Source organism: Bubalus kerabau, chromosome 3 (genome assembly GCF_029407905.1).
Source record: "Bubalus kerabau isolate K-KA32 ecotype Philippines breed swamp buffalo chromosome 3, PCC_UOA_SB_1v2, whole genome shotgun sequence".
Classification (NCBI taxonomy): domain Eukaryota; kingdom Metazoa; phylum Chordata; class Mammalia; order Artiodactyla; family Bovidae; genus Bubalus; species Bubalus kerabau.
The window spans coordinates 29,938,083-30,010,171 of record NC_073626.1 but is presented as its reverse complement, the minus strand read 5'-3'; the positions used below and the strand labels follow the sequence as shown (position 1 = coordinate 30,010,171).

At 40.7% G+C, this 72,089-nt stretch overlaps 1 protein-coding gene and 1 pseudogene across 1 annotated transcript; both read right to left on the bottom strand.

The window, feature by feature from the left end:
- Positions 1–30,249: 30,249 nt before the first annotated feature.
- On the bottom strand, positions 30,250–30,365 carry LOC129648028 (uncharacterized; annotated as a pseudogene).
- A 3,714-nt stretch (positions 30,366–34,079) lies between these two features.
- Positions 34,080–54,728, bottom strand: RHAG (Rh associated glycoprotein). Its single transcript, XM_055574406.1, has 10 exons — positions 54,566–54,728; positions 43,235–43,418; positions 42,473–42,623; positions 40,707–40,854; positions 40,345–40,511; positions 38,400–38,537; positions 37,731–37,852; positions 35,160–35,233; positions 34,878–34,951; positions 34,080–34,151 (listed from the first exon to the last, which is right to left on the bottom strand). The coding sequence occupies exons 1-10, from the start codon at positions 54,726–54,728 to the stop codon at positions 34,080–34,082; spliced, it is 1,293 nt and encodes a 430-aa protein (XP_055430381.1).
- Between the last annotated feature and the right edge of the window lie 17,361 nt (positions 54,729–72,089).

Genomic DNA, 72,089 nt, shown 5'->3' with positions numbered 1-72,089 from the left:
GAAATTCCTTCCTAAAAAGGTGGCTCTTAGAGACATACAATGACTCAGTTGGCAATTTTAGAGAAGCAGTGTATTCTAGAAGGAACAGGAAGTAGAGAAAGGGGAGATGGCATTTGAGATTGAGGTAGGTTTCAGTCCATGGGGTCCCTAAGAGTCAGACATGACTGAGCGACTTCACTTTCACTTTTCACTTTCATGCATTGGAGAAGGAAATGGCAACCCACTCCAGTGTTCTTGCCTGGAGAATCCCAGGGACAGAGGAGCCTTGTAGGAGGCTGTCTCTGGGGTCTCACAGAGTCGGACACGACTGAAGCGACTTAGCAGCGGCAGCAGCAGGGTATTCATATACTCTAACAAATTTTCATCTGGTACCTGCTGAAAAACACAAACCTTGGATTCAGAACTAGGAACAAATTCTGACTTAACCATGTATCTGCGGTGTGATAATAGCATGTTATTTAACTTTTGATAAATTCATGTGGCGGGAGTTTAAAAGTCCTCATTTGGTGACTGTGAGCCTTCCTGGTGGGTTTGGCGGTACCAAAAGCCTTGATCTTTTATCTCCAGAGACTGTGACAGCAGACATACTAAATTTAACAAGCCCATCAAAACAAATCCTCAAAAATAAGCCACCCCAACTTCCTCAGCTATGACATAAAAATTAATCATACATTATAAAGTCACACTGAGCAAATATCACCTACTGTGTATGTAGACATTCCGTTACCTCTGGTTGAATGGCTGGGGTGAGGAGAAACTGGGAGGGAGGGAATAAGAAGGAAGGATGGAGGGACCAGAGGGAGGGCAGAGATTGCCTGACAGCTCATCTCAGCACTTCTGTGATTTTGAGCAGCATTCTGATGTTCTTGCCCTCTCCCCTCATCCCCCTTCTTAAACCATTACCTTTGGAATATAGTTGTTTTCAAATATAGTATTTGTGGTGGTTGCTCGGGGTAAGCCTGTGGGCAGGATATCAGCAAATCTCTGCACTTCGTGAATGACAGCATCTGTGTATGGCATTTGAGTTCGGTGTGCCATTCAAGGCTGGGTGGACCCCATGACTTTGGCAATCTCATCATGGACCTTTTCTGGATAAAAGAGAGAATGGTTAGGGTCTGTGGTGGGAGGGATTGTTGGAACAGTCTCTCCACTTTCTTTAAATATGAAAGTCAAACCCAAGTACTCTGAGTTCTGACTCATCTTTACCCCACATTGCTTCCACCCCCAGTCCTCTATTCCTAGACTCCTCTGGGGACCCTTCAGATCATCTCAGGATGTTTAGAGAGCAAATCTGCTTTCTTATATCACAAGGAGACTAAAGGTACAAACTCTCCTCAAGGGTACAAATTAAAGGTATCCAGGATGGCTCTAGAATTCTGCATTGTCCAATCCAACAGATTTCTGCTTCCTCTCCTTAAGACAATGCCCTGCATCTTAGGAGACTTACTCTGGAACTCAGGATATTGTGACATGAACAGAATCCCCCAGCACAGAGTGGAAACCGTGCTCTCTGTACCTGCTGCAAACAGATTATTAACAAGTACCACCGAAGTATCATCATTGAAATAATCAGTAGATGTGTCTTTCTCCTGAAAGAGGAAAAGGAATAATTAATGATGAAATAATTTTATCTGGATAATCATCACAACCTCGTGAATTTAAAGAATAAAACCTTGCATTCTTCCCTCAATTGAATGGAAATTTTTTGAGACTGTTGTGCAGAATTTTAGGATAAAGCACATCCCAGATACTAATAAAAAATAAGTAATTCTAAAAACTGGGAAAGTCTGTTTCTCATTTAGGAAGATTGGGAATAAGTTTTTAAGTGAGTGATTAGAATATTACTGGCACTGTTTCTTTAAAACAAGATTAAATGATCTCTCAAGTTTGTCAATTGAAACATATTTTTCAAGACTGCAAAGAAAAGAGAATATTAATTCCACAAGATAACATATCTGAGGTCTTCCATATATATCTTGTTTTCTTCAGAGAGTGATACGAAAAGAAGTGGAAAATATGTGAGAATGCAAAATGTAATAAGTAATGTTTTTTGTAGTGTACAAATCTATTATTATTGAGTCCAGTTATCTTTCTTCTCTGAAAGAAGTATTTTTCCTGAAGATGCTGTTAACTAAATCAAATAATAAATAATATGCTAAAGTTACCCCTGAAGAAAATGCCATTACCTCCTGCTGTCTGACCAAAAAAGCATCAGTTAAGCTTCTTGGATCATTTTTGTCAAGTTTATGATGGTGATGGAGGAAAGTCATCCTTATAAAGGAAAATAATTCATCTTTATTCCTGAGTATATTCTTATAAGTTTTTAGGAGGAACCTCAAAACAGGAAACACACTGAAAAGCTCAGAGAATAAAAAACAACAAAGTAAATTAAATATACATATGTAATGCTTGCGATAATGGGAATGACACCATTATTTCTACAAGCATTATAGAAATAGCATCTCCTATAGACTTAGATTTTATCTCAATTAACAGTGGCAGATTGGACTAGACAACAGGATTTCATTTATCAGAATTCAGTTAACATATAATAAATATTGATATGACTTACAATAAATTCTGTGTACCCAAAGTATTTTGCATGTTACACTTCTGGTCATAGATGTATGTACTTAGGGTTTAGATATAAAAGCAATATTGGCTTTACGGTCAGAGTTATAAATCTAAGTGTTTTGCTTGCAAAATCCCAGGTGATTCCAAGTCAAACTATTCTGGTTCAATGTGGTATACTAGGTCTGTCTAGTCAAAGCTATGCCTTTTCCAGTAGTCATGTACAGATGTGAGAATTGGACCATAAAAAAGGCTGAGTACTAAAGAATTGATGCTTTCAAATTGTGGTGCTGGAGGATACTCTTGAGAGTCTCTTGGACTGCAAGGAGATCAAACCAGTCAATCCTAAAGGAAATCAGTCCTGAATATTCATTGGAAAGACTGATGCTGAAGCGGAAACTCCAATACTTTGGCCACCAGATGTTCTAAGAGCTGACTCATTGGAAAAGAGCCTGTTGCTGGGAAAGACTGAGGGCAGGAGGAGAAAGGGACAACAGAGTATAAGGTAGATAGTAGCATCACCGACTCAACAGATACAAGTTTGAGCAAACTCTGGGATAGAGAATGACAAGGAAGCCAGGCGCACTGCAGTCCATGGGATCACAAAGAGTCGGACACGGCTTAGTGACTGAACAACAACAAATTTATGACTATCATTCCCTTGAAGGATCAGAATAATTCTTTTTAAAATTTGCACCAGGATGACTGTCCACAAGTCTCAGAGAAACATCACTTAAGTCCAATATTCCCTGACCCTTAAAAAGTTCACTGTTTGTTAAATTTAGTATTTATCAGTGTATTCATTTTCTGAGAGACATGCTTTATATGTTTGGTCAGATTCACAAAGGGGTTCTTAACCCCTGCAAGTGACTTAATAAAACCAGAGATAAAAGATCAAAGTTAAATAAAATTAGTCCTCATTGTTGTCCAACCCAGTGTTCTCTAGCACTTGTGTTCAGAGCAAATCTGCATTTTTATATTGAGTCTAAATTTCAAAGTGAAATAATATGGTCGATTGTCCATGGTATTATTAAAAAGGAGAACTAATGGACAAGGCTCTTTTTTCATATGTTCTATAAGATAGCAACTGAATCCATAAATGTGAAAAATTGGATTGCAGAACTATTGTGCATTGACATGGCTCAGAATAAATATTAAGGTTTTATTTAGTGCTTTATAATTTTTGTGATAACTGACAGTCCTCTTCTGTTAAAATTCACTTTCCTGAGTGGATTCCACTGAATGCTCCTTGCTCATTAATGGCTTATCCACATTTCATGTATAACTAGTAGGACAGATTGAAGATGGTCAAGAAGGTAAGAATCTACTAAAGCCATATAATAAACTGTTTATTGGTGTAATTCACAATCCCTACATCATAGGATACTTGAAGCAGTAATCTGTGATGGGAGACTGATCAGATCTCTTAACCAAGCAGGTTAATACTCAATGTTTCAGAAAAGGTATATTTTTGAAATGGTGATTCTCTAATAGGTACTTTTTCATGGTCTCTTAAACAGTCAGGGGCACCTTAGAGGAAGTAAAAGTGAATAAGAAGGATACAGGTACTGCAGTTGGAGGACTGACAATGAGTTTCACACTTTGATCTATCAAGGTTAAGAGTCTTAGGAATGGGGTGTTTTGGTAGTCAAACCCTTTCCCAAGCAACACAGACACGTTGATGTTAGCCACAGAAGCGTTCGTTAGTGTTTTGACCTCAAGGGGCTTTCCTGCAAGAGAACTCATTAATCAGATTGGGAATACAGGTGGCCGATTCTCAAAAGTTTGCTTCACGCCACTTCACTTTCACAAAAGATCTACATTATTTGTTTTGTAAACCAAAACAAAAGAAATCCGAAGATGATTTTTGCTTTTACAAAAAAAAAAAAAAGCAAAAATCCTTAAGTGGAGTTTCTGTTGTTTTGTTGATTTTGTTTTTTGCAGCAAACTCTTGAAAAGGCAGCTGGAACATGGATTGAAAGGCGCCACCAAGCGTCTTCCTGAAGAACTACACTCAGCATCAAGCCGCCATAGCTTTGAACTGTATCTGTGAACATCTGTGTTTTATCTCGATATGTTCTGTGCATCCCTTATTAAGATGAATCTCAAGGTATTTTCTTCTTCATTTTATGCCATTCTAGTTTATGAAAGACTTAGTAGGAAGGTCTACTTTTGGGTGGTAGGAGAAAACTGTATGCACAGAGTATTAAACCAATTCCAGACTGATTGGGATAGACTGTCAAAGGAAGGATTTCGTAGAGAAAAGGGATTATTGGTGACCATGCCCTACAAGGAGAGGTGAGACTACACTGGACCTTGAAAAATACCCAGAATTTGCTTAAAAGATTGCCACAAGGAAAACTAAAAATGTATGTCAAAGAAAAGCTGCTTTGACTCAAAGAAGTTAGAATGGGCCAGGTGAGGGGCATTTCAGTGTGGGTGTACACATGTGTGTAGGAGTTTAATGCATATTTTCTGGGGAAATATCTCAACCTTCTAGGCTGCATTCAATTTTAAAAGTTTAAAATAGGATATCTAGATGGTTGAAATGATCGTATTTTAAAGAACTTCATCCAGAGCAATTCCTTGTTTTAGCCTCTTCTGCTACTGGGTTCTATTTTTGTCAGTATCACTGAAAACTGTTCAGAGTATTAAACATGTACCAGCAGATGTGTATTTATTTTCAAGTGAAGCGCATTCTAGTGGCTAAGATTCACTTTTAACATTAGCACCTACCTTAAATGTAAAGCCGAAGTGGAAATTCTTATAAAGAATATGTTTTCTTCCTCATATACAAACAAGGGCTTATGGGCTGCTGTGTATACATAGCCTTGAGAAATTAATGTCTGTTAGGAGCCTAGCACTAGAGAAGGAATAGTGGTCTTTCTGAATGTACTTTCTCCAAACTGCCAAGAGCTTCTGCTAAATGGACAGGGACTGCAATTTAGCATGTGGGTTCCCAAGGCTTCTGATTCTCCTCTGCATTCATCTCAGGGTCATCTACCTTTGATAACTTCTCTCCATATTCATGTTGGCATCAGTGATGATAATATTCAAATGGACTCATTTTTAACAAGGAATGAGCTTACTTTCTTAAGGAAATGACAAAATGCTTGACATGAAAATGAGTTTTTGGATTATTTATCCCCTCACATTGATAAAAGTAACCTGGAATTATCTCTACATTGTTTAAAGGGATAAGAAACATACCTGTAATTGAGAGACTGTTCCAGATTAAAGAAGGCAGAAGACATAATGACTGAATGCCATGTGTGGGCCAGGACTTGTTTAGAACATGAGTGATGAAATCTGAATAAATTCTTCAGATTAATTAATGATTCCATGTTAATGTTAATTTTATGATTTTGAAAAATGGGACTTTGGAAATAGATGGGAATGTCTGCTTATTTTGAGAAAATACATGAATATATTTAAGAATAAAGGGACAGCATTTCTGCAGAATATCTCAAACAATTCAAAAAAGAGGGAGAGAAAAAAATAACAAAGGTAACAGGATGGCATTAGGGAATTTTGGAGAAGACTAGAAAGATACTGTTAATTATTTGTATATTCTTGGAATTTTTTTTACAAGTCTGAAACAGTGTCAAAATAAATAATTAAAAGTATACCTTTTGTTGACTTCTTTCTCATAAAAAATAAGATTTTTTTTTATCCTACACACCTTTGTCAGACTCAAAGTTCCTTATAAGATGCTGGCTTTCCTCTATAATGGTGTCTTCTAGGGCCTTCTTGCCCATTCCAAAGTTCCATGAAGTGGTCAAGGTGAATCTTATAATTTTCAAAGTGTCACTATGAGAGAAGAAAATTCCTTGTAATAAGGAAAACATTCTTTTTTCCTCAAAGCTTTTAAAATCTAATTTCCAATGATAAATAAAAACTAAAAAGAATTAAATTCTCTCTATTGAAAGTAAGGGCAGAAGTTTCTCTTTCTCTTGGAGTATTTACTTTAGGAAACTTTATAAGTACTTCCTCCTCTCTTTGAATTGTATATTCAGCGTTTTGAAAACTACATAGGTCTTTTGGTCAGCTTTATGACCTAGGAATGTCTTTCTCAGTGACCTGGGAGCCATTTCTTTGGAACATAAACATCAGTATCTCTGAAAGGAGAGGAAACTCACTTTGGTGACTGGCAAGACTTTAAGTTGCAAAACTACCTCCTGTGAAAAAGATATGAGAAATTTATTTTTCCTGTGTATAAAGCCAGCTAATACAGATGGTCACCCCAATTACCCAGTGAATCTAAGATGAACTCTGTGTGTTGCTAAGAGCAAGACAACAGGCCAAAAATGGAGTCGGTTATGCTAAGCCTCAAGTCACCAAATGGTGAGTTAATTATAGTTTAGTTGTCCCGTAAGTGGAACCATAAAACCAGTTAATCAGGAACTACCTGATCACGCTAGTTAGGTCATCTGCCTGATAGACCCCTACCATCCCCTAAAGGAAAATAACTTTAAAATAACCGTATTTTTTTGCCCAGTATAATTTCCTTGTTCCTTCTCCCTTCTGACTATAAAAGTCTTTCACTTTGGACAGCTTCTCAATGTTCCTTCCTTGCTTCTAGAATGGATGCTGGCAGATTCAAGTTGATTTTTGCTTAAATAAACTCAAAATGTTTAGTATGCTTCAGTTTATCTTTTAGTAGTGACAAATGGTAATATGCCTCAGTTTATCTTTTAACAGTGCTGTCAAATCCTCTTACTTGAACACTAATTCTCTTTTATCTTAATAACATTTTTTTAACAGGTTGTATCTGCTTGGTTATATAAAATGGTGAGATATCTTTCTGTTTTTGCAATTTCTTAGCAGATTATGTGATACACACCACGTTCTGGTTTAACACAGTTCAGTAATAAAATTGTTTTCTTTCTCTATTACCTATGTGGAGAGAAGGATTTCTGGATTTGGAGATTTTTTTAAAAATTCTATTTCTCCAACAGATAATTCTATAAGCAATTATTGAGTGTGTACGCTATGCTTGCATCATGCTAGATGTGATTAAGAGATTGCTGCTACTGCTAAGTCACTTCAGTCGTGTCTGACTCTGTGCAACCCCATAGATGGCAGCCCACCAGGCTCCCCTGTCCCTGGGATTCTCCAGGAAAGAACACTGGAATGGGTTGCCATCTCCTTCTCCAGATTAAGAGATTGGTGAACAATAAAAAACAAAGTCTCTGTTGCTGGGGAAACATAGAGACGAGTAGACAAAAGACTACCCAAAGAAAAAGTCACAACCAAAGGTTGTGAGCAAGCTTCCACATTACTGCTATGTATACCTAATCATAGCACCTATTCGTAGTTTCTAGAGACACATGTTGTGGCATATAGTAGATGTGCAGTCAATATTTATTGACTAAACAGGCATGTGAATTTGTGCATGTCAAAAGGAAATAATAAACATACGAGAGAAATTTCTTCCAAGAGTTGGAGCATATGATAACTTTTAGAAAATTAAAGAAAGAGAGGGTTGCTAAGGTTAACCGCATCTTTCCCTGGTGGAGTTTGTGGGATGGTGGCATTATTCCTTTGGCTCAGATCCCAGCCCCAGACCTTCCTCTGTATGCATTTTTCTTCTTTTTCTAGGGAAGCTTAAGAGATATGGAAGGAATTGCTGAGTTTGACTGATAGCCAAAATTAGGAAATTAGCATAGACTTAAGTCACCCTGCTACTGCTAAGTCGCTTCAGTCGTGTCCGACTCTGTGCGACCCCATAGACGGCAGCCCACCAGGCTCCTCTGTCCCGGAGATTCTCCAGGGAAGAATACTGGAGTGGGTTGCCATTTCCTTCTCCAATGCATGAAAGGGAAAAGTGAACGTGAAGTTGCTCAGTAGTGTCCGACTCCCAGCGACCCCATGGACTGCAGCCTACCAGGCTCCTCCGTCCATGGAATTCTCCAGGCAAGAGTACTGGAGTGGGGTGCCATTGCTGTCTCCGTAAGTCACCCTAGGTGTTAGCAATGGGGTAGAACCAACTTTGCTATTCTCAATACAAAATCTAAAAGAAAAAGATAAATATTTGCAGAGTTGCTTTGCTACCTCATGTCAGGGTATGCCTTTCTTTGAAAGACCTTGGGTGAAGGTTCGATTCTGTTCACATTCAGTTCTTATATTAATGAAATGTTAATCTGTCTATGGATACTGTACTACATAAAACTCATCAAATATGACTCTTTAAACTATCTCACCTGTATATTTAAGTGTTCACATTTTAGAATACAGAATGGCTATGAGGTTACTGCTATTCTCTAAAAGATAGAGGGACTTCTGTGGTCCTTTAATACTCTAATACTGGAAGGTATCTGGATTTAATAAGACATTTAGCAAAGAGCCACATGAGCAAGGTACAGCTTTATCAGGGTGAAAATATGAATAACATTAATTTAGCACCATGAGTAATTGAACTTCTTTTAAATACTAGTCTCAAAGTCCTAAATATATTTAAGATGAAGAAATAAACACTCTAAAATGGTTCAATGGTAACAAAAATATTGAAGTTTTCTTTTGCTTAGTCAAAATTGGTATAAGAATGCGTAGACCCATTTCAATAGTTTTGGATTACTAGACTGGTGGAAAGTAGTCATTTTCCTCTTTGAATAATGTTTTCTATGACCAGTTAGGTCACTTAAAAAAAACAAAAACTCTGCTTGATTCTTAGAATAAATGATTTGTTTGAGGAAAAAGAATACTAGCTCTTTTTTGACTTAAAGCAACAGCAATATGTTCTCTCAGAGTTCTAGAAGCCAGAAGCCCAAAACAAGGTGTTGGCAGGGCCAGGCTCCCTCTGTGATTTGTCAGGAACCCTATTTTAACTCTCCTAAGCGCTTGTGTGGCTTTACTAGCTTTAATATTGATAAAAATCAAAGCAATTTAATATATAACCATGAAGTCAGCCAACACTATTTGAGGTATTGTAGAAAAGAGCAGAGATGCCAGAAGCAAGAGACAGGAAGCTGTTCCAAATTTCTAGAAGGAAAAAGAGAAGGTGAATCCTGGAATCTACAGACTAAGAATCTTGAATGCTTCCCAATGCTGATTTTATGAGACATTCATGAGAATTCCAAGAATAAGAAATGCCCCAACGGCTTATAAGGGAGGGAAAATGTCATTAAATAAAATTAAACAGGCTTTGGTGTTTTTCTCAGAAGCTTTAATTTGCTAATAAAGACAAACCCATGTGTCCGAAGAGGATTCAATCTCTAACATGTAGGATTTCTCAAATTCCTTGATGCTGCCTTTTCACAGAGAATATCTACTAACATCTCATGGAATTAGTGTTTTGAGGACAAGAATGTGGGAAATACTTTTTAAAAAGATCATTGCATTAAAATGGCTCAGTGGTATTTACTCAGAGCCAATATTTGTTTATTAAAAATAATGGTCAAAGTAACATCATTTCCATTTTTAAAGAGTTATTAAGTTAGTGTTAACGAGTTAAAGTGTTAGTGTTAAACAGCTCATCTAATAACTGAGTTATTCTTGTTTAGTTGATAAGTCATGTCTGACTCTTGTGACCCTATGGACTGTAGCCTGCCAGGCCTGTCTGTCCATGAGATTTACCAGGCAAGAATACTGGAGTGGGTTGCCATTTTCTTCTCCAAGGGAATTTCCTGACCCAGGGATGGAATCTGCGTCTCCTGCATTGGCAGGCGGATTCCTTACCACTGAGCCACCAGGGAAGCAAGAGGGTCATTAGATAAATGAAATTCCATAAAAGTAGAATATCTGGATTTTATCAAGGCATTTAAGAAAGATTCACATGAACAAGATGCAACAACTTTATCCAGGTAAAAATACGTTTCAGTATATTTACAACACTAAGTGTTGGCACCCCACTCCAGTACTCTTGCCTGGAAAATCCCATGGACTGAGGAGCCTGGTAGGCTCCAGTTTATGGGGTCAGTAAGAGTCGGACACGACTGAGCGACTTCACTTTCACTTTTCACTTTCATGCATTGGAGAAGGAAATGGCAACCCACCCCAGTGTTCTTGCCTGGAGAATCCCAGGGACAGAGGAGCCTGGTGGGCTGCTGTCTATGGGGTCGCACAGAGTCGGACACGACTGAAGTGACTTAGCAGCAGTAGCAGCAGCAGCAAGTGTATTGTTTAATGGGTCTATGCAGTCATTAGATTGTGACCTCTTTAAGTGGGTGGTCTCTGTTCTCTATCATTGCATTTCCCTGGTATCGTGTTTTTCAGCAAGTAGCTAGCTACTAATTAACTCATTTACTAAAATTAGTTATTATATATAATAAGAATAAAACCATAAATCATAAATTTTCTCTGGAGTAAATCCTATTTGTGTAATGTATATATGCTGATGAAGGAAAAATTCCATCATGAAAGAAATTATGCAAGAGAATACAAGGAAACTGACTTAATAGTTTTAATCACAAGGATATATTTTAAGTTTAGAGTTTAATACCTTTTCCTTCAAAAAGTCTTTCAGATATAGGCATATGAAACCGTTCCCCAAATTGATCAGTGTGATTAACCAGCACATCTTTCACCATTTCATATCCAGAGTACCGCCACCTTCCTTGGCCCTATTTGGATGCTATAAATGGAGCCATATTTCTGGGAGAGCTTAGATGTTTAAGAAAAAGAAAAGCAACTAAAGCATTGTGCTATAGTAACAAGTGAACTGGTTCTAAATATTTGGTAATTTAACTTCAACAAACTAACCAGTTTTATGACCTTATTAAACCAGAACAGTGCTAGTTTATAAAGATACTCCTGTGGTTACTTACACCTGCTTCAGCCTTATTTACAGTATTATCAATCTTCTATGGACCATCCTTATGCTCCATTTTGTTTGAGCTTTCATAGTAACAGTGCCCTAATATTGTGAAATTGATGTATAGCTTCTCCCTAATATATATAAATTGGTAGTTTAAATTATTTTAAAAATTATTTTATATTTAAAATTTATTTGGCTGCACAAGGTCTTAAATGTAGCACACGAGATCTTTGATATTCATTTTGGCATGAGGAATCTTTCCTTGTAGCATTCAAACTTTTCATTGGGGCATGTAGGCTCTAGTTCCCTGACCTGAGCTCCAACCTGGACCCCCTGCTTTAGGAGCATGAAGACTTAGCCACTGGACCACCAGGAAAGTCCTGCTCCCTAGTATATTTTGTTGGGTCTCAGAAAATGCCCATCCAGGGTTCTAGAGAGGCAAAACTTTTCCTGACTACCACACTGACCTGACTTACCTGACAACCATACTCATGCCCTGTCTTTTGTGGGATGCTATGACCACAGAAAACCAAATTAATTCTTTGTTTTCCACATAACACTTCTTACTCAAAAAATTCCATTTTCTTTGATAATGAAAAATAGTAAGAACCAACATTTGTTGCCTCTTTAACTTTATTCCCAGCACCATTATTTACTTCTATTCATATTACCAACCTGAGAAGTAGATCTTATCATCATCCTTGCTGTATAGGCAAGGTATTGTGGCCAAGAAGTCACACAGCTAGTAAGGGACAAAGTTCAGCAAATAATATGTTTGTACTTGCTGGGACAGAACCTGTGGTCCTAACTGGACTAAGGGTTCAAGTAGGAACGGAGAAGGCAGTGGCCCCCCACTCCAGTACTCTTGCCTGGAAAATCCCATGGACGGAGGAGCCTGGAGGGCTGCAGTCCAGGGGGTCGCTGAGGGTCGGACACGACTGAGCGACTTCACTTTCACTCACTTCAAGTAGAAAATGAGATGGGGACTGCTAATGTTCTTTAAGATACTTGATTTTAGAAAACAACTTTAGGATTGTGACAGGAATTGCAGCAGGGCGCTACAATTTAGGAAGATAATGTAAATTAAGATCAATCTTATAAGGAAGTGAAAATTAAAATAAATATGAAAATTTGAGACTGTGAGGACAGAGTCCTTCAGGTAAGAACCACTGTTTATTAAGAGTATAAGAGGATATGGGAAGCCCAGTCTGGTGCTATAATGACCTAGATGGGTGGGATGCAGGGAGAGGAGGGAGGCTCAAAAGGGAAGGGATATATCCATAATGATGACTGATGAGCATAGTTGTATGGCAGAAATGAACTCAGCATGTAAAACAATTTTCCAGCAGTTAAAAGAAAAAAAAAAAGAGGATATGGCATGTTTCCAGCAAAGAACAAAACTTAGGTAAATTTTAAGGAAGAAAAATGGTAGACAGCAGAGGGAGAGGAAGGGAGAAGACATTTCATAGGTGAAATGAGCACAAAGCAATAGTACAGCGGTGGGAGTGAGAAAAAAAATGGAAGACTAAGTAGTACAGAGATTAGGCTGGTTAATATGTAAGCAAAGACAGGGATGTTGAGGAAACAAATGTGATTGGGGTATATGGAATTAGATGAAGGACTTTATTGAAAGAAATTGTTCCGAGAAATTAACCTTTGTGTTATGTGACCTTTGAATGTAGGAGAAAAAGCCATAAAGTAATTTTAGAAGATTAAAAAACTCAAGTCCTAGTTCTTTGCTGCTGCTGCTGCTGCTGCAAGTCGCTTCAGTCGTGTCCGACTCTGTGCGACCCCATGGGCTGCAGCCTACCAGGCTTCTCCGTCCATGGGATTCTCCAAGCAAGAACACTGGAGTGGGTTGCCATTTCCTTCTCCAATGCATAAAAGTGAAAAGTGAAAGTGAAGTCCCTCAGTCGTGTCTGACTCTTAGCAACCCCATGGACTGCAGCCCACCAGGCTCCTCTGTCCATGGGATTTTCCAGGCAACAGTACTGGAGTGGGGTGCCATTGCCTTCTCCCTAATTCTTTAGTTAGTAAATAAAGTCAATTGTTTTGAGTTCAGTTCAGTCACTCAGTCGTGTCTGACTCTTTGTGACACCATGGACTGCAGCACGCCAGGCCTCCCGGTGCATCACCAACTTCTGGACTTTACTCAAACTCATGTCCTTTGAGTTGCTGATGCCATCCAACCACCTCATCCTCTGTCATCCCCTTCTCCTCTCACCTTCAATCTTTCTCAGCATCAGGATCTTTTCAAATGAGTTAGTTCTTTGCATCAGGTGGCCAAAGTATTGGAGTTTCAGCTTCAGCATCAATTCTTCCAATGAACATTCAGGACTGACCTCCTTTAGGATGGACTGGTTAGATCTCCTTGCAGTCCAAGGGACTCTCAAGAGTTCTCCAACATGCAAAAGCATGTTGCAAGAGCATCAATTCTTTGGTGCTCAGTCTTTATAGTCCAACTCACATCCATACATGACTACTGGAAAAACCATAGCCTTGACTAGAAGGACCTTTGTTTTGAGTTACACATACGTAAAACTGAGATAAAAACAACTCTCTATTTTCCTCCTAGAGTGATTGTACAAAGTGAGTGGAATCCTTGCAGTCATTGTAAAATAAAAACTACAATACAAACTGGTATTATTATTAAGTTGCCCATTGAGGTAAAGTACTGTTCTTCTCTTCAATATATGTTGTGTGAGGATTTTCAAGCTAGGAAGTTATAGAATATAGCAGAACTCAATTTTGATTATCTGCCCTTTAGAACTTAAAAATTGAAATTAACAGACAAATGCCAACTATAAATTTCCTCCCTTCCTCCCTCCTTCTTTCTTTCCTTCCATCCTACCCCACAGTCAAGAACTATAAAATCTGTAAAGTGAAAATTGAAGAAAATTGTTCAAGCATTTGATCTAGCCCTGTAATTTTAAAGATGAGGAAACAGAGGCCAACTTCTTACATAAATTCTCACAGCTAATTAATGCAAGCTCAAAACTAAATCCCAAGTCTCAGTTTCTGGGGCCACACAAGCTCTTGGTTGTATCTTTTGCACATACTGTTTTGAGTAATTAACTAAAAGTCTCTATGATCACAGATCAGTCCCTTCATAGGAGGGTATATATGAAATACGTAGATTGAAATAGTTGAGATAAAAGTTCTGTGTCATAAATATTTTAGGATAAAAATGTCACCTTAAATAATAGAAATGTATTGACTAATATTTTTACATATACAAATTTAAAAAAAACTAAAAACTAAAGCAGCTTTATTAATTTTGAATCTAATTCCCTCATTATACATTATATGAAGCAGTTTTAAATACATACAAGCTAGTAAACCCACAAAGGTAAAATGATTGAGGAAATTATAAACATGAAATGAAAAACTATTTATTTCTTTACCTCCAGCATGGTTTGATATGGCCTCTTCAAATTAAGGAAGTGTAGATTTCCAATAATTGGTAAAGGTCTGGGTCCTGGAGGAAGATGTTGCTTGGAAGCTTTGGTCATGACGATTTTAATATTTAAGATAAAAATAAGAATCAGGCTGAGAATTGGAAGTATGAAAGAAGATTCAAATCCACTCATAATCTTTAAGTAGAAGTATTATTTTTTTTTAATTTTATCTTATTTTTAAACTTTACATAATTGTATTAGTTTTGCCAAGTATTATTTTAAAAAATAGAAATCTTTGTGATTGCAACTAGACAGAATCAGCAGCAGTTTTCAGCACAAATCACAAATATAAGGTTGCTGTAAAAAAAAAAAAATTTTTTTTTAAGTGTTTCTGTGTCCTGGAAGAGGTAATTTTGAATCCATGCTATGACTTTAACCCTTGTTTTTCTAATTCATTATTATAATCATACATAGGAGAACTCTGCCACCTCTGTCTGACTCAAACTAAAGTGTCTTTGTTTAGCTCACAGGGAGACAATGGGACCCTGCCCACCTGTGAATGACAGTAAAGAAAAGAAACTAACACAGCTTGCTGCCTGCGGCTTGCCAGATATTTGCAAGAATTAAATGGTCTTTTTACTTTGTTTCCTCACCTCTCCACATCCTGATCCATAAAAGAACCTGACATCCAGGTCCTGACAAGATGGTTATTTTGAGACTTTAGTCTGCCATCTTCTTGGTCAGCTGGCTCTCTGAATAAAGTCATATTCCTTTCTCAACACCTTGTCTCTTTGATTCGTTGGCTTATCATGTGGCAAGCAGAGTGAGCTTGACTCGGTAACAAATTTGGCTTAGCCAGCCAGGAGCCTTGCTGTTTGCGAGTAACGGGCTTAGATCAAGGAGTATTGCGGTAAGACCCATAGCAGCTGGTGGGACCATTTTTGTCCTAAGGATCTTTCCTTCAAGATCCCCTGAAGTGACACTGGCTTGCCAGTGCTTGGCAGTTGAGACAAGGAACCAAAAAAACTACGAGTCAACAAACTTGATTTTGTTTATAGGGTAAGCCTACCCAATTCAATAGCTGGTTCAGCTGGTTCGTTTGCGGCTTTGTGTGTCCTTTTGTGTTGCGAGTTCACAGACTTGATTTTGTAGGGTGAATTGCTCTGGTGGCACACCAGGAACATATTTCCCCCACAATTTGGGCTTTTCCTTTATGGGACAAGCCAGTTTGTTAGACAAGTCTCCTTGTTGGAGGGGGAGGAGTTGCTGAACTCTACCTGAATGGGAACCAGGTCACTGGGGAGCTAGTTCTTGTGGGGTGAGGTACCTAGATGGAATGAGTTCATTTGTTTCGTAGGGTAAATTTATTTACCTGAGTTGGGGGCCAGTTCACTGGTGCATTGATGCAATCTGTTTGTGCCATTTTTATTGAAATTTGCCTATGTCTTTTGTGTTTTGGTGTTATCAAACTTATAAAAATGGGAAATATTTCATCTATCCTGAAGGAAAGCTTTTAAGGCCCATATTAATTATGTTAAGATCAGAAGAGCAATGGCTCCTGAATGACTCACAGTTTTACAATCTTGCTTTTAGAAACCCTTTGCAAAGGAGAGGAACACTCTGATAAAGAATAGACCTTGGGGGCTCCCTTGAACTTTAGACATCCAGTTATAATTTCTTCTATAGGAGCCCAGGATAACTTTGACTGTGGGGAACTTTAGCTCCAGTTTGGGGATCTCTCCCAAGGAAAGAAAACTGCAACCTTTTGGAGAAACGTCACAGGCCTAGGTGGGATTCGGAGTCCTGTTTGAGACATTCTTGCTATTTGGTTTTTGGATTTCTGGGCATCTCTTAGCTATTTACTTCTTTTTCTTGTGACTTCCTGCTAGCGTGGTTCTGTTTGATTTGTTTACTGTTTGATAACAGACAGACCTCTTGTACTTACTGCTCCATCTAAAATGAGAAGTACTTTCTGTAAGGTTTCTCCTGGCTGCTACCTTCCTAGCAGGAGGCCTTCTCCCCTAGGCTAGAGAAGGAGGGGTGAAGCTTTCCAACAGGGGTGGATGGGTGTGTCAGTCCTTAGGTTTCATTGGGGTGGTACCCAGTTCTTTGGGGGAGAAAGGAGGAAAACAAAGTCATCCTAGGAAGAACTTGCTTATATCTTTGAGATACAAAAGTCCTATCTGGTCTATCTCTGCTACCTTTTGGAATGCAAATTTTAAAATGCGAAAAATAAAAATTGTCTTATCCAAAGCAAATAGACATCATGAATACTTAGCTGTCTAGTTGAGAGAGCTTGATTTGTTCCATTTGTGAGAAACCCAATTTTTAATCCAACCTGTTTTGTAAACTGATGGGTTTTATATTGCTGTACCTGATTCAGGACTGAAATCTTGAAAGAACTGAGTCCTCACTGTGTGTGTGTCTGTACATGTCTTTATCTTTTGATGCCATTGCCGAAGTTGATCTGTAAAGGAGCTCTATTTAATTGGCTTAAACAAAATTTAACACTTATAAATCAAACAATTCTAAATACAAGAGAAATTAAGGTAAATAAATTTCAGGTTCATGTGAAATGGGAAATATTCAATATTAAATTAGTACCTGGTATTAATGTTTAAGTTAACTGATCTGATAGGCATGTCTTGAGTTATCAACTTTAAATATAATATTAAGTACAATACTTTCATCGTGCCTAGGTTTTGTTGTTGTTCAGTCACTCAGTCGTGTCTGACTGTTTGTGACCCCATGGACTGCAGCACACCAGGCTTCCCTGTCCTTCAGCATCTCCCAGAGCTTGCTCAAACTCATGTCCATTGTCTCAGTGATGCCATCCAACCATCTCATCCTCTGTTGTCCCCTTCTCCTCCTGTCTTCAATCTTTCCCAGCATCAGGGTCTTTTTCAATGAGTCAACTCTTAGAACATCAGGTGGCCAAAGTATTGGAGCTTCAGCTTCAGCATCAGTCCTTCCAATGAATATTCAGGACTGATTTCCTTTAGGATTGACTGGTTTGATCTCCTTGCAGTCCAAGGGACTCTCAAGAGTTTTCTCCAGCACCACAGTTCAAAAGCATCAATTCTTTGATGCTCAGCCTTCTTTATGGTCCAACTCTCTTGTCCATGCCTTAGGTTTAATATGCCTAGGTTTAATACAAGCTAAATAAGCAAATTTGTCAGTAAGGAAAGTAACTCAATGTAAAGAAACATTTGAGAAAAGAAAGTACAAATGAAATTAGAGGAGTTTTTGAGTAAACCTTTGTTTACTATGAAATATATGTTTTAGGACCTCTCCAGATATTCTACAATTTGAAAGTTAAAATAAATTAAGTAATGAAAGGTTTATGGAAAATGGACCCCCAAATGGGTTTGGTATATGATCAGTCAGGATTGACTAAGTTTAAAACAAGTTTAATTGAGTAAATGAAGCTTTAAGCTGGTACAAAACGTAAATTTGGCTCTTCTCTCTGGTAAAAGACAAGTTTTCTGAAGCTGCTAAACTGACATTGATAACAGATTTTAAGTTTATTTACCTTTTAAGTATTCTGTATTTACCTTTGAAATCTCTTATTGTCACTTTGGGGAAGTTTCACAGGAATCTATGGTCCTGTTGTATTTTAAAATGTTTTTTGGTGTTCCTTTGACAAAGCTTCCCAAATCAAATTATAATAAAGTTCCTTTGACTTGTAGCTGACTTTGGGGTGTTTTAGAAGTCCCCTGAGTCACCCCAAAGGGAGATACTAAGCTAATTAGGTTCACTTGGTATATGAAACTGTAAGGGAGGTGTTGTGAAATGAGTAACCAATTTTAAGTTACATTATGTGATAAATGGTGCAGATAATCTAGAGATTATATGGAGTCCTTAATAACCTGGTGTTAAGATTATTAAGATTAGAGAATTCTACTCCTGGTAGAATATCATCGCTCATAATGCCAGTTATTCTCTGAAAGTGTTGTATGTCACGGCAGCAACAGGATGGCTTTGTCAATTGCATTGCAATCATTGCCTATTTCAAGTCTTTTGTAGACACTTACGGTTTCACTCTAATATTGCAAAAACGTCTGCTCTTCAAGATTTATAAAAAGGACCTTGGGATAAATGCAAGTTTCCGACTTTCAGACCACATGCAGAACCGAGTAAGAAATTGAAGAATTCTAATGAGAAATCTGATGACTTCATAAAGCTGTTAACAAAAAAAATATGGTTGTAATTTTTATGGTTTCAGTATAAAAGGATTACTGGTTTAAACCTGTGTTTTCCAAGTGTAATGAAAACCTTCTTATATTAATTATGACTTAATATAACTTGGTAAACTGTACCTTTTGTAAGCAAAATTAAAATATTTATCTTTTTCTCTCTACCTGGTTGATCTTGCCAGTAACATATGATGCTTATCTCAAAGATTAAGCCATGCATGTCTAAAACACACAACCAGTACAGTGAAGCTGCAAATAGCTCATTCAAGCAGTTATGCCTCCTTTGGACTCCCAATTACTGTGACTAGATGACAACCATTACACCAGTCATAGATTATGTTTATTCTTTGTCTTCAAATCATGCTTTGTGTCTCCCTGCTGCACTATGTCATTGTCAATGTAACTGACTGCATTGCTTATATTCTGTCTAATTTATAAGATTGTTATCTCTTGCAGTAACCAATGTGCAAATCAAGCCTCCAACAAAACTTCTGTGGCTAAACATTTTCAGGAAATAATTTTAATAGTGTGATTTTGGTATGGGAAGAAGCAACAAGGGAAAATGTCTCCTGGATTATATTAATAGCTAGACAGAATCCAGAGAATTTTAATTATTGATAGGGATTGGTCCAAAATTTAACACCTGGAGTGACACATCAAGAATGTTTGCCTGGTCTGGGATGAACCTCCCAGTACAATGGGACAAAAGTTGGTCACGAAATGTCTCCCAAACATTTTGGTCAAACCTATTGGTCAAATCCATAATCAAGAGGGGAGCCCTGAGAAACGAATCAGCAATTACAGTGCTTCAACATGAGCCAGTGAGCCCCAAGGAAGGGGAATCAGACTGTAATTGTTGCAGGAAGGGGGACTCCTTCCATGGTCCGAAAGTGGGCTCTTGTCTAACACTTGGAAATGAATTGTCCGAGGAGATGCATGTGCTGACAAAGCAAGAGATTTTATTGGGAAAGGGAGCCCAGGAGAGAGCAGTAAGGGTAAGGGAACCCAGGAGAACAGCTCTGCCACGCAGTCTCAGGTTTTATGGTGATGGGATTAGTTTCCGCATTGTCTTTAGCCAATCATCCTAATTCAGAGTCCTTCCTGGGGGTGCACGCCTTGTTCAGCCAAGATGGATGCCAGAGAGAAGGATTCTGGGAGGTGGTCGGACCTGTGGTGTCTCCTTTTGACCTTTCCCGAACTCTTCCAGTTGGTGGAGGCTTATTAGTTCCGTGTTCCTTACCAGGACCTCCTGTCATAAAACAACTTATGCAAATGGTTACTGCAGTGCCAGGCCAGGGTAGAAGGTTTCAATAAGTGTGCTTCCCCTAACATAGTCACTCCTACTAGTGAATCCTGAGGAAACGCTGAAAATACAGGATTATAGGTCTCAGACAGCTGAGGTACATACCAAAGAAGTCATTTTAATGAGCCCCGACTCCTGCATCTTCCCATAAGTAGAAAAGCACTAAATTTCTTAATTTGATATGCTGCCTCTTGGGTTTGAAGTTAAATATTTGTAAGTCTACAGGTGTAAAGTGGACACTTTTCAAAGAGGAACAAAAAGAAGACAATCAACATTTGAAATGCTGGCACCTGTGGAAGACACTCCCAGAAAGATCCATTTGACAAGCAGAATGGTCATCACCCCCTTTCCCCACAAGTTTATGGGATGGATGTTGACAGTGGGGAATGGTAACCAGGAAGGGTTAAAGTTGATTTCCCTGCTGTGACTTTAACTCTTATTTTGCCTTTTGTTATTATAACCATACATAATGGCCTGCCTCATACCATATATATGGTTATGTATACATATGGTTATATAGACATATGGTTATGTATATAACCATACATAACCCTGCCCCCTCTGCCTGACCCTGAAACTAAAGTGCCTTTGTTTAGCCCACAATGTGACCCTGCTCACCTGTGAATGTCTATAAGGAAAAGATTCTAACACATCCCCCTACCTGAGGCTTGTCATTCTAGGAGATAATTGCAAGAATTAAATGGTCTTTTTACTTTTTTTTCTCACCTCCACCCCCTGCCCCTTCTCTGATCCACAAAAAAAACCTTGATATCCAGGTCCTGACAAGATGGTCATTTTGAGGTGTTTGCCATCTTCTCTGTCAGCTTGCTTTCTGAATAAAGTCATATTCCTTGCCTTAACACCTTGTCTCTCGGATTCATTGGCTTGTCATGTGGTGAGCAGACTGAGTTTGGACTTGGTAACAGTGCTAATAATATTTGAGCTATACTGTAGTCAACTGTCTAGTTTTACAATTACCCTGAATTAAGCCCTAAAGCCTGGAGGGATTTTCTTTTCATATAAAACATGGATTCTTGGAGAAGGAAATGGCAATCCACTCCTGTATTCTTGCCCAGAACATCCCATGGACAGAGGAGCCTGGCAGACTACTGTCCATGGGGTTGAAAAGAGTTGGACACTATGTTGGACAACTAAGTTAAGTTCAGTCACTCAAGCGTGTCTGACTCTGTGACCCCATGGACTGCAGCACACCAGGCTTCCCTGTCCATCACCAACTCCCGGAGCTTGCTCAAACTCATGTCCATTGAGTCAGTGATGCCATCCAACCATCTCATCCTCTGTCGTCTCCTTCTCCTCCTGCCTTCAATCATGCCCACCATCAGGGTCTTTTCCAATGAGTCAGTTCTTCCCATCAGGTGGCCAAAGTATTGGAACTTCAGCTTCAGCATCAGTCCTTCCAATGAATATTCAGGACTGATCTCCTTCAGGATTGACTGGTTTGATCTCCTGGCAGTCCAAGGGACTCTCAAGAGTTTTCTCCAACACCACAGTGCAAAATGATCAATTCTTCAGGGCTCAGCTTTCTTTATAGTCCAACTCTCACATCCATACATGACTACTGGAAAAATAGCTTTGACTAGACAGAACTTTGTTGGCAAAATAATGTCTCTTTTTTTTAATATGTTGTCTAGGTTGGTCATAGTTTTTCTTCCAAGGAGCAAGCATCTTTTAATTTCATGGCTGCAGTCACCATTTACGGTGATTTTGGAGCGAGAGAAAATAAAGTATCTCACAATTTCCATTGTTTGCCCATCTATTTGCCATGAAATCATGGGACTGGATGCCATGATCTTTCTTTTTTGAATGTTGAGTTTTAAGCCAGCTTTTTTACTCTCCTCTTTCACTTTCATCAAGAGACTCTTTAGTTCTTCTTTGTTTTCTGTCATAACGGTGGTGTTATCTGCATAGCTGAGGTTATTGGTATTTCTCCCGGCCATCTTGATTCCAGCTTGTGCTTCACCCAGCCTGGCATTTCACATGATGTACTCTGCATATAAGTTAAATAAGCAGAGTGACAATATACAGCTTTGACGCACTCTTTTTCCAATTTGGAATCAGTCTGTTGTTCCATGTTTGGTTCTAACTGTTGCTTCTTGACCTGCATACAGATTTCTCTGGAGGAGGTCAGGAGGTCTGGTATTCCCATCACTTTAAGAATTTTCCACAGTTTGTTGTGATCCACACAGTCAAAGGGTTTGGCATAGTCAACAAAGCTGAAGTAGATGTTTTTCTGGTATTCTGTTGCTTTTTTGATGATCCAACAGATGTTGGCAATTTGAGCTCTGGTTCCTCTGCCTTTTCTAAATCCAGCTTGAACATCTGGAAGTTCACGTTTCATGTAATGTTGAAGCCTGGCTTGGAGAATTTTAAGCATTTCTTTGCTAGCATGTGAGATGAGTGCAAGTGTGTGGTAGTTTGAGTGTTCTTTGGCATTGCCTTTCTTTGGGATTGGAATGAAAAGTAAATTTTCCAGTCCTGTGGCCACTGCTGAGTTTTCCAAATTTGCTGGCATATTGAGTGCAACACTTTCACAGCATCATCTTTTAGGATTTGAAATAGTTCAACTGGAATTCCATCACCTCCACTTGTTTTGTTGGTGGTTTTCTGTCACACATCAACAAGAATCAGTCACAGGTACACCCATGTTGCCTCCCTCTAAATATTTCCTTCTTGATATTAGTATTTCCTTAAATTTTTACTAGTTGCCTTTATATTATATATTTACTTTTATTATTCTTTTTCTCCAAGGGATTAAAAATTCTTGAAAGTAAGGACTCTTCGACATACCATTTCCTCCATCCTCTAACGGCTACTATGTCTATAACAGTTCCTAGTAACTTACTGAATTTAAATTGGTCAGTAAATGTAGGAGTAAATGAATAATTGAAGTCTTCTGAACATTTTGTTTCTAGAGTCATTTCTAGTAACATAGAATTTGGGGAAACTGAGTGACTATGTGTATCAAATTCTGTCATTGTATAGGTAATGCAGTGAAGACCCAGAAAGTCAGTTTGGTAAGGGTCATGCACTTCTTCCTAATAGAGTTACAATTAGGATTTAGGTCTACTCCTGTTTCAGTAATTTACACCATGCAACTTCATGCGATGATACTAAAATGTTTTGTACATAACTGCTTGACTCCTTTGCTTAACATGACTTTGGCTTGCTAGAACACAATCCTAGATAATTCTGTCTGGTGGGCATTACAAAAACCTTCTTGAGCCAAGTCTTAAACATGTGAACAGTCTAAAAGAGACAGCTGCAGGCACAGAACAAAGGGCAATATTTCTTTGCATAAAAAGTGACACTTGGTTTCAGAGACATCTTTTCCATGATCTCCACACTCAATAGTGTTCCCATCTACTAAGCTCTTTCTCTAAAACAGGATAGAAGGACAGACAAAAAAAGAGTTCTGATCAGACCAAATGGGAGTTGATTCTTTCAAATTGTTGTATAATAATAGGCAATGTACTATGTAACATGTCCTAATGATGCTATTTTTAGCCCATGATTACAAATGAGAAAACTGAGACTCTAAGAAGTTAACCCATTTGACCAAGGTTGCATAGTTGGTATGTGAGAGGATTCAGGTTTCTCTGACTCCAGAGCTATTAATCTCTCCAGAATATTGCTGCTTCACCATGCTGATTTACATGTCTGGCTCTGATTAACATAGCACCTGGAAATGATGATAAGCTGTGTGAGTGTGTGCTAGGTCGCTTCAGTTTTGTCTGACTCTTTGCAACCCTATGGACTGTAGCCTGCCAGGCTCCTCTGTCCACTGGATTCTCCAGGAGAGAATACTGGAGTGAGTTGCCATGCCCTCCTCCAGGGATCTTCCTGACCCAGGGATCATCTCCTGCATTGCGGGCACATTGTTTACCACTGAGCCACCGAGGAAGCCCTGATGATAAGTTGACCAGCAATCAAACGTTTCTTTATAGGCTCTACTTCTGAGTGTGTAAAGAAAATTGCTGGAAATATTCAACCTTATGTCCTGAGATTTGAATGAGAAAACTAGGGATTTTCTATCTGTGTCTATTAACTATTCAGAGAGGGGTAATTTTTTTAAAAATCATAATTGTGAATTTACCTATATTTCTTTGCAGTTGTATCCATTTTTGCTTCATGTATTTTAAAGTTTTGTTATGAGGGGCAAGCATATTTAGAATGCTTATGTCCTCTTGATTGTTTTATTATTATGAAATTACCTTTTTAACTACCTAGCTGTATTTTTTTTCTTGAATCTACTTTGTCCAATATTAATACAACTCTCCCAGCTTTCTTATTACAAGTGTTAGTATGGAATATCTTTTTCTCATCTTTTTACTTTTAAGCCCATTCTTGTCCTTATATTTAAAGTGTGTTTCTTAAAGACAGCATATATTTGGGTTTTGTATTGTTTATTTAATCTGACAATCTCAGTCTTTTGAGTCCTTAGACCATTTATATTTGATGTGAACTATTTTTTATCTTACATGTTGCTCTTTTTTTCCCCTGTTTTTCTCCATTCTTTTGGATTATCTCTTTTAAAAATATAAATTGATTTTATCTCCTATGTTATTAACTATAATCTTATGCCTGTTGATAAAAAATTATGGTATATGTATTGCAGTGGAATATTGTTGAGCCATAAAAAAGAAAGACATCTTGTAATTTGCGACAACATAGATAGAACTCAGGGGTATTATGCTAAGTGATAACAGTCAGAGAAAGACTAATAACATATAATCTCTCCTTGTGTGGAATCTAATGTATATATATATTTAAAAACTATGCTTATAGATATAGAGAACAGACTGATGGTTGCCAGAAGCAGGGAGTAGGGAGTAGGAGAAATAAGTGAACTATTTGGGGGGTATTTTTTGTTGTTAGTATTTTTGGTTTAGATAAACTGAAAAGAAAAAAAGATACAAGAGTTCATCACCAGAAGTACTGCACTACAGGAAATGTTAAAGGAAATCTTTCAAGCAAAAAGAAAGTTATACCAGATGGAAATAAAATCCATAGAGGGATGAAGAGCACTGGAAATGGTGACTATTTAGGTAAATATATAAAATTTTTCTATTTAAGTGCCTTAAAAGATAATTAAATTTTTAAACAAAAATAATGACCACGTACTCTGAGGTTTCTAATGTGTAAAGTAAAATGTATAAGAGCTGTAGCATAAATACCGGGAAGGAAGGAATGGGTATACACTGTTGTAAGTTATAGTTTTTATACTATAAAGAGTGGTGTAATGTCACTAGACAATATAGACTGATAAAGGCTCATGCTGGGGATGGGGGTGGGCTAAAGTTCAGGGCTCTGGAAGGACAGAAGCTTAACCAGTCTTTCTAACAAGTGTTTTGTCCTGATTGATCAGTGAAACCAGTTGTTCAGGAAATAATTTAGGCAGAGCATAGAAATTTGTGCCTGGCCTTGTTATAGGTAAACAAGGGACTTTGTGAGTCTTATCCAAATATATGTGAAAGGCTTTTTTTTTTTTTTTTTTCCATGTAAACTGTGTTGTTTTCTGGAACACAAAATGATAAGATTCCTTTACAATTCCCTATTTCCAGAATCACAGGGTTTAGGTAAAATTCAACATGGTCAAATCTCTGTTATCTAATGTCTGGCATAGTATTGAAAAACTTGCTTAAAACTAAAAAAAGAATTAGAGAATAAAGACCCACGCACATGCATTATTCACCAACCTTTTGTTGTAAGGTCAAGGGCTTGCCTTTGTCTGCTGATTGAAATTTTCTATCTTCTTCCTGGCATAAATTACACAAAAAGTACATTGTCTAAGATGCTCAACTTCACATTCTTTAAGTAACTTAAAGTAGCTAGACCAGAGCTCTGAATGAAGAATCTTTCTAGATTTTTGTGCTGTTTACTTTCCAGTCTTTATCACTGTCTTTATTTTATGTGTTGCTCTTGTCTGATACAAGTGCAGTTTGTCTCTTTTTGTTGTTGTTGTTGTTTTAATAACTTGTTTTTACAGTCTTTCTAATATATCCAACCTAGAAACCACCACTTTCATTTATTGCATTTCTAAAATAAATGAACATTGAATCATATGTTTTTGAAAGGTGCTAGGGAGAAATATCAATAACCTCAGATATGCAGATAACACCACCCTTATGGCAGAAAGTGACGAGGAACTAAAAAGCTTCTTGATGAAAGTGAAAGAGGAGAGTGAAAAAGTTGGCTTAAAGCTCGACATTCAGAAAACGAAGATCATGGCATCTGGTCCCATCATTTCATGGGAAATAGATGGGGAAACAGTGGAAACTGTGGATGACTTTATTTTTTGGGGGCTCCACAATCACTGCAGATGGTGATTGCAGCCATGAAATTAAAAGACGCTTACTCCTTGGAAGAAAAGTTATGACCAACCTAGATAGCATATTCAAAAGCAGAGACATTACTTTGCCAACAAAGGTCCAACTAGTCAAGGCTGTGGTTTTTCCTGTGGTCATGTATGGATGTGAGAGTTGGACTGTGAAGAAAGCTGAGCACCGAAGAATTGATGCTTTTGCACTGTGGTGTTGGAGAAGACTCTTGAGGATCCCTTGGACTGCAAGGAGATCCAACCAGTCCATTATAAAGAAGATCAGTCCTGGGTGCTCTTTGGAAGGAATTATGTTAAAGCTGAAACTCCAGTACTTTGGCCACCTCATGCGAAGAGTTGACTTATTGGAAAAGACTCTGATCTGGGAGGGATTGGGGCAGGAAGAAAAGGGGACTACAGAGGATGAGATGGCTGGATGGCATCACCGACTTGATGGACATGAGTTTGAGTGAACTCCGGGAGCTGGTGATGGACAGGGAGGCCTGGTGTGCTGTGTGATTCATAGGGTCACAAAGAGTCGGACACAACAGAGTGACTGAACTGAACTGATATAAACAACTTATTAAAAACACATCGTTCAAGCAAGCGTAAGTAAACTGATAACATATAATTATTTGAGGTCTGGTATTTACTCTGAGCTTCTGGGAGGTAACCCCTGCAGCTTGAAATGTCCTGCTTGATAAAAGTGTATTTGTTTACTGGAAACCTTGGGCCACCTGGACCGTCTCTGGTAATAATGTGGTTTATGATGTGGTCTTGGGCTGTGTGGTAACAGCTCAGTCTCTGGAGGGTGAAGACCACGTGGGTGGTCAGTCATGTGTATATGACCAAGCCTGAATAAAAACTCTGGAAGTCAAGGCTGGGTGATCTTGTTGCCAGTACTTCATGCATGTGGCCACAAGTCATTGCTACTAGTAAGTCCAGTTCTCTTGACTCCACTGGGAACAGACAACCGGAAGACTGTCTGGAAATATCCTAGACATTGTCTTATGTGCTGCTTATTTCACCTGATTTTAATCTGTATCCTTTTGCTATAATAAATGAGAGCCACAGGAATAATAGTTTTCTGAATTGTGTAACTCTTTCTAACAAATTATTGAAACTGAGTGTGATCTTGGGGACTCCCAAACTTTTCACTTTCTAATAAATTCAAAATAGAAATTTACCATAGAAATTGCTGGCCATATTAAATGTATTTATAAAACATGAATAAGTTTTGAATTGGGTGTTTTAGAAAGACTCCTTATTGACAAGTTGCTAAAATTGCATTGTTCAATTATTAAGTAAACTGGTAACACGTATTTGTTAGAATAATATGATTACAGTAATAGAACAGAGAGTTTGCTTAATTCCATCAGTTGAGTAAAATGGATGTCAGTAAATAGAACTTCTACTGTATGTTAGTTAAGAAAATCATGGGAAGTACTCTGACCTTTTTATTTTGTTCTACAAAATAACCAGCCTATAATTTTCCAAAGTATCAAGGTCATAACAATCAAAGGCAGAATGAGGAACTGTTAGACAGAGGTTAGAGAGAAATGACAACTAAAGGCAAAAACGTGATTTGGAACTGGATCCTTCCGCTGTATAGGGCATCCCTGGGACATTTGGTGAAACTTGAATGGTGTTTCAGGACTTGACAGTTTCTATGGACTGAATTGTGTTTCTCAAATTCATGAATCCCTAGCCACTCCACTCGCCTACCCTCTTCCCAATATGAGATAGAATTTTTAGGAGATAAGGTTAAAGTGGATCATAAGGGTGGGGTCTTTATCTGACAAGTTGGTTGTTTTATAAGAAGAAAAAGTTTTCTGTTTCTTGCTGTGTGTTCATACACTTTAAAAAAGCCATGTGAGCACACGAAGGCAGATGTCTACAAGCCGGAAAGAAGGTTCTCAACGGAAACCAAATTGACCAACACCTTGATCTTGGACTTCCAGCTTCCAAAGCAGTGAGAAAATAACTTTCTGTTGTTTAAACCTCCCAATCTATGGTATTTTGTCATGGCAGCCTGGACTAACAATGGTCATAATTCAACCATTTTTATTTCTAGGTTTTGATGGTTTTATTCTGGTTGAGAGATTATTTGTTAATAAGAAATACATTCTAAAGTATTCACTGTTTATGCAGCCTAGAAACATAAAAGCTTCAAAAAAAAAAAAAGAGAAAAAAACAGCTCTTTGTACTCTACTTATAACTTTTTCTGAAAGCTGAAGGTTATTTTAAAATAAAAACTTGTGGGAAGTCTAGTTATTTCAAAAAGGTATTGAGCAAAATTGCCAAAAATTCTGAGGAGATGGGGATACCAGACCACCTGATCTGCCTCTTGAGAAATCTGTATGTAGATCAGGAAGCAACAGTTAGAACTGGACATGGAACAATAGACTGGTTCCAAATAGGAAAAGGAGTACGTCAAGGCTGTATATTGTCATTCTTCTTATTTAACTTATATGCAGAGCACACCATGAGAAACGCTGGGCTGGAGGAAGCACAAACTGGAATCAAGATTGCTGGGAGAAATATCAATAACCTCAGATATGCAGATGACACCACCCTTATGGCAGAAAGTGAAGAAGAACTAAAGAGCCTTTTGATGAAAGTGAAAGAGGAGAGTGAAAAAGTTGGCTTAAAGCTCAACATTCAGAAAACTAAGATCATGGCATCCGGTCCTATCACTTCATGGGAAATAGATGGGGAAACAGTGGAAACAGTGGCTGACTTTATTTTTTTTGGGCTCCAATCACTGCAGATGGTGATTGCAACCATGAAATTAAAAGACGCTTACTCCTTGGAAGGAAAGTTATGACCAACCTAGACAGCATATTAAAAAGCAGAGACATTACATTGTCAACAAAGGTCTGTCTGGTCAAGGCTATGGTTTTTCCAGTAGTCATGTATGGATGTGAGAGTTGGACTATAAAGAAAGCTGAGTGCCAAAGAATTGATGCTTTTGCACTGTGGTGTTGGAGAAGACTCTTGAGAGTCCCTTGGACTGCAAGGAGATCCAACTAGTCCATCCTAAAGGAGATCAATCCTGGGTATTCATTGGAAGGACTGATGATGAAGCTGAAACTCTCAATACTTTGACCACCTGATGTGAAGAGCTGACTCATTTGAAAGACCCTGATGCTGGGAAAGATTGAGGGCAGTAGATGAAGGGGTTGACAGAGGATGAGATGGTTGGATGGCATCATCAACTCAATGGATATGGGTTTGGGTGAACTCTGGGAGTTGGTGATGGATAGTTAGGCCTGGCGTGCTGTGGTTCATGGGGTCATAAAGAGTTGGACGTGACTGAGCAACTGAACTGAAGTGAACTGATTGAGCAAAATATCCAAGTTATTTTCTGAAGATATTTGGCCATCCTTTAATAGATTTCATCTCAGGAGGATAACAATAAAATATACGGAAAGGTGACATTTGGATTTATGTTGATTAAAAAATACCTACAAAAATATCAAGGAACAACTTTACTGAAGAATAGCAGATGCAGAGTATTACATAAGTCTATAAGTTGATGTAGAATATTATATAATCACAATATAGTGAGTCATAATTGTTAAAGTTTATACTCCACTTATAGTTATTATAAAATATTGGTCACATTCTTTGTGCTGTACAATATATCCTTTTAGTTTATTTTATACATAATCATTTGTATCTTTTAAAAAAATATTGAATACTTCATGAAGTACATTTCATTCTTGTGCAGGGGCCATGCTAATCTTCACTGTATCATTTCAATTTTACTATATGTGCTGCCGCTTTATTTATTTATGGCCACACCATAGGGCTTGTGAGATCTTAGTTCCCCAATCAGGGCGTGAACCCTTTCCCCTGCATTGGAAGTACAGAGTCTTAACCACTGAACTTCCGGGGAAGTCCCTCAAATAGCCACTTTAGAATAAATGTTGGTGGTGTGTTTTTTTTGAAATCTATTGACTTGCATATCCAAATGAACTCTCTGGAAACCCTCTGAATGTTGCCTTATGATCAGCAGGAACAAGGAGGTCTTGGGACATCCTGGTGATGAGGATGATTCTTTGTGATGATCAGCAGGAGAGGGGACAGTGGGCTTTTATAAGTAAGCACACTTCAAAAAGCCTATTTGAAAGAGAAATTGAAGTAGGTTTGAAAAAAGTCACCTATTTGTAAAATATTTTAAATACAGCTTTTCCAGAGAAATAGTATATTAATTCACTGTTATTGTAGATTTTCAGTTCTGAAGTCCTATTAATTATGAAAAGGCCTCCTTGATGCTTAAGCACATCCTGGCAAGAGTTCGGGACTCCTGAAACAGAAGAAAAATCTTCACAGTTAACAGAGAGAAAAAAATTTCACGTTATTTCTCTAGAAATGATTTTATATGATTATGTTGTTTACCTTTACCAAACTCAGTTTTTAAAAACTTATGCTATAACATGAGACATTAACTTGATTTTTAGAAAAAATACTTATATAAGTAAGTAAACCACAGTTGTCAAGATGGTGGAGTAGAAGGACGTGAGCTCATCTTCCGCAAGAACACCAAAATCACAACTAGCTGCTGGACAGCCATCAATAGGAGAACGTTGGATCCCACCAAGAAAAGATACCCCACATCCAAGGACAAAGGAGAAGCCCGAACAAGACGGTAGGATGGGAGAAACTGCATTTAGAATTAAACCTCATACCTGCCAGAGATGCTGGGAGGGTGCAGACAAAGCCCTTGTGTGCATCAGGATCCAGGGAAAGGAACAGTGACCTCGACAGGAGACTGAGCCAGGCCTGCCTTTGAGTGTTTGAGGGTCTCCTGTGGAGGCAGGGGTCAGCAGTGGCCTGCCGCAGGGACAGGGGCTCTGGCTGCAGCCGACCTGGGAGGTGTGGCGTGCAGCATAAGTCCTCTTGGAGGAGGTCACCATTAATACCACCACAGAGCCACCGAGCAGACGACCCACAAACTGCAGAACAATTATACCAAAGAAGTTCTTGCACTGTTGCAAAAGTTCTAGGGCCCACAGCAGGTTTCCCAGCCTGCGGATCCAGCAAAGGGACTGAGAACTCCCAGGGAATTTGACTTTGGAGGCCAGTGGGATTTGATTACAGAACTTCCACAGGACTGGGGAAGCAGACTCTTGGACGGCACAAACCAACATTTTGCACACCAGGACCCAGGAGAAAGGAGCAGTGACCCCCACAAAAGACTGATTCAGACTTGCCTCTGAATGTCCAGGAGGCCCGGGATGACAGGGGCACTGAATTCTGCAGTCCTGGGACCTGCAGCATGCTGGTGAAAGTCCTTTTGAAGGAGGTTGCTATTCATGCCATTACCCCTACCATAGTTTGGCCTCAGGCCAAACTACAGGCAGGGAACACAGCCCCACTCATTAGCAGAACCAGAGCAAGACCCAGTTTCCCCACAGCCAGTCCCTTCTGTCCGGAAGCTTCCACAAGCCTTTAATCCTCATCCATCAGAGGGAAGACAGAATGAAAACCACAATCACAGAAAACTAACCAAACTGATCACATGGCTCACAGCCTTGTCTAATTCAAAGAAACTATGAGCCATGCCATGTAGGGCCACCCAAGACAGATGGGTCATGGTGGAGAGCTCTGACAAAATGTGGTCCACTGGAGAAGGGAATGCCAAACCACTTCAGCATTCTTGCCTTGAGAACTCTATGAACAGTATGAAAAGATAAAAAGATATGACACCAAAAGATGAGCTTCCCAGGTTAGTAGGTGCCCAATATGCTACTGGAGAAGAGTGGAGAAATAGCTTCAGAAGGAATGAAGAAGCTGAGCCAAACTGGAAACGCCCAGATGTGGATGTGTCTGGTGGTGATAATAAAGTCCGATGCTGTAAAGAACAATACTGCTTAGGAAACTGGAATGTTAGGTCCATGAATCAAGATAAATTGGAAGTGGTCAAACAGGAGATGGCAAGAGTGAACATCAACATTTTAGGAATCAGTGAACTAAAATGGACTGGAATGGGCAAATTTAATTAAGTTGTTGCTGCTAAGTTGCTTCAGTCGTATCCGACTCTGTGCGACCCCATAGATGGCAGCCCACCAGGCTGCCCCGTCCCTGGGATTCTCCAGGCAAGAACACTGGAGTGGGTTGCCATTTCCTTCTCCAATGCATGAAAGTGAAAAGGGAAAGGGAAGTCACTCAGTCGTGTCCGACTCTTAGCGACCCCATAGACTGCAGCCTACCAGGCTCCTCCATCCATGGGATTTTCCAGGCAAGAGTACTAGAGTGGGGTGCCGTGGCCTTCTCCAAATTAAGTTGTTACATAGTAACAATTTCTTTGAATTGAGTATGGACTAAACATGAACAATGTGTGGTGTATGTGTGTGTGTGTGTGCAGGTGCTTGTTACTAAAGTGAATTCTAACCACAGAAGAAAAAAGAGCCAAAGACAAACATTTTATTTTATAATGACATTTAATCCACTGGCATTTTATACAAAATAGACTTTGGTCAGATAGCATTTGAGCTCTTGTTTCAAATAGTAAACATGCAAAAGAAGTGAAGTATAAGAATATTCAAACTGTGAATGAAAAATATTGCTTGCCATATCAGAATATGAAAGATGTTGCAGCCACCAGCCACTAACTCTGTTCCCAAGGGTGAGCCTTGAAGGAACTCAGGATGAAAACACAGAATGCCCACCATCAAGCCCTCAGTCACTGCAGGCACCTTCACAGTGCACCTTGAGGGGACTCCGGAAGGAAAAGAACAAGACTTGACCCTAGAGAGCTAAGGTGCACATCAAATGAATGATTGCAGTGAGCTCAGACTCTTGCATCTTTCCATACTTAGAAAAGAGTTAAATTCATTAACTTGAAATACCTGGTTTTCTTTAATCAGTAATTTTTTGATGTTCTGATCACCTGGTCTTTGTTGCAAAACTCTTATGTACCCTGTCCCCCACCCCACCCCACCCCCTGCTCCCGCTCTTTGGAACAGTCCTCAAAGCTATTTCAGAGACTGCCTCCTGAATTTAAATCCTCAGCAAGTCTGCCAAATAAAACACAATTCTTCTAAAATAGACCATTTTTAAAATCCAGAAAGCACTGTCAAAAAAAAAATCATATTCCTGTTTACATACATACATTTCCTTCTTATTTCTTACATAAATTGTTGTTTCATTGGCTTCAGTTATAATCTTTGGGATTGAAGACATAGTATGTACATTAAGGAACTGACATGATTAGAAAGTGCTGGTTTCATTGTAAATCCTCCTCCATGTGGAAAAAAATACAAGAAAATACATGGAATATTCACCCTGTAACCACCCACTGGCAAGAATCCATTTGACCATCTGTTGTATGAGTCACATTTCTTCAATTAAAGAATCACTGATGTGAAGAGACCTCTCCAGATTTTGTTAAAATGTTTTCACACTGGATATGTGGGGCTCAGGATCTATCCATTCCATTCCATATACTCATTGGAAGCTGCCATTTTGTTTCAAGTCTAGATAATGGGAAAAGAAGCTGAGGCACAGGCTTTTAGGCTCCATGATATAATGGGGGGTCGAGAAGTTCATGGAAACGGTTGTCATATTCTGTACTCTTAGGAACCTTAAAAAAAAAAAAAGATTAAGGCACTTTTTACACTTTCTTTCACTGGACTTATCACAGGTTAGTATTGAAACAAAGATATTTTCTGTAGTTACTATTCAAGTATAGAAAGAACTGGGAATAAAAATTGTTTGAGTTGGGAAGAAACAAAAGAACAAAAATATTTATCCCGCCCATCCTGACTACATTCTCTTTCGCAAACCTGTTCTCTTTGAAAATCCCATTTGAACGCATCCAAGTGTCTGTCACTCTTAGGCTTTGCAGGAAATAATTTGGAAGAAAATGTCAACGAAATGAAGAGGTAGAAACCGGAGGATGGAAAGAAGCTAATGTTTCGTGAGTCACAGAACTTCTTGTATCCTCACCAAGATTCTTCAACCCTGCATGTCCCACCTGCTCGGTCTACTTATATGTGATGTAAAATCTCACACAGCTGCCCAGGATTCCTATATTTTTATGAGGAGCTTTTTTTTTTTTTTTATTGCTCTTAAAGGAGTGAAAGGGTACTTGTCAACTAAAGTCTGTTTTTCCTTCATCTAGTTTCCGCTTTGCAAGATATCATAGCTTCTGATTTTATCTTTCTGGGCACATTGTTTCAATTTCTCTCTATAAGTAGGGAGTTCCCCAATTTTGTCATAAGGATGCCACACAGACATCTAGACACGTGGTGGGCAGAACGCTGCCTAGTATAGTCATCGTATGCATCCTCAGAACACTACACAGTACCTCCCAGTAAACAGAATCATCGTAGCAGTCCTCATCAGGTGGTTGCGCCCAGAAAGGAATCTTTAAAATCGCACCTGTGAAAGCAGGGAGAAAATAAATCATGTCATGAGGCTGAAAAGGAAAATCAACCTGCTTAGTAATTAAAATACTGTTATAAAGTCATCCCCTGGAGCTTACCTGATTACTGTCAGAAGTGTAGAAAAATTTTGTTTACCAATGTTTAATAATATCTATTATGTTGACAGCATGAGTTAGAGGGAAATGTTTATTTTTTATGCTCACCTGTGATTAGCCCTCCAACAAGTGCTGTTGCAATGGATGAACCTAGCGCGGCCAACTGACTGAGCGACTTAGCCCTAGGAGGCAAAAAATACAGAATTGTTTGTCCAACATGCCTGGCAATAAAAACGGCATCTCCTGAGGGTGTGCATGCCTGCCACCTTCTGGCCAGAGTGCAGCATGACATACCAGCAAACAGTTACTACAATTTTTCTTTAATCTCATATATTTTCTTTGAAACTCTTAGTCCATGTTCACAAATTCTTATAAGCACATATACAAGAACCACCTTTTTCTTCAGAAGTGATGAAAATATCTTCCTCAGAAAGGGTTTCAGTTCAGTTCAGTCGCTCAGTCGTGTCCAACTCTTTGCGACTCCATGAATTGCAGCACGCCAGGCCTCCCTGTCCATCACCAACTCCCAGAGTTCACCCAAACCCACATCCATCAAGTCGGTGATGCCATCCAGCCATCTCATTCTCTGTAGTCCCCTTTTCCTCCTGCCCCAATCCCTCCCAGCATCAGAGTCTTTTCCAATGAGTCAACTCTTCGCATGAGGCGGCCAAAGTACTGGAGTTTCAGCTTTAGCATCATTCCTTTCAAAGAACACACAGGGCTGATCTCCTTTAGAATGGACTGGTGGGATCTCCTTGCAGTCCAAGGGACTCTCAAGAGTCTTCTGCAACACCACAGTGCAAAAGCATTAATTCTTTGGCGCTCAGCTTTCTTCACAGCCCAACTCTCACATCCACACATGACCACTGGAAAAACCATAACCTTGACTAGACAGACTTTGGTTGGCAAAGTAATGTCTCTGCTTTTTAATATGTTATCTAGGTTGGTCATTACTTTTTTTCCAAGGAGTAAGCGTCTTTTAATTTCATGGCTGCAATCACCATCTGCAGTGATTTTGGAGCCCAGAAAAATAAAGTCTGACACTGCTTCCACTGTTTCCCCATCTACTTCCCATGAAGTGATGGGACCAGATGCCATGATTTTAGTTTTCTGAATGTTGAGCTTTAAGCCAACCTTTTCATTCTCCTCTTTCACTTTCATCAAGAGGCTCTTTAGCTCCTCTTTACTTTCTGCCATAAGAGTGGTGTCATCTGCATATCTAAGGTTATTGATATTTCTCCCAGCAATCTTGATTCCAGCTTGTGCTTCTTCCAGCCCAGCGTTTCTCATGATGTACTCTGCATAAAAGTTAAATAAGCAGGATGACAGTATACAGCCTTGACGTATTCCTTTTCCTATTTGGAACCAGTCTGTTGTTCCATGTCCAGTTCTAATTGTTGCTTCCTGACCTGCATATAGGTTTCTCAAGAGGCAGGTCAGGTGGTCTGGTATTCCCATCTCTTTCAGAATTTTCCACAGTTTATTGTGATCCACACAGTCAAAGGCTTTGGCATAGTCAATAAAGCAGAAATAGATGTTTTTCTGGAACTCTCTTGCTTTTTTGGTGATCCAGAGGATGTTGGCAATTTGAGCTCTGGCTCCTCTGCCTTTTCTAAAACCAGCTTGAACATCAGGAAGTTCACGGTTCACGTATTGCTGAAGCCTGGCTTGGAGAATTTTGAGCATTACTTTACTAGCGCGAGAGGTGAGTGCAGTTGTGCGGTAGTTTAAGCATTCTTTGGCATTGCCTTTGTTCGGGATTGGAATGAAAACTGACCTTTTCCAGTCCTGTGGCTACTGCTGAGTTTTCCAAATTTGCCGGCATATTGAGTGCAGCACTTTCACAGCATCATCTTTCAGGATTTGGAATAGCTCAACTGGAATTCCATCATCTCCAGTAGCTTTGTTCATAGTGATGCCTTCTAAGGCCCACTTGACTTCATGTTCCAGGATGTCTGGCTCTAGGTGAGTGATCACACCATCATGATACTCATTTGATTTTCTTCTTTTGTAAGCTGTCTGTTAATTTTACCAGAATTTACCAAGATCTTTTACAAGGTATTAAAAGATGTTCTGATGAAAAATATTCCATGATAAAATAGACTTGCAAAATGCTGGATTAGACAAAATTAACAGCATTATTAAAGTTAGGCTGCCATGATTTGGAAAAAATGTCCCCTAAGTATATTAACCTTTCCTTGTTCTATGTTTGCCAATAAACCCAATTTGCATTTTTATAATCTGAATAGACACATGTGAGTAAGTAGGCTTGACTCAAGGACAAAGTATTGTATCTACTGTGTGAGATATGTGTGAATTTTGCCCACACATGTGAATGGACTTTCCAAGGTTTGCCCCCTCAACTCCTCTTGAGTAAATTAAATTGTTGCTAAATCTGTATACCCAAGGACTAGACTCTTAACCATGAAATCTACCCCAAATCTGGCCACTAAGCAAGAATCAAGCCTACTTACTCTCGTGTATCTATTCAGATTATTAAAATGCAAATTGGGAAATGTTTCTTTGGCCCTCGGTTATGTCTCTTTGGCTTCAGTAAGAACAGAACTTACAAACTGTGGTCTGGATTGCTAAAGAAAAAACTCTTATCACTGGGTTTCTCCAAGAGTGAGAGGAAACAGCACTTGACCTTGGGGAATAGGAAAACATTCTTTCACTCACGAGTCAGATTCCTCCAAGGCTACGGTGATGATGCCAGCAAGGCCTCCTATCACACCAGGTAAGCCATGTAGGTTATGGACTCCACAGGTGTCATGGATCATCAGTTTAGTAGTGAAAAGTGGCTGAAATTGTAAAAAGAGGAAGCCTTATTATTTTGTTAGCTATAGAGAGCCCTGTGACTAAAGTAAATGAACATGCAGGAAAATTTTTATCTCCAGGCCAGTTTCCCATCCACATCTGAAACCCACTTACATAAAAGAATCTGAATATACTGGTGGCAAAACTTTTCATTTCAGTCTTAGGTAGATGGATGTGACGGTAAGTGATTTTAAGTCCTGCTCATTCTTACCTGCTGGTGGGATCTTAAATCCTCTGGAAAGGGCTCAGAGTCTTTAATTACACAAAGCAAACATCATCAACAAATGTCAACCACAACAAAAACTGAGAAAAGTAATACAAGTAGTTAACATTCAGGTCATATTGTTACAAGTAACCGATATCCACAAAAGAAGGCAAGAAAGAGTAGAAACCGCAGGAACACTGACACATTGAGTGCTCCAAGGAGAGGTGCTTAGGAAAGGACTTTTCATAGCGTTTCTCTGCTGGTGGGATATGAGAAGGTGATGGGGCATGTCCAAAGTTTGACTGAGAGTGTCTGTAAATACTTACAGTCAGGAACTTGAACCCAAACACGGAGACCGCTCCTGCAATGCTCCCAATGATCATAGCATAATAGGGGGGAATCTCCATGTCCGCACAAGTGCCCACAGCCACTCCTCCAGCCAGAGTTGCATTCTGAATGTGAACCTGCGTGGAGCACAGAAATATGAGCAAGAGGAGCTGGAGTTTAGAAGGACTGTAGCAATCTCAGGGTCAATGGATTCCACATACATTCTTCAGTTGGAAGGGTTATGGATTCTTATTTAAGAAGGCTCTTTGTAGTTCCAGAAGGCCTTTCTTCCCAGCAGTTGACCTGTGGTATCTTTCTTATAGGGTTCCTTGGTTGTTCACGAGAGATGGAGTTAGTAAGACTAGGGTGGGGAGGGATGTGGCAGAATCAAGAGAAGTTGTGGGAGGGTGGGAATATGCAGCAGTTATTCTGGCAGTGTTCGGCCTCTTTACGCAGCTTTGGAATGCGTTTATGGTTACTGTGAACTGAAACAGGCTTATGGCTGCTGCGTGCTTTGCTGAGTCCTTGATGTTCCACTAATCAAGGACAGGATTTAAAGGCATTGAAATGTACATATTACACATCAAAGACAACAGCTTTTGCCAAGTGTCACTGTTCTGAGAACATCTGAGAATGGAGGAAAGAGGAACCAGTTTCCATTTACCAGAATTCCTCAGAAAAATTATATTCTGGTTGTTCTGCCAAAGGAAAAAAGGTTGTCAGTACTTTTGAAAGAGATCCACTGAGCCATGCATGATTGCTTCTTTTAATTGTTTTCATTTATTTTTCTCATGAAACAATTTGTAGAGAACCAAAAGACATGTTCTTAGCTATGTTTAGAAATATTTTGATACAATATCTTTTTTCTCTCTCAGCTTAGAAAGAGTGGCCGATTTGAGGATTATTCCTTCACTGACATTTCTTTAGCTCATAGGCAAGAAACTAAAAAGACCATTATGGGGGATTTTTAAAAATGTTTTATTTCAAAATAATTATAGACATGTAAAAGTTGCAAAAGTATTGCAGAGGATTTCCATATATACCACATCCAGTTCCCCCCAATGTTAACATCTTACGTCATCACAGAACTAAGAAATTAGCATTGGTGTACTACTATTGAAGACCTTATTTGAATTTTACCAATATTGCCACTAATAACCCTTTTCTTTTCCAGAATCCTATTCAGGATCCCTGGAGAAGGAAACGGCAACCCACTCCAGTATTCTTGCCTGGAGAATCCCATGGACTGTAGCCTGCCAGGCTCCTCTGACACGACTTAGCAACTAAACCACCATTCAGGATCCCTCAGTACATTTAGTTGTTATTTCTTTGAAATATTTGCTGTTAGAAAAATAGAACCAACTTGCATTCTCCCACTCTTTTTCTACCCTTATAGAAAGTGCTGTTTCTAAGAAAGATTTTCTGAAAACTTGGGGACAGTTGGCTCTATCAGTAAAGAAACATGTTTCAGATCTTTGATTTTTGGCATGATTATATTCCTGTGTGCATGGTCAGTCGCTTCAGTCATGTCCGACTCTTTGCAACCCCATGGACTGTGGCCTGCCAGGCTCCTCTGTCCGTGGAATCTTCGAGGCAAGAATACTGGAGCAGGTTGCCATGCCCTCCTCCAGGGGATCTTCCCAACTGGGGGATTGAAACTTTGTCTCCTGCATCTCCTGCATTGCAGGCAGATTCTTTACCCACTAAGCCACCTGGGAAACCTGACTATATTCCCTGTAAAACTAAATTGCTTGATAAGGTTTTTTTAATTTGTCACAGTACACATCTGAAAAATAAAGGAATGTTATTTTCAGATTATTCTCCAAGGTCTACAGTGTTGTGATTTGTTCTGGCAGCTCAGCAGTGATGCAGAAATGAGTTACTCATCAGAGCAGCCATCAGGGTCGCTTAGCAAACTTCCATGGGGGTTAACATGGCACTCACCATATTGAGCTTGCCTCGGCTCTCGAGAAGGCTGGAACATGCGTAGGCTGTGACCACAGAGGCAGCGAGAGAGAAGTATGTGTTCACGATGGCCCTGTACTGTTTCTTTGCTTCACCAGCAGTGGCAGAATTAAAGCTAGGCCAAAATATCCATAAGAAAAGAGTCCCTGCAGTAAATCACAGAAACGGATATTATTAATCGTTCTGAATATGAAAGACAGTCCAGAGGAAGTTGTTTACCTTGGGCACAGACATGCTGTCTTTACTTTTAGGCTTTGTTGTCTAAGAGTTAGGGGGAAAGAGAGGCATTCCCTTGTGTCTGAGCAAATAGACAAGAATCAGGCAACTTCATCCCAACTCACCAATCATCGCAAACAAGTCCGAGTGGTATACAGACTCTTCATTGGGATGTCCTTCTTTCAATCCTGATCGATACAAGATGCCTGCTACAGCCAAACCAAAGTAAGCCCCAAAGGCATGGATGGTCATCGATTCTCCAGTATCAGAGGCCTGAGGGGGGAAAGCATTCATGTAAATAGAGGTGACACAACACAGGAGGGAGGTCATTAAGGACTGCTTCATGCGTTAAACAAAAAAGATCAAGAGAGAAAATGAATGTGTCAGAGAAAGGGGAATAAAACAGGATCATGTAAAAGAAAAGGCACGGGCATTGGAGCAACACAGAACTGACTTTCAGTCCTAGGTCAGGTACTTCTCTGATGTGACTTTAGACAAATTATTTCTACTTCTTTGAATCTCCAGTTGTGTGAAATGGAGAAATGTTACCCAGCCAGTACAGTTGTGGTGGGATTTAGATGGGACTGTGTTTTTCAAGGGCTAGGTTCTTAGTGGGCACTCAATACATTTCAGGTTACCTTTTCAGGTTAGACAGATTCTTAGTGCAATATTATGCATTGCACCTGATACAAAACAAGCATGACTTTTGTATTCATTGACTCTGCTATGATGACATGAAAACCAGTTGAGGTCCAAGATTCATTTAAAGAAATGTATTTTAGGTCCCTCTTTAGAACACTGAGTGGATATAATGCAGTTTTCTACAGTTCTTGTCTCTAGAGGGCAAGTTCAGAGTTCCAAACACAAGGCATTGCTGTGTACTTATGAAAGTAGAAAAATGATACAAATTTGTTAATTTATTTACATTTTCATGCTTGATAAACTCTTACATACCTTTCAGGTCCAGTTTAGCTGTCACTTTCCTCAAAGAAAACTTCCTCGATTCCACAATCTAAATTAGGTCTTCTAGGTATATTTCCTCAGAGCCCTTCTATTTATTTTTCATAGTATGTGTTGCAATTTATAGTAATAATTTTGTGTGTGTTTGTGATTCTATGGGTAGGTGGTGGAATTTATGAATATTTGTTGGATGTCTGTCTCTCCCACTAGACTGTAAACTCTATGAAGAGACGTTTGCAACTGAATCACCAACACGATACCTAGAAATTTGCCAAAGTATTTGTTATCAAGTCACATGTTCACTAGAAGCATAAATGGACACAAATTTGAGCAAACTCTGGAAGGCAGTAGAGGATGGAGGAGCCTGCTGTGCTGTAGTCCATGAGGTCCCCAAATGATGGACACAACTTAGCGACTGAACAACAACGAGAATAAATAGAATACTGGAGAGTGCCCGACATATTCAATTTCCCTTGGGGGAATCAATCAGATTTTCATGGAGGGGAAGACATTTGATCTAAGCTTTAATAAAAGACTTTGAAAGGGCAATTCATTTAGTAGTTGAAATATAAATAGGAATTGGTCATTGATAGAAAGTGTATTTACATAAAAAGAGTTGTAGAGCTAGGAAATTCTGGATTTGAATTCAGATTCAGGCAAGTTGGTCATTTAGTATCTGTGATCATCAGTTTCATTGTCTATAAATGAATCATAATAATGCATCATAATACCTGTCTAACACTGTTGTGGTGTCAATGCAATTAGATAATGTTTATAGAATTTCTAGTTTACAATAGTTACTCAAATGATGACTATGATTATTACTTGCTATGGTGTCACGGCCACCAAGGTTTGTCCCTGCTTATTTATGGTGGGCATCTAACGTGTGTTGTGCTGTTCAAAGCTAGGTAAGTATCAATTGAACCCTTACCCATAATATCTCAAAAACCAGATATTCATTGGCAGCATAGACAGTAATTTCTAAAATTGTCATGATCAGCATCTGGATTGGACTTGTTTTACCCAGGACAGCTCCAAAAGAAATCAGAACTGTGACTGTACTGAAGTCTGCGTGTATCATGCTGAGGGAAGAAGAAAGAAGACGTTGAAAAACAATGCGCAACTCAAATATGTGAGTTGTAATGAATATAGCATCCCCTTGTCCAGAGTTCAAGCCCCCTCTCCCCATCTGTTCCCTCCCATCAGGTGCTTCTTCCAGACCTACTTTTATCCTCTCCCACTTCCTTGCCCACCTCCACCTCCATTCACCATGCAATCTTTAGTTACTCTCACATTTCCTTTAGCCTACCTGTTCTTTACTTCTTTTAGGGTTTTACCTTATTTCTGTTGATCTGATAAATGAATTACCTTCTAGAGCCTTTACATGTCAAAAATAGTCTCAGAAAAATTACTAAAGAAGGATTTTTGCCCTTTCTAGCTAAAATGAAAGGAATAATAATTTTATGGAAGGGGATTTCTTATACCCTTAAGGGCAAATCAGAGAGCATATAGACATGAATATATGGCCCAGTTCAGTTGAGCAAGGCATTGATTTAGATCCTTGGATCCCAATGATCTTTGTTTCATGGAAGGGAGACAATCTGCAAGCTAGTTCAGAGGCTGACTTTTAGGAGACTAAGAAGAGAAACAACTGCTCTGAAAACACAATGAATGGAAAGTAATGGGTGCTCACTTTTTCATTTCTATTAGGAATTTCTGTCCGTGGCTACGAATGATCCCCTGTATAATAGTGCCCCATTGGAGTCCCAGAGCAGCTATAAGTAGGTTGATGCCCACACCACTGAAGCCATATTTCCGCAAGAAGGTCATGAGGAAGCCGAACCCAGCGAATACCATAATGTGCACATCTTGGAAGTCTGCAAAAGAGGAGAAAGAAAAAGAAATCTGCATAAGGGGAGCACTGAGAAAGTGTGACATCATAGTATATTCCATTTACTAAGTGCTGCATCTTTTTCAGAAAACACTACAAAAGGAAAGTTAACTGCACAGCCAAAGGCTGGGTTGCAGTGCCAGCGTGGCTACTTACCCGCGAGGAGACCTTGGGCAAGTGATTGAGCCTTTTCTGAGAAGACTATGCACTATCATACCAATATGTCTTTCATCCTTTCCTTGAAGAGTTTTCTGTTACTTTTCACGCGAGGACACCTTTGCTAAATACAGTACCAGAATCACCTGTTCTTGCAGATTTTCCAAGTACTCCCAGGGAAAATTAATATTTTTTCCAGTTTTCCCCAAACCTCAGCTTTAGCAGTTGTTACATTGGATTACCATTTATTTACCACGTATCATACTGTAATAGTTATTTGATGAGGGGTCCATTACCTGCACTAGCTTGTGAGTTTCCTGGTTGAAGGGTTTAGGGCTTTCTCATCTTTTGACCCCCGAATCTGTCACAAAAGCCTGCATATAAAGAATGAGGCACTATTGACTAAATGATTGAGATGGTATCTTTATGTCTCAAATGGAAATCTTAACAGATCATTATTTAAGTCATATGGGTTGATGTCTTTGTTTGCACTTTCTAAACCAATGGAAGGAAGGCTGTATCCTCTCAAGGAACAAATTCTTGACTTAGTTCTGCAGATGGAGGCTGAGGTTCCCCCAACAGTGTCATGTGATCGTGTGACCTTGGGCAAATCACCTTGGGCAAGTCACTTCTCCTCAGGGCATTTTGGCGGTCTCATTTGCAAGCCTACTGAAAAGGCTCTATTCCACATTTTCTGGGGCTGTAGGGAGTGCTGTCGAGTGATAGCTCTCACTTCTCTCTGAGAAACGCTCTTGTCCAGTCACAGCCCTTCCCTTGGGTCACCTGAACCCAATGACTGGTTCACAACAGCATCCCCTCGCCTTGGGAAAAGAGCCACTTGAAGCTAGACAATCCCAGTCTCAGAGTTTCCTATGGTCACCTGAGGCTTTCTCTCTCTGCCCAAACCCTTCTGCTGCAGGTATTGATCATAAGACATGCCCCAGTAAACTTCCTTCAGGCTAATGTTGCTCTTAGAGTCTATAGCACCTTCCTGGGGGCTCCCCTTGTCTCTGTAGAGCTTTCCTGACTTTCCTTCCGACATAACTTGTATATCACATTTTTTTCAAACTTTGCAAGTTAAATCCGATGCACTAATCTGTAGCAGTGATCATACACCTGGAAGTGGATGAAGATGCTGTGTTTCCAAGGATTCCCAGTATTTGAAAAGGGCTGGTTGGAAGTGTGGGAACTCACCCTACAGTCTTATTCTATGACAGATCCCAGGACAGGCAGAGGTTGGCATCATGTATTGAATCACAAGGGTCTTTTGGTGGTCTAGAAGCTAGTCTCATTTGTGCATGAGTCCAGCAAATGTTAAGAATAAAGACAATGAGAAAACCAGACCCAAACTTCCTAATTCAGGCACACACAGCATCAGCCTTTTTTCGACCCCATCCAGGCAGTGAGTCTTTTGATCATTTTATTGTTCATTGGCTCCACCTCCCAAGAGAGTCAGTATGAGGAGGGTGAGAAGGGAAAAAATAAATTTCTGAAGATTCTCTTTCCTTAGCAGCTTTGAAGGAGGTCTCAGAGAGGAGAATGATGCAGTCTTTTTTTCCTAGTGAGATAATGTATACTGGCAACAATTTGACTTATACCCACATTCTGAATGCCCACCCTCATCTCATTGCCTATCCACCCAGAAAACTAATGAATTGGGATTTTACCTGACTTATCAACAGGCAACTGTCAAATTGTTTGGCTTTGGAAATATAGGTGACTATATATATATATATTTTTTTTCTTTATAAATTGTTTTTACCACTTTTTAATGTAAACATTTGATTTAGGTCATAGTTGGAGTGGAGCTCAGAGAATATGCCTGACTTACTGACTTGCTATGATTTTATTAGACCTTTCTGAAACTCAGTTTTCTCCTCTTTTAAAGAACAGTTTGGATTTGATGAAGTCTAACGTCTCTCCTAGCTCTACAACTTCCTTTGCTGATATTTATTTTATTGATGCATAGTTGATTTATAATATTGTGTTAATTTCAAATGTACATATAACAAAGTAATTCATACCTGTCTATCTATATTATTTTTCAGATGTGCTCCCACCATAGGTTATTATAAGGGTTCCTTGTGCTGTACAATAGGTCTTTGTTGTTCATTTTACTTTGTTTTTAGATCAGACTCTAAGATCCAGGGAAATTAGATAATTTAGTTATACTCACAAAGCTAAAATAAGAGTAAAAACCCAGTCTACTGACTTCACTGGGTTTTTTCATTACTTCAAGCTACTTTTCTAAATTTTTTTTCCTTTTTTCCCCCTAGAGTGCTCTTTTTCCTCCTATAGTCTGCTGATTTAAAAATATGGAGTAACCAACTAATTTAAAAATTGGCTTAGCCAATTTTTAATGTCTCACACTAGGAGGAATAATTCTTCAGATTCCATCCTCTTCCTCCTTTGGTGGTAAATCAGACATTTCCCCCCTTTATTTTTAATTTTTCTTATACAAATTTTTCATACCTACAGAAAAGTAGACTTGTATAATGGACACAAATATATCTATCACCTAGATTTAACAGTTGTTAACATTTTGCTATGTACATGCTTCATCCCCTATTTTTTCTTGAAATATTTTGAAGTAAATAACAGACATGACATTTCACTCCTAAATACTTATGTATCCCTAAAAATTTAAGGACATTTTTCTACACAATCACAACACCATCATCATTCCTGGCAGAATAATCACAATTTATAATTATAATCTAGCACGTCATGTTCAGATTTCCCTAGTTGTCCCCAGAGTAGCTCTTACAGCTGATGGAAAACCAGACATGCTGTAGGAGGGAGGGATGTTCTGCGTTGACGGTGCTCCGATTTTTTTTCTCCTGTAATCTCATGCTTGTTACTGCTTTTCGCCACAAGGGGGCCTAAGAACCTCAAGAAAGTGAAGTCGCTCAGTCGTGTCCGACTCTGCGACCCGGTGGACTGTTGCCCACTAGGCTCCTCCGTCCATGGGATTCTCCGGGCAAGAGTACTGGAGTGGGTTGCCATTTCCTTCTCCAGGGGATCTTCCGGACCCAGGGATGGAACCCAGGTCTCCCGCATTGCAGGTAGAGGCTTTAACCTCTGAGCCACCAGGGCAGACCCCTAGAACCTCATGTATTATTTAAATTGCTAAAGAGAGCTTACAAAGTTGACTCAACAGATAATGATTCTGTATAAAAGGTATGGATAAAAAGGTTTATAATCAGTAAGGATTATGCATTATCTTTCATCCTGCTCTAGGAATTTATTTGTGAGTAAGCACTAGGGAGAGGGTCATCAAGTCAGTTTTATGGCGCAGTTCAATTATGCTGCATTAAAGGAATTCTTTATGGAAGGAAAAAGGTATTTCTTTACTGGTTGGAATTTCTGTGAAGTACTCTGACAGGTTTCAAGGACTGCCAAGTCTCATCTAAATCAGATATTCTCAATAGCTGGCAATTTTTAAAAATTGAATTATAATTGATTTAAAATATTGTGTTGGTTTTAGGTTTAAGGTACTGTGATTCACTTTTTTTTTTAGATTACATTCCATTATAGGTTTTTACAAGATTTTGAGTCAGATTCCCTGTGCTATATAGTAAATCCTTGTTGCTTATTTATTTTAGGTAAAGCAGTTTATATCTGTTAATTCCATACTCTTAATTTGTCCATTCCTCTCCCCTTCGGTAGCCATAAGTTTGTTTTCTGTGTCTGTGAGTCTGTATCTGTTTTGTATACAGATTCATTTGTATTATTTTTTAGATTCCACGCATAAGTGATGTCATATAGTATTTGTCTGTTTCTGTCAATAGCAGGCAATTTTAGCCTCTAAAGTAAATTTGGCAATGTCTGGTAATTTTATTCTGTATTTTACTATCACATTTAGCTTGGACCAGGATATCTTTGACAGCCCTGATAACTTTAAAATGTAATTGATGATTTCAACTCTCCTCTTCCACCACCAACCACAAACAAAATGAAACAGAGCCTTCTTTCCTCTCTACCTCCTGTACATGCCTGCTGCCTAGAATGTCCGCTCCTCCCCACACCCGACTTTTTTTTGGGTTGGGGGGCACTCTGTGTGGCTTGTAGGATCTTAGTTCCCTGACCAGGGATTGAACCTGGGGCCCTAGCAGTGAGAGCACTGAGTTCTAACCACTGGACCTCTAGGGAATTCCTCCACCTGCAACGCTTCTTTACCTGGCCTACTTCCGGATGACTTTCAAGGACCAGGCGCTCTGCACAGTGCCGCTGGGCACAGCTGTAACACTGTGTGTGCCCCTCTGGTTTTAGTTCATGTGTTTATGTGCTTGTCTGTGCCCGTTTACCATTTATTCAGACAGACTGTTGAACGAGTACTGCTGGTAAGGCATGCTTCCAGGGGAAAGTGAGTGCAAACGTTAAGGTAGGAATCTCTAAATGGCTTGTTTCTTGGAGACACAGCAGAAAGTCTGGCAACTGCAGCTTTTCCGGAGATGCCTAGTTTATGCAGGAATAAAGGACTCACACGTGAGGGCTGCTGAGAATTTGCCTCTTTGGGATTCTAGGGCCCTTATTCAGAGAAAAGATTCTTCTGGATCAGGTAGTTAAAACTGTTCAACTCACTCTCGAATTAGAAGCTGGTTGGCTGGTTTGGTTTGGTTTGTTTGTTTTTTAATGACTGAGGGCTGGCAAGCTGTTTGCATGCAGATAGCGATTGGTTCTTCATGAGTTCCAATCTTTTGAACCATCTGGGATTCGTCCTGAACTTATCTTTTCTGAAAGTAGTATCCCAGTAGTGGTATCTTTCCTCCCCTACTTTCACATATTCTGTTGTTATATATTTCAAATATTTGGAAAAAATAGTACAATGAAGAGCTATGTACTATTTCCCTAGACTTATTAGTTGCTAATATTTTCTGTATTTGTTCTTTCTTTCCAGATATATCTGTCAAACCATTGAAAAGTATGACATTTTTCCCTAAACTACTTCAGTGTGAATCTCCAAAGCAAAGAGCATTGTTTTAAATAACCACAGTATTATCCTCACATCTAAAAATATAACATGGATACAGTAACATCCGATTTAGAATCTTTATTTGAATTTATTTGACTGTTTTCCAATTGTCCTTTTATAGGATTTTTGACCCCCTTTATCTACTCAAGTTTCATATATTTTGTTTGTTATGTGTCTTTGTATGCATGCTCAGTCGCTCAACTCTTGTGACCCCATGGACTGTAGCCCTCCAGGCTCCTCTGTCCATGGGATTATCCCAGCAATACTGGAGTGGGTTGCCGTTTCGTCTTCCAGGGGATCTTCCCAATCTAGGGATCGAACCTGTGTCTCCTGCATCTCCTACACTGGCAGGTGGATTCTTCACCACTGAGTCACCTGAGAAGCCCTTATTACATGTCTTTAGACTCTTAATTTAGAGTCTCTCACCATGCTTTTTTGGGTTTCCCCTGTGGCTCAACTGGTAAAGAATCCGCCTGCAATGAGGGAGACCTGGTTTCAATCCCTGGGTTGGGAAGATCCCCTGGAGAAGCAAAAGGCTACCCAATCCAGTATTCTGGCCTGGAGAATTCCATGGGCTATATAGTCCATGGGGTTGCAGTCAGACATGACTGAGTGACTTTCACTTCACTTCACACCATGCTTTTTACTGGTGGTATTGATTTGCCTTTAATATGGAATGTACCACAGTTTGCATTTGTTTATTTCACCAAAATTAGAATCAGACTATATATTTTTGGCAAGACTATGAATACAGATGGTGTCGTGCAATTGCCATTTCATCATACCAGGTAGCACATAATTTGTTTGTCTTACTACTGGTGATGATACATCAGACCACTTGCTTAAGACTGTTCTGCCAGATCGCTCCCTGTGGATATACCTTTCATCCTGAGTTGCCCAATCACTTTTTACCTAATAATTTTAGCAGTCATTTGTGAACCTTGCTAGAGTCAATTGTTACATTTTTTAATTTCAAAATTATAATTTTTGTATCTATTATTTCTTTTGTATTAATTAGTTGGATTTGTATATAAAGAACTCCAATCTGATCCCCTTACCCTGCTTTAGGGTATATTTCTATGGACTCAGTGAAGCCTTTTTCCTTTGTTTCAGTGTGTTATAATCTATCATCATCACACTATTCTTATTCTTAATCCTCTGCTGCTGCTAAGTCGCTTCAGTCGTGTCCGACTCTATGTGACCCCATAGATGGCAGCCCACCAGGCTCTGCTGTCCTTGGGATTCTCCAGGCAAGAACACTGGAGTGGGTTGCCATTTCCTTCTCTAATGTAGGAAAGTGAAAAGTGAAAGGGAAGTCGCTCAGCCGTGTCCGACTCTTAGCGACCCCATGGACTGCAGCCTACCAGGCTCCTCCATCCATGGGATTTTCCAGGCAAGAGTACTGGAGTGGGGTGCCATTGCCCCCCAATTCAGCTAATTGGTGTTCTTTCACGTAGGATCCTGTGTTCTCCTGACACATCCCTGTTAGTGTATACCTACTTGGTTTACCTTGTGCTTTCTTTGCCCTGACCTGGAATGAGCCTCTCAGTGGAGAAGGTAGTTAGAAGCCAAGATTTCAGTTCTATTTCTACTCACTGCTTCCAGTTCTTTCACATAAACAAAATTGTTCAACTCAGAGGCAGCATACCAGAGGCCAGCATCTTATTGTTAGATTATAAAACACACCATGTTAACTCAGTTATTGTAACAATTTCGGGTATCATTTAGAATAGAAGCAAATAATTTCCTAGGAATTTCCTAGGAATTGTCTTCTGGCACTTTTAGTAACCCTTCGCCTATAACATATATCTAGATTGCTGAATCTCTTGTAATAAATGAACTGAAGGAGGAATTCTCTGGCAGTCCAGTGGCTAGAACTCGACACTCTCACTGCTGTGACCTGGATTCAGTCCCTGGCTGGGAACTAAGATCCTGCAAGCCTTGCCGTGGCCAAACATGAGTAAATAAATAAATGAAATCTGAATAAATATAGGGACCTTCTTAAATGGAGATTTTAAAAATAAATCATTGTACTAATCTGTTGCTGTATCTTCCGTACTTCTTCAAGTGTGATCAATGTACAATGTAACAAGGTCACACATGGACAAACGATCCACTCAGAGTGACAAGATAGGCTAATGGATTCTAATGTTTAACAGAGGATGAAGAATTCATTGATGTGGTTTTAATGTCCCATGAGCCTTAAACACCTTGTGTTTGTAGAATTTCTAATAGTCTTTAAAGAGCCTTCTTCTTAAATTCTACTTTTCTCTAGTCTTTCTGTGTGTTAACAAGGATTAGTTCATAGTCGTGTGCCTGTGCGCTCAGTCGCGTCCAACTCTTTGCGATTCCATGGACTCTAGCCCACCAGACTCCTCTGTCCATGGCTTTTTCCAGACAAGAACACTGAGCGGGTTGTCATTCCCTCCTCCAGGGGACTTCCCACTCCAGGTGTTGAACCTGTGTCTCCTGCATCTCCTGCTTTGGCAGGTGGATTCTTTACACTGAGCCTCAGCCATAGTCAGTCCTCATTTCTTGTCAAATTATTGGCCTCAACAAAGTGGTCAACTCTTTGCTGGGTGCCATGAAAGCTGAAACCATGGAGTCGAGCTAGTTTCCCTGGGGTCCGTCATTACGTGCCATGTGACGTCGGGTGTGCCACCCACTTCTGTGGTTGTGCCCTGGGATGGGTTCAGAGGCCAGGTCTCTGTGACCTCTCCCCTTTCTCGGCATTGCACAGCTGAATGCAGTAAGTGAGAGGGATGAATAAACTTATATTCAATTGAATTTGTTTCAAATACAAATTAATATCCCACTTGATTTATTTTTAGAGCTTCCCTGGTGGCTCAGATGGCAAAGAATCTGCCTGCAATGCTGGAGACCTGGGTTCGAGCCCTGGGTTAGGAAGATCCTTTGGAGAAAGGCATGGCAACCCTCTCTAGCATTCTTGCCTGGAGAATCCCATGGACAGAGGAGCCTGCTGGGCTACAGTCACAGAAGAGTCAGACACAGCATAGTGACTAACACCCTGATTTATTTGTGAAAAATTCATGACCTTCAGCATACTGCAATTGAGAACTCTTGTAATGTACTGTAAGCTTCTTAGATGGGAACTGAGCCTTTTCTGTCTTGAATCCCTGCGCTTGGCACAGTGCATGGTGCTAGGCTGCTGCTGCTGCTGCTAAGTCGCTTCAGTCATGTTCGACTCTGTGCGACCCCATAGACGGTAGCCCACCAGGCTCCCCCTACCCTGGGATTCTCCAGGCAAGAACACTGGAGTGGGTTGCCATTTCCTTCTCTGGTGCATGAAAGTGAAAACTGAAAGTGAAGTTGCTCAGTTGTGTCCAACTCTTAGCGACCCCATGGACTGCAGCCCACCAGGCTCCTCCATCCATGGGATTTCCAGGCAAGAGTACTGGAGTGGGGTGCCATTGTCTTCTCCAATGGTGCTAGGCAGGCACTCTCAAATATTTGTTGACTTGAATTTTGCTTCTTAATTAGTGAATGTTTCATAAACTTCTCTCCAGTGACTTATGCTGTTACATAAGTTTGGTGTATATAGGTCATTTTGAAATGTGGGGAAAAATATATACATATAATCAGTAAAATCATGTCGTTTCTAGGGTTGTTCTACAAAGTATTTTAACCAGTGAGAAGGTAGCTGAACTGGAAGATTATCACTAGGTGGAATTTTACATCTTGAGAGCCACCTTACTGAAGAGAGAACTCTTTTCCCTTTTGCTTTATGATTTATTACAGGGTAGTGAATATACTTCCCTGTGCTAGACGACTAGGACTTTGCCCATTCTATATATAATAGTTTGCACCTGCTAATCCCAAACTCCCAGGCTATCCCTCCCCGACCCCTCTTCCTGCTCGGCAACCACAAGCCTGTTCTCTGTATCTGTGGACCTGTTAGAAAGGAGAACTTTGAATTGTATATAGACTGGGCTGTGGAGAGCACTTTGAATGCAAGAAGAAGGTTTTCCATGTAAAATGTCACTTTGTCTTCTGGTTACTGCCTTTCTTCTGGGCCCCCAGGGGCCTCTATTGCTTGAATCTTCCCTCCTTTATCCTGGCCCCTGCCTGTGTCCCAGCCCTCCTGCCCTTACGGTGAGGAAGAGGTTGTGGGGTGTGTGTGTGTGTGAGTGTGTGTGTGTGTGTGTTGGCTGTTTCAAAGTACATTGATTGTTAATTATTATTATTATTGACAACTATGACTTGATGTTTCCTCTGTAAAATGAAAAAGCACTCTACCCTTGACATCATTCTTTTTTGATTCCTCTCTTGTTTTCATGTATGATATAGCTGATATAACAGAAAATCCTGTGAGCAATACTTTCAAGTTAGAGCCAGAAGAATAGATGATGAAATGAAATGAACAAAAGCACACAGAGTTGAACAGAATTCTTTTCTGTTTTGGTGTTCTTGAACTTGCAAATTGTAAAATTCTTGCATCCCGAATCCTTTCGGATATCTCTGTAAAGAGAACTAGATGTGGACCCAGAGCCTCTGACTTACAGCCCTAACCATGTCCTTTACTTGAGATGGTGCATTTTGACTCAGCAACTCTAGGTCATAATTTCTACTCGAGAATACTCCCCATTATATATGTTCCCTCAAAAAATGTAGAAATAAAAGAACAAATGTCACATTGTTTTTGAAAAGCTTAGAGATAGGCTGTAGAACTATAATAAATATTGCTATTAGAATAATTTAATACAATTTAACATTTAATAAATAATAAATTATTTATACCTCACTAAAAAAACAATCTATAGAAGAGGATTATGTTACTTCCTCCCCCCCTGGTTAACAAGGTGAGGAGTATGCCTGGCTCATCATAGGCAGTCAGTAAATGGTAATTATTATTGTTATACTAAATATTTCGTAACCTGTTCTTCCAAACTTGAAATTAAATCCTTTCTTTCTTTCAGTCGCCATTCCCAGGGAAGGGTTCTGCTTTTAAACTATGTTGGGTGCTCACAATTCTATTCTCGTCTCAGAGGAACAGTCTTCCTTTCAGAATATTATAAAACCCTCAGTACAGAATTTCCAGGGCTTCCCTGGTGGCTCAGAGGTAAAGAATCTGCCTGCCAATGCAGGAGACGTGGGTTCCATCCCTCCGGTAGGAAAATACCCTGGAGAAGGAAATGGCAACCCACTCCAGTATTCTTGCCTAGGAAACCCCATGGACAGAGGAGCCTGGCGAGTTGTGGTCCATGGGGTCACAAAAGAGTTGGTCATGACTTAGTGACTGAACAACAACAGTATCATTTATATCCTGTATCATCCTCAATATCCCTTCTTATACCTTAGGGCTCTCACATGAAATCCAGGTTCCCTTTCCCCATTACATTTTGTTTCTCCTCCAAAGTTAACTCTTAAGTCTTTTTTTTCAGTAGGGGAGGGATATTTTTATACCTTGCAGAACTAGTAATCAAAAAAAAGGCAAGGTCATTTACCTAAATGGGAAGGAAATCTAGAAAAGAGGGGACATATGTATACATGTAACTGATTCACTTTGCCTCACGACAGAAACTAATACAATATTGTAAAGCAACTATGCTGCTGCTGCTGCCGCCAAGTCGCTTCAGTCGTGTCTGACTCTGTGCAACCCCATAGATGGCAGCCCACCAGGCTCCCCCGTCCCTGGGATTCTCCAGGCAAGAACACTGGAGTGGGTTGCCATTTCCTTCTCCAAAGCAACTATACTCCAGTAAAACATTTTTTTAATTAAAAAAAGAAAAAGAAGGTCAAAAATCGATCAATTAATTCAGTTCTCAGCTTCTTGTTCTGATAGTTTCACACATATGGATTCTATCCAAACACATGAACTGCAGAGACCAAATGTCCCAGCATAAACTTATATACCCTGAGCACTCAGAACTGTCACATAATTCTACAAGGGGCTCCAATGTAGAGCGCTACAGGTTACAATATCCACAGACCTCCCATTCTGAGAACCCAAAAAAGTACAATAAGAAGCACGGCTCACTCACAGGGATACGATTCCATGGTTTTGTCCACGTCCATGGCAGCTGACTCGGTCCTGTTGGGATTCTTGGAAGTGTTCACACTCGTTTCATACTGAACAAATAATGCAAATAAAACAATCATGACAACTTCCAGGCCAATGGCCATGAGAGGGAACTTGAACCTCATGTTTGTGGCAAAAGACAGAGGCACACTGAGGCTTCCCGGGCTGTGGGAGGCTGATAAGGCAGAGGGGCTGTGCTGCGTGTGGAATTAGGCTATAAGCTCAAGGCACTCCAGTGACGCTGCAAGAAGAAAAAGGGGCAAGACTGGTGAAGACACCCATCCACTGGGGAAAACTGTGCTCCCTAATCAGATTGCTGTAAATGCTGGTTTGAAGAAAATACGGTGTAGATTGACAGCAGCCCGCTGACAGAAATGATCCTTTGCACACAAGTGTCTAAACTCTTTTTTCTTTCTATTACATTTTAAAATTAAAAATGCTGTACACCAAAATGATTAAGTTATATATATACACATATATACACACATACATACACACACATCAAAGTATATATAAGTCCCTTGGAGAACAAGGAAATCAAACTAGTCAATCCTAAAGGAAGTCAACCCTGAATATTCATTGGAAGATCAGTTCAGTTCAGTTCAGTCACTCAGTTGTGTCCGACTCTTTGCGACCCCATGGACTGTAGTACTCCAGGCCTCCCTGTCCATCACCAACTCCCGGAGTTTACTCAAACTCATGTACATTGAGTCAGTGATGCCATCTAACCATCTCATCCCCTGTCACCCACTTCTCCTCCTGCCCTCAATCTTTCCCAGCATCAAGGTCTTTTCAAATGAGTCAGTTCTTTGCATCAGGTGGCCAAAGTACTGGAGTTTCAACTTCGACATCAGTCCTTCCAATGAATATTCAAGACTGATTTCCTTTAGGATGGACTAGTTGGATCTCCTTGCAGTCCAAGGGACTCTCAAGAGTCTTCTCCAACACCACAGTTCAAAAGCATCAATTCTTTGGCACTCAGCTTTTTTTATAGTCCAACTCTCACATCCATACATGACTACTGGAAAAACCATAGCCTTGACTAGACGGACCTTTGTTGGCAAAGTAATGTCTCTGCTTTTTAATATGCTATCTAGGTTGGTCATGACTTTCCCTCCAAGGAGTAAGCATCTTTTAAGTTCATGGCTGCAGTCACCATTGGCAGTGATTTTGGAGCCCCCAAAAATAAAGTCTGCCACTGGTTCCCCATCTATTTCCCATGAAGTGATGGGACCAGATGCCATGATCTTCGTTTTCTGAATGTTGAGCTTTATGCCAACTTTTTCACTCTCCTCTTTGACCTTCATCAAGAGGCTCTTTAGTTCTTCTTCACTTTCTGCCATAAGGGTGGTGTCATCTGCATATCTGAGGTTATTGACACTTCTGGCAATCTCTATTCCAGCTTGTGCTTCCTCCAGCCCAGCGTTTCTCATGATGTACTCTGCATATAAGTTAAATAAGCAGGGTGACAATATACAGCCCTGACGTACTCCTTTTCCTATTTGGAGCCAGTCTGTTGTTCCATGTCCAGTTCTAACTGTTGCTTCCTGACCTGCATACAGGTTTCTGAAGAGGCAGGTCAGGTGTTCTGGATTCATTGGAAGGACTGATGCTAAAGCTGAAGCTCCAATACTTTGGCCACCTCATGTGAAGAACTGACTCATTGGAAAAGACCCTGATGCTGGGAAAGATTGAGGGCAGGAGAAGTGGGTGACAGGGGATGAGGTGGTTGGATGGCATCACTGACTCAATGTACACGAGTTTGAGCAGATTCCAGGAGATAGTGAAGGACAGAGAAGCCTGATGTGCTACAGTCCATGGGGTCACAAAGAGTTGGACATGACTGAGCAACTAAACAACAGAAGCAAAATGATTGTTTTATACACACACACACACACACACACACACACACACAAACATACATTCTTTTTTAGATTCATTTCCCATATAGAGTGTTACAGAGTATTGATTAGAGTTCCCCTTGCTATACACTAGGTTCTTATTATTCATCTATTTTATAATAGTAGTGTGTACATGTCAACCTCAATCTCCCAATTTATTCCTCTCCCCTACTTTCTCCCTTAGTAATCATAAGTTTATTTTCTACATTTTTGAAAATGGCTATTTCCACTGTTCCTTCCCAGGAGGCTCTATAGGAGTAGGTTCAGAGGTTTAACTTTGGGAACACATAGGTATATTCCTTACTTTGATTTTTGGTTTTGCATTGGCCCAAAGGGTGCTCAAGATAATTCCAACAGACAATACATGCAAAGTACTCATGTTGATAAACTCTACATGAGGTTGTAAAATACCGAGTAACAGAGAATTCCCTGATATTTCAGTGGTGAGGACTCCATGCTTCTACTGCAGGGGGAATCCCTGGTTGGGTTTCTCCAGGTTCAATTCCTGGTTGGGGAACTAGGACCCCAAAAACCACACAGGGCAGCCAAAAAAAAAATACAAAAATTAAAAGAAAATGATCGTCCCTCATAAAAAAAAAATCCATCAAGTAACAAATTATACATTGCATGGAGATCTAAACAATATCAGAAATCCGTGTGGTTTTAAACTATTCCAAAAAATGAGAAATATTGGAGTATTTATTAAACATTGAGAAGTTCAGATTTGTTGCCCTTCTGGTTATTTCAATGCCCTTTGCACTGAAATAAGCTCAACCATCTGTGATCTGGGAAAAGTACTTGGGCTTTTCACTCAAGCTGTCCTCTCTAGGCATCTGGAGCATTCTCTCCACAAACTCTTTCCCCATACCTCATGCACATCATTCTTAGTTCTTAAAATGTTTCTTCCTTCACTCCCATTTTTACCCAACTTCTCACAATCATCTCTCATTGAATCACGATTTCTTCTTTCACACACTTCTCACCATTAGTTGGTTTTGTGTGCTGTGTTTACATGGTGTGTGTTACTTAGATGGCATTTTAAAAAGTGGCTGTCTCCCTGGCTGGCTTGTTGCACCTTGAGAACCAGGGCTGCATTTTTGCTGCACATCATTTGTTATCTAGAGTCAATGCCATGCCCAGCACACAGTGGACAATTGATAAATACCATATAGATGAATTAAGTTCAAGACAGACTTGAAGGGGGCAAAAAGCTCAGAAGGCAGTGCAAATGCTATGCAGAAGGGCGATAGAGACTACCTCATTTCACAAACTGCTTTTAAATTATGGCGTGTAGAACCGCAGCTGTGACCTTAATATTGCTGTTTGCTCTCTCATTATTCTGGGCAGTGAGGGCTTCTTATCAGGACCTCTGTGGCTCGAACAAAACTGAAGTCAAGCCCAGTGTATGAAGCTTAGAAGGACCAAAGATGGCATAAAAGGTGCATGGCACGCAACGGGTGTGCACACCCTTCAAGAGTTAAGACACTGTTGAACATCCCCTTTTTAAGGAGATCACTTCTTGCTACTTGCAGAATTTTCAGACCAACGTTTGACTAATATAAGAAATGCTGCTATGGACATTCATGTACAAGTTTTTTTTGTAGACATATTAATATGTTTTTATTTCTTTGGGGTATATATAGAAGGCTGGAGTTTCTATGTCACATGATAACTATAACTAATCATTTGAGGAACTACTAGGCTGTATTTCAAAGTGGCTGCACCATGGGAACCCACTCCAGTATTCCCGCCTGGAAAATTCCACTGACAGAGGAGCCTGGAGGGCTACAGTCCACGGAGTCACAAAGAGTTGGACGTGCCTGAGCACGACCAAGGGGCTGCACCGTGTTGTGTTCCCACCAGAAGTGTGGAGGATTCTGTTTCTCCATGCCCTCGTCAACACTTGCTGTTGTCTGAATTTTTGACCCAGCTGTTCATTCCAGTGGGTATGAGGTGCCATGTCCTTGTGGTTCTGATTTGCATTTCCCTGATAACTAATGATGTTGAGCATCTGTTCATGTGCTTTGACCATTTGCATATCTTAAATGTCTGCTCAGATCCTTTGCTCATGATTTTTTTAAAGTGTGGCACCAATTCAGGTTCTTGACAGAACTCTGTCACTAACTCAGATACCATATAAAGTGAGTCTCAGACTTCCTTTGTCATAATTTTTCTCATCTTTAAAGTGGCTGAGGACTCTTTTCCATCTCAAGAAGTTGTAAAGACTAGGTAAGAGAGAATATATGCAGGTATTTTATAAATCAAAAAGAGATGAGACATCTAGGTTATTAAAAAACTAACAAAGTGGAAAATATATAAGGCAGTTTGGGGGGAAATTTTGAAACCTTGGTATAAGTACAAGCATACCAAGGATAAGCTGGAAAAATAAAAACATACTATTTAAATGGTAAAACTACTAAAGTGTTTATATCTTATCAACATTAGGAATCAGAAGAGATTTTAAAAGTTTCTATTTTGAATAATTTTAGGTTTAGAATAAAAATTTTAGGTTTATCTCTATTGCAAGACAAAAGAGTTCCTTATTATCCTTCACACAGTTTCTTCTAATGTTAATATCTAACATAATCATAACATAGTGGTCAAAATCAGGAAGTTAACACTGGAACAATACTGATGCTCCCCTGTCCATGGGGATTCTCCAGGCAAGAATACTGGACTGGGTTGCCATGCCCTCCTCCAGGGGATCTTCCCAACCCAGGGATCGAACCCAGGTCTCCTGCATTGCAGGTGGATTCTTCACCAGCTGAGCCACCAGGGAAGCCCAAGAATACTGGAGTGGGTAGCCTATCCCTTCTCCCGGGGATCTTCCCAACTCAGGAATCAAACTGGGGTCTCCTGCACTGCAAGTAGATTCTTTACCAGCTGAGCTGCCAGGGAAGCCCACAGTTAACACTACAACACCATTAGCCCCAGACTTTTTTTGCTAGTGTCTTTTCTGTTCCAAAGTTCAGTCCATGGTCCCATGTTGCATGTCGTCATCGTGTCTTTTTAAACTCTTTTCATCTACAAGAGTTTCTTAGTTTCTCCCTGTTTCTGATGATCCTGATGTTTTCGAAGAATACTGGTCAGGTGTTTTGCAGAATGGGGTTTGCCAGATGTTTTCTCGTGATTAGATGGGGTTATGGATTTTAGGGCTATCTACTCCAGAGGTGAAATGCACTTCTTCTTCCATTGTATCACAGAGTGAGTGATATGGATATGTTTTATCACCGGGGATATTAGTCTTGGCTACATGGTTAACATGGAAAAGAAGTTGGATGTTGAGAAATTTTCATTCCCCTCCCCCCATAGTCTTGCCAAGAAAAGATGAGGTCCCAAATATGTTTCCCTAAATTCACTCTTAATAAAATGTAGCAGCTGCTATTCTACTGTACAAAATTAAAAAACAAAAAGAATAAAAGAGAAGGAGGTGGGTGGGAGAGAAATGTGCATCTGCGTTCCAGGGAGATCCCGCCTTATCAGGGCCTTGGCAATTGGCACAAGGGAGGGGAGCTAAAATGAAAGGCAGGTCGAGTAACCAGGCCTGGTGCTGAGCAAGCTGCTTTCCAAAGATAAGGTAAGAACTGAAGAGCCTCCCCGAAAGCATGACTACCTTTTTTTTTTTTTTCTTCCAGAACTTGGTCCTTTCCCGACTGTGTTTATCAAGGTGCCTCAGCTCACTGGGCTTCAGGCCCTAAAGTATCTTTCCAGTAAGAAAGATGGCCTTTAGTGGCCTTTTGAATAACCACTGGTACCTGAGAGCTGCCAGGCTCTTTACACAGACTACTTAGAATCCTTCAAACTGTCCAACAAGGTAGGTTTGTTTATTACTGCTATCGTAAAATGGGAAAACAGAGAAACTATTAATAAATGACTCCCAAGGCCTAATAGCATTTAGAAAAATCCCAGGGCTCAGATTAGAATACAGTCTATCTGACTGTTGCTCTTTTTCTTTGGCTAATGGATGTTGATGCTCTCTTACTAAGTCTTTCAGGTATTACTGACCTTAATGACAAGGATTTCAGAGACATAGCAGTAGTAAAAGAAAGAATGGAGTGGGTTAAAGAGAAAATGGGAAAGCAGAAGTGAAGGAATTAATACAACAATTGGACGGACCTCCCTGGTGGTCTAGAGGTGAGACCCCATGCTTCCAATGCAGGGGGCACGGGTTTGATGCCTGGTTGAGTATTTAAGATCCCCTATCCCCTGCGGTGTGGCAATGAAGCAAAACAAAACAATTTGAAATTTCCTTGCAAAGGAAAAAAATGAAAAAGAAAAAAGTTTATCAAGTGACCAAAATGAATTGGGAACCAGAGAACAGATGCCGTGGTTGGCCTTGGATGGAGTAAGACAGTTTTTCCATTTGAACAAGAGGAAAGAAATGAATATATATGTATATATGGCTGATGGATAACATCTTTTTCCACTATAAAAAATAACAAGGTCTTTAGGTAGAGAAAAGATGTTCTTTTTGGTTTCACCAAACCACATTTCACATGACTTTCCATCTTTGCAAATGAATGATTTTTATTGGCTATAGCATCCCATTTGATGAAAAGAGGTCTATGTCCACAGTGTATTTTTTAAAAATGAAGAATATGAGACAGAGGTGCTATGTAGCCCACTAACCCTAAATATTTTATGACCTCCACAGTTACAAAAAGTTCCTCAAATAGAGAACAGCCTTCTGGTTGCTAAAAGGGAAGGGCCGTGGGAGAGGGAAGGATTGGCAGCTTGGGGTTAGCAAATGCAAACTAGTGTACATGGGATGGACAAAAAGCAAGGTCTTCGTCAATAGCAAGCCAGACTCTGCTCAACACTCTGTAACAACAAAAATGAGAAAAGAATCTGAAGAATAAAATTATGTACATGTGTAACTGAATCAGGTTGTTGTACACTGAAAACAAACTCTAACATTGAAAACCCATTCTGTTTTAATATAAAATAAAAATTAAATTTAAAAAGAACAGAAAAGAAATGCCAAGGGAATTGCCCTCAGCCTCGTGACTTGGAGCGGTGTCACATCCCTGGAGCCTGAAGGGCTTTGGAGCCTAAGGCTGGAGTGTGGTGGAGCGGAGGGGACTGGGGGAGGCGCCAGCAAACGAGCCCCACTTGGATCTGGGGTGCCTGGTCCGCTGTGCATGGCACCCCGACCTCCAGGTGGGCCCTCCAGGTGGGCCCCCTGCAGCTCAGCCACGCCTAGTGCCCTGAGAGGATGATGGACCTTGGAAAGTCGCCTGGCCTCCCTGACTCCCAGTACTGCAGTTCCCACTGGCCACTGTCTCCTCAGGGTCCCCCCACCTAAGTAGGACAGCACCCCACGCCTCGAGGTTTTGGCAGGGCTTTGGATTTGTTTGGGCAGGGAGTGAAGTCTAAGGGGGGAAAAGCAATGAGCTCCTAGATGTGGCACATTCCAAAAAAATCTACAACCCTTGAACACGAACGACTGTGTCTAGGGCTCCTGTTGACCTGGGAATCTCAGTGGGAAATGAAAATGTGCTGCCGCCTTGTGGACATTTTCTGTAACTACAACTATAAAGATGAGGCCTTAGGGACACGTCATATTTAAGAAGGCACCTGCCGGGCTGTAAAGACCACCCGCCCTGAAGAATGTCCTGTGGTAGGTAATCGGAAAAGAATTCAGAGAAGCTGTCCTTAAAACAGCCAGTGTCAGAAGGTCATTTTAACTCACAAGGTTTTTCTTTCTGTGTTTGTTTTTTAAAGCATGTGAAAAGATGCTCAATATGGCTCATGATTCAGTTCAGTCACTTGGTCGTGTCCTGTTCTTTGCGACCACATATAGACTGCAGCACGCCAGGCTTCCCTGTCCATCACCAACTCCCGGAGCTTACTCAAACTCATGTCCATTGAGTTGGTGATGCCATCCAAGCATGTCATCCTATGTCGTACCCTTCTTCTCCTGCCTTCAATTTTTCTCAGCATCAGGGTCTTTTCCAATAAGTCAGTTCTTCGCATCAGGTGGCCAAAGTATTGGAGCTTCAGCTTCGGCATCAGTCCTTCCAATGAATATTCAGGACTGATTTCCTTTAGGATTGACCCATGATTAAACAAAAGCAAATCAAATGGCAGTAGGGTAGCACCTCCCACCAGTAAGAATGCCCATCATCCAAAAACCTAGAAAAAATAAATGCCAGAGAGGGCGTGGAGAAAGGGAACCCTCTTACAGTGTTTTGGGGAACATAAATTGACAATAGGCAGGATGGAGAACAGTAGTGTTAGTCACTCAATAGTGTCCAACTCTTTGGGACCCCATGGGCTGTAGCCCCCCAGGCTCCCCTGTTCATGGAGTTCTCCAGGCAAGAATACTGGAGTGGGTTGCCATTCTCTTCTCCAGGGGATTTTCCCAATCCAGGGATTGAATCCAGGTCTCTTGCATTGCAGACATATTTTTTACCCTCTGAGCCACTAGGGAAGCCCCATAAAACAGTATGGAGGTTCTTTAATCAACTAAAAAGAGACCTACTGCAGGAACTGAGATGCCACTCCTGGGCCTGTATGTGGAGAAAAACCATAATTAGAAAAGAGACTTGCACCACAACCTTCACTGAAGCACGTTTTACAATAGCCTAGATGTGGGAGCAATCATAATCTCCATCTTCAGATGAACAGATTAGAAAGAAGTTATACACATATATAATGCAGTATAGTCAGCCATTTAAAAAATGAATAATGCCACTCTCAGCAACACGAATGGACCTGGAGATGGTCATAATAGGTGAAGGAGGTCGGAGAAAGAGAAAGAGATTTGAATACAGTTTTTAAGTAGAATCTAAAAATCGATGCAAATGAACTCATTTTGAAAACAGAAAGACACTCAAGGACTCAAAAAACAAAATTATGGTTGCCAAAAAGAAGCGATGCAGTAGGGAGAAATGAGGAAACTGAAATTAACATATGCCCAGTAATACATACAAAATGTGAATCAGCACACACCTACTGTTTAGCACATGGAAGTCTGCTCGGCACTCTGTAATACCTACATGGGAAAAAAATCACACAAGAGTAGATACACGTTCATGTGTAACTGAATCAGGTTGCTGTATGTACACCAAAACAAACATGGTAAATCCACTCTATTTTAATATCAAATAAAACTTAAATTTTATTTAAGAGAGTGAAAAAGTTGGCTTAAAACTCAACATTCAGAAAACTAAGATCATGGCATCTGGTCCCATCACTTCATGGCAAATAGATGGGGAAGCAATGGAAACAGAGGCAGACTTTATTTTTTGGGGCTCCAAAATCACTGCAGATGGTGACTGCAGCTTTGAAATTAAAAGACGCTTACTCCTTGGAAGAAAAGTTATGACCAACCTAGACAGCATATTAAAAAGCAGAGACATTACTTTGCTAACAAAAGTCCATCTAGTCAAAGCTATGGTTTTTCCAGTAGTCGTGTATGGATGTGAGAGTTGGACTATAAAGAAAGCTGAGCGCTGAAGAATTGATGCTTTTGAACTGTGGTGTTGGAGAAGAGTCTTGAGAGTTCCTTGGACTGCAAGGCGATCCAACCAGTCCATCCTAAAGGAGATCAGTCCTGGGTGTTCATTGGAAGGACTGATGTCGAAGCTGAAACTCCAAAACTTTGGCTACCTGATGCAAAGGACTGACTCATTTGAAAAGACCCTGATGCTGGGCAAGATTGAAGAGAGGAGAAGGGGATGACAGAGGATGAGATGGCTGGATGGCATCACCAACTCAATGGACATGAGTGTGGGTAAACTCCGGGAATTGGTGATGGACAGGGAGGCCTGGCGTGCTGCGGTCCATGAGGTCATAAGGAGTCAGATACAGCTGAGCAACTGAACGGAACCGAACTGAAAACTTATATTTACAAAGAACAGAGAGAAAGGACAAACGGTATTCCCCTTGAAAGGTTGTTGTTGAATCACACGAATACACCAGGATTCATGGCCCCCGGAGGAGAAGAATTCAATCCGGGGCCAGAGACGAAGCTTGATCGCTCAGAGCTTTTGTGTAATAAAGTTTTATTAAAGTATAAAGGAGATAGAGAAAGCTTCTGACATAGGCATCAGAAGGGGGCAGAAAGAGTACCCACTTGCTAGTGTTAACAAAGAAGTTATATAATCCAAAGAATATCTGGAGGTTGTAAAGACCTCATCAGTCCTACTCCCATAATTTACATTTTAAGATAACACTGTCCTCAGGCAAGATACATCCTTGTAAAGACCAGGTCTACTCCCATAATTAACATTTTAAGATAACAGAAGGTTGAATCCAAAGACTGTCCTTAGGCAGGATACATTATTGTTATATAATCCTAAGGAATGTGGAGAAAGAAAAAAAGTTTGTCCTTTCTTCCTCCTTGAGAATTCCAGACCCCTCTCTCCTTGGGGACCCCTAGACTCCCTATCAACCTGCCTAGGAAATGACTCTCTCACCCTCAGGCCTCGGTGACCAGGGCTGGTGTCACATGCCTGGAGTCTGAACAGCCTTGGAACCTCAGGCTGGACTGTGGCGGAGCTGAGGGACCTGGGGAGGAGGTGCCAGCAAAGGAGCCCCTTCGGGACCTGGAGCACCTGGTCCCGTAAATGGGACCTCGACCTCCAGATCCAGGTGGGCCATCTGATAGCTCAGCCACCCCTAGGGCACCCCCAAAAACTGTGGGCCCTACGGGCTGAGAGAGCATTGAATAGTCAACGGGTCCCCCCTTCCCCCATGGTGGTGCCACCAGCAGCCTCCTTCCTGGAGGCCCCCGCCTAGAGGACGACGGACAGCTCCCTCAGCGTTGCAGTTTGGGCAGGGCCTGGCATTTTTCGTTGGTGCGGAGGAAGGCTAAGCGGGAAGAAGTAATGAAACCCGTGGCCTGGCACAGCCCACTCTAATCAACAGCCCAGGAACAGTGCTTTCTCAAGGGCTCAACTGGCCCGAGGAATTCCAAGAGCGAAATGGGGAAGTGCTGCCGCCTTGTGGACATTTCTCGCAGCTGCGACTTTAAAGCTGATGCTCGCGGCCACTTGCACAAGGCCAGCGTGGCTCTAAAGCACACCTGCCTTCAAAAATGCCCGGTGGGGCTTCTGTGGTGGTCCAGTGGTTGAGAATCCGACTTACCATGCAGGGGACAAGGATTTGATCTGGTTCGGGGAAGATTAGCCCAAGCCGAGCCCCTAAGCCCTTGTGCAGCATTTTTTGAGCCCATGCTCTACAGCCAGCAAGCTGCAACTCCTAAGCCAGAAAGCTGAAACGAGAGAAGCCAGTGAAACCCGGAGCCTGTGCTCCCCGGCAAGAGGAGCCTCTGCAATATGAAGCCTGCTCCGCACAAACAGACAAAGCCCGGAGGCACCAAAGAAGACGCAGCCGGGCCAAAAATAAATCGGTAAATCAAAGTGAGAGAGGAAGAAACACAGGTCCTGCGATACGCAGTGGGGAAAGTTTTTCAATGCAGCCATCCTTCCGAAAGGCAGTCTCCTCCGGAGACTGTTGGAGAACCTGTCTAGATCTGGAGGTCCAAGTCCCAGGGCTTGGCATTTGTCTCGGGGTGGCAGAAGGCTAAAGGGGAAGAAGTAATGAGAACCGAGACCTAGCACATTCGAATCTAATCTCCAACTGAGCAACTCGACTTTCTCCAGGACTCAGCGGAGCTTAGGAACTGCCGAGGGAAATGGAAAAGTGCTGCCGCCTTGTGGACACTTCCTGAAACTGCCGCTTTAACGCTGCTGCTTGGGACCATTTCCCCTTGTTTCACAAGGCCTGCAGACCTTTAAGAATGGGTTAGGGTTAGGGTTAGGGTTAGGGTAAGGGTTAGGGTTAGATCACTGGTCCTCAATATATATCTTGTGGGTCTTTCTGGTAACCTAGTGCTTAAGAACCCAACTTGCTATGCAGAGGACAGGTGTTCGACTCCTGGTGGGGGAAGATCTCTCGTGGGGAGGAGCTCCTAAGCCCTTGTGCCATAGGTACTAAGCCAACGCTCTACAGCCAAGCAGCCGCAACTCCTGAGCCAGAGAGTGGAAACTATCAAAGCCCTCGAATCCTAGATGAGTCCGAGTGCCCCAGGAAATACCAATGCCGTGATAAGCCTGCTGTACACAAACAGAAACAACCCTAATAAAGTAAGAAAGACACAGCCCAGGCAAACACAAACCTATAAATGAAAATGAGAGAGAGTAAGATATTCTTGGGATAGATAGTGGGAAAAGTTTTCAAATTGGCCATCCTTCCAAAACTTGGTCTCTGGAGGTCAAGTTAACACACAGGGCTTTTGTTTTGCTGTTTGTATTTAGAAGAACGAGAAAAGATGCTACAGATGAGTCATTATTATAGAACTGCATATTCAAACTAGGAGGAGGTGTCACTCCTCGCAGATCACAATTACCATCGTCTAAGTCTAGGAACTACACGTGGCGTGAGGGCTTGGACAAAAGAGAACTCTCCTACCAGATTTGAGGGAATGCAAAATGGTAACAGCCAGGATGGAGAACAGTCGGGAAGTGCCTTAAACCCCCCAAACAGAGTTGATTCTGGATCTGGAAATGCCACTCCTGGGCCTTATATGCAGACATAAATCCTCCTTAGAAGAGACACTTGCATCCCATCCTTCATGCAGCGTTTGCAATAATCAAGATGTGGAAGCAATCAAAATGGGCACCGTCAGAGCCACAGATAAAAGAAAATGCTTAATATATATATTGACACAGGGCAGTGTTACTCAGGCATCCAGATGAATGACATAATGCCTTGTCCAGTATCATGGATGGACCTGGAGATGGTCATAGTGTGTGAGGGCAGTCAGAGAAGGAGGAGGATCCTAGGAGATGACTTATGGGTAGAATATAAAAATCGATTCCTCTGAACTCATTTTGAAAAAGAAAACAAAAAGAGACCTCAGGACACAGACAACCATCTTCTGGGTTCCAAAAAGAAAAGATGGGGCCTTAGATGGGAGAAAGAGGAGGCGGGACTTCACGAATGCCGAGTTACAGACATGAAAAGTGAATCAGCAAGGACCTACTCTTGCACGCACGTGTCTCCTCAGCCCTCTATAATACTTATGTGGGAAAACAATGTACTCAAGAGTAGATTTATGGACCTGTGTAACGGCATCCAGTTGCTGTAGCTTGAAGCAAACACAATATCATAAACCTTCTGTATTTTAATTGAGCAAAAGTTAAATTTAAAAAGAACACAGATGAAACATCAAGGGGATTCCCTTTAGGCCTTGATAACCCTGCCTGGTGTCACATCCCTGGAGCCTGAGGACCCTTGGAGCCTAAGGCTGGAGAGTGGTGGGGCTGAGGGAACTGGGGAGGGGGCATCAGCAAAGGAGCCCCTGTGGAAGCTGGAGCACGTGGTCTCGTGTTCACGGGACTGGGATTCTAGATCTAGATGGGTGCTCTGACAGCTCAACCACACATCGTGCACCCAGAAAACGCGGTCCCGAGGTGGTCCCTGCGGGCGGAGAGAGCGTTGAAAAGGCAGCTGGCCACCAAATCTCTCGGTGGTGGGGTTGCCACCAGCAGCCTTCTTCCTTGGTGTTTTCCCAGCTGAGGAGGAAGAATAGCACCCTCAGCATCACAATTGGGGCACGGCTTGCAATTTGTCCCAGACTGGCAGAAGGCAAAGGAGAAAGAAGCAATGAGACCCCTGCCCTGGCACATTCGACTCTTATCTACTACTGAGGAACAGGACTTCCTCGAGGGTTCTACTGGCCCTAGGAATCCTAGTGGTACACAGAAAAATGCTGCTGCCTCGTGGACATTTCTTGGAACTGCAGCTTTAAATCTGGTGCAAGGGAACACTTCACCTTCATTCCCAAGGCCTGCAGAGCTTTAAGGAACACCAGCTTTCTAGAAAGGTCCTGTGGGTCTTTCTGGTAACCCAGGACTTAAGAGCCTAACTCACTACGCAGAGGACGAAGTGTTCCACTGCTGGTCCAGGAAGATCCCAGGTGTGGGGAGCTCCTAAGCCCTTGCGCCACATCTGCTGAGCCCACGCTCTACGGCCAGGCAGCTGCAGCTCTGAGCCAGAGAGCTGAAGCTAGTGAAACCCATGAACCCTAAAGCCCATGCACCCCTCTGAGACATGCCAGTGCATGAGAAGCCCGCTGTGCACAAACAGAGACAACCCCGTGACAGTAAGAAAGATGCAGCCCAGGCAAAAACAAATTTATAAAGTGAGACAGACAGAAAGAAAGGTGCTGCCCTAGGGAATGCAACAATATTTTCAAAGCACTGTCCTTCCATAATCTGGTTTCCACAGGTCAAGTTAAGGCATACGGCTTTTGTTCTGGTGTTTCAAAGCAATGGAAAAGATGCTCCATGTGGCTGTTTAGTATGGAACTGCATATCGAAACTATAATGAGGTATCATTCCTAAAAGATCACAATTGCCATCACACACAAGTCTAGCAATTATACCCAGCGTGAGAGCATAGAGGGAATAGAATTCTCCTTAGGGATATGAGGGAAATTAAACTGGTAATAGCCAGGATGGAGAACAGTAGGGAAGTGTCTTAACCCCCCAAACAGGCTTGCTTCAGGATTCGGCAATGCCATGTCTCGGCCTATACACATAGAAAAATCCTCTTTCCAAGAGACACTTGCATCCTAGCCTTCATGCAGGATGCTTTACAAAAACCAAGACATGGAAGCAACTAAAATGGGCACCGTCAGAGGCATGATAATAGATGTTTTATATATTTATCTACATAAGGCAGTATTACTCAGGCATCCAAGTGAATAATACAATGCCTTTTCCAGTGACATGGATGACCCTGGAGATGGTCATGTTGAGTGAGGGCAGACAGAGCAAGAATGAGAAGGATCCTAGGGTATGGCTTACAGATAGAATGTAAAAATTGATTCCAATGAACTCATTTTGAAAACGAAAAACAGACTCCAGGACACAGACAAAAAGCTTCTGGTTTCTGAAAAGAAAAAATGGGGCAGGGGAAGAAGAAACAAGGAGGCTGGGCCTCAGGTTCGCCCAGTAGTAGATCTGAAAAGTGAATCAGCAAGGCCCTTCGGTCCAGCACAGGGATTTCTACTCAGCACTGTAATACCGACGTGGGAAAAGTCTGGCTGGGAGAGACTGATGTATTGGGTAACTGGATCAGACTGCCCTGGCTGGATACATGCACATCATTGTAAATCCACACTACTTTAATAAAAAATAGAAACGAAATTAAAAAAGAACAGAGGAGAAACACCAAGGGTATTCCCCTCAGGCCTCCATAACCCAGGCTGCTGTTAGCTCCTTGGAGCCCAGGGTTGGAGTGAGGTGGAGCTGAGGGGCCCGGGGAGGGGGTCCAGGGGAGGAGCCCCTTTTTGAGCTGGAGCACTTGGTCTTGTGTGCATGGGACTGCGACCTCTAGATCTAGACAGGTCCTCCGACAACTCAACCAAGTAGTGTGGACCCAGAAAACAGTGGTCCCCATGGGCAGAGAGAGAGCTGAAATGTCAGCTGGTCACCCAGCCCCTCATGGTGGGGTTGCCAGTGCCAGCCTTCTTCTTTGGCGGTTCCCTTCCTAAGGAGGAAGAAACAGCACCTTTTGCATCGCACTGTGGGCATGGCTTGGCATTTGCTGCGGGTTGGCGGAAGGTTAAGGGGGAAGAAGGCATGAGGCCCATTACCTGGTACACCCGCCTCTCATCTGAAACTGAGGAACACGACTTTGTCCAGGATTCGGCTGGCTCTAGGAATTCCAGTAGTAAATGAAAGAGTGTTGCCATCTCGTGGACATTTCCTGCAGCTGCAGCTTTAAAGCTGGTGCTGTGAACCACTTCATCTTCATTCCCAAGCCCTGCAGACCTTGAGGGAACACTGGCCCTCAAAAAAGGTGATGTGGGTCTTTCTGGTGACTCAGGGCTTGAGCGGAGAAGGCAATGGCACCCCACTCCAGTACTCTTGCCTGGAAAATCCCATGGACGGAGGAGCCTGGTAGGCTGCAGTCCATGGGGTCGCTAAGAGTCGGACACGGCCGAGCGACTTCCCTTTCACTTTTCACTTTCACGCAAGAAGGAAATGGCAACCCACTCCAGTGTTCTTGCCTGGAGAATCCCAAGGACGGCGGAGCCTGGTGGGCTGCCGTCTATGGGGTCGCACAGAGTCGGACACGACTGAAGCGACTTAGAAGCAGCAGCAGCAGGGCTTGAGAACCTGACTTGCAAGCAGAGGACAAGTGTTCAACTCCTGGTGGGGGAAGATCTCTCGTGGGGAGGAGCTACTAAGCCAACGCTCTACAGCCAAGCTGCCATAACTACTGAGGCAGAGAGCTGAAACTAGGGAAGCCCTCGAATCTCAGCGTCTGCGCGCTCCACCACGAAATGTCAGTCCCATGAGAAGCCCGCTCTACACGAACGGGAACTTGCAATGCCAAGGACGATGCTGGATTCCCCATCCGCTGAGTTCCCAGGTGCAGAGGCGCTCCTCAGCCTTCGTGCCGCATCCGCTGAGGCCAAGCTCCTATTTCTTCCTCCCCCCAGAAACAGTAGTGGTGGGCCATATTTACCGAAAAGGTGGAGATGACAATTATTTTTTTCTTTCTTTTTGTTCAATTAGAGAACAGACAGTGTTCTTTCACTACAGTTTCAGCAGGAAGTATGTTAATGATTTCTTTGGCAATACATTCTTCTTGGTAAAGAAACCTTTGATGTCTGAACAAATCTATGTCAGTCTCACAAAGAACATTTCTGTAGTAATTTTACGGTTTATAGAACCGGTTTTTAAAATAATAAAATGGAAGTCAATAGGACTGAGTCATGATGTAATTTTATACAATTCTATGAAGGTATTCTATGTCTGACTACAATTGAACTACAAGTCTTAAATGTCTGATTGTCAAAGGTAAACACATCTCTAAGAATATAGGACAAAGAAATTTAGGAATGTTGTATAAACATTTGTTTTATTTCATATTAAATCCTCAGTCTGAGTGCATTTTTTAATCTAAACTGTCAATTAGTGTTAGTCTGGATCAGGAAACAGCATTGCATATTGCATAAAAGCCCGAGGGTTGAGTCTGTGCTCTGAGGTTGCATGGTTGTCTATATGCAGACCAAAAAATTCTCCTGTCCCTCTTCACTTACCTGCAGAATGGAGACAAAGGCCTATTAGGAGGATAAAGTGCAAAAATGACTATAAGCCAATCAGCATATCCCCTGGAATGTAGACTCAGTATTAACTTCAGTTGCATGAAGGAGACACAGAGAAGTGAATTAGAATTTCTTGAGCACGATTAGTCTCTCTTACTGCTAAGTATCTTCCATGCGTTATTTCACTTAGAAAAGAAAAAAAATCATCTCAATGAAAAGAGAAACCAGTATCTGGTGACATTTAAATATTCTATATACAGATCGAAGTACATTTTTTTTTTTTCGTTTCCATTAAGGGCTTTTATTAAATAACAGGAGACAAAACTCTATGGATGTACAATGATCATAATTTTCTATAAACACATATACAGACACACAGACATAAGTGGAAACCAATACATGATGATGTGAGTGGTAAAACTGCAGGTGCTCCTATTTTTTTCCTCGTCTATTTCTAGATTTTCCAAATATCTTATAATGCACCTGGGTTGTTTCAATAAAATGACAATTAT

Bases quoted from the DNA above. Each gene is read 5' to 3' on its own strand.
- RHAG (XM_055574406.1), bottom strand. From the start codon at position 54,728: ATGAGGTTCAAGTTCCCTCTCATGGCCATTGGCCTGGAAGTTGTCATG. The intron at 40,512-40,706 runs GTGAGTTGGGAT...GATTTACTGCAG, and splicing joins GGACTTGTTTGCGATGATTG to GGACTCTTTTCTTATGGATA. The intron at 34,152-34,877 runs GTACTGTGTAGT...TTTTTTTTTAAG, and splicing joins ATGATTCTGTTTACTGGGAG to GTTCCTAAGAGTACAGAATA.